Source organism: Saccostrea echinata, unplaced genomic scaffold (assembly GCF_033153115.1).
Source record: "Saccostrea echinata isolate AGI-Se365-2 ecotype Australia unplaced genomic scaffold, CSIRO_AGI_Sech_v1 ptg000014l, whole genome shotgun sequence".
NCBI lineage: Eukaryota > Metazoa > Mollusca > Bivalvia > Ostreida > Ostreidae > Saccostrea > Saccostrea echinata.
Genome location: NW_026889763.1, coordinates 5,746,532 through 5,818,620, shown reverse-complemented (window position 1 = coordinate 5,818,620; position 72,089 = coordinate 5,746,532). Strand labels below are relative to the sequence as shown.

General features: G+C 32.8%; 4 protein-coding genes across 5 annotated transcripts in view; 1 reads left to right on the top strand and 3 right to left on the bottom strand.

The window, feature by feature from the left end:
* The window catches only part of LOC133187032 (uncharacterized), a 24,450-nt gene extending 17,770 nt beyond the window's left edge, over positions 1-6,680 (top strand). Inside the window, exons 6-8 of the mRNA XM_061322403.1 lie at positions 1-88; positions 2,190-2,405; positions 2,687-6,680. The exon at positions 1-88 is cut by the window's left edge and continues 85 nt beyond it. Of these exons, the coding sequence (XP_061178387.1) occupies positions 1-88; positions 2,190-2,405; positions 2,687-6,571 (4,189 nt within the window). The 3' untranslated portion in view covers positions 6,572-6,680. The remainder of the gene's footprint in view (positions 89-2,189; positions 2,406-2,686) is intronic.
* Positions 6,681-26,628: 19,948 nt separating this feature from the next.
* On the bottom strand, positions 26,629-29,497 carry LOC133187155 (uncharacterized). Its single transcript, XM_061322518.1, has 2 exons — positions 29,064-29,497; positions 26,629-27,173 (listed from the first exon to the last, which is right to left on the bottom strand). Exons 1-2 carry the CDS (start codon positions 29,131-29,133, stop codon positions 26,665-26,667), a joined length of 579 nt encoding a protein of 192 aa, XP_061178502.1. The 5' UTR covers positions 29,134-29,497; the 3' UTR covers positions 26,629-26,664.
* A 5,760-nt stretch (positions 29,498-35,257) lies between these two features.
* LOC133187154 (uncharacterized) lies at positions 35,258-37,340 on the bottom strand. The gene is made up of 4 exons (XM_061322517.1): positions 37,283-37,340; positions 36,937-37,004; positions 36,117-36,536; positions 35,258-35,898 (listed from the first exon to the last, which is right to left on the bottom strand). The coding sequence occupies exons 2-4, from the start codon at positions 36,947-36,949 to the stop codon at positions 35,408-35,410; spliced, it is 924 nt and encodes a 307-aa protein (XP_061178501.1). The 5' UTR covers positions 36,950-37,004; positions 37,283-37,340; the 3' UTR covers positions 35,258-35,407.
* A 10,771-nt stretch (positions 37,341-48,111) lies between these two features.
* LOC133187153 (uncharacterized) lies at positions 48,112-58,186 on the bottom strand. Of its 2 annotated transcripts, none has more exons than XM_061322516.1 (5): positions 58,083-58,186; positions 49,972-50,159; positions 49,733-49,886; positions 48,902-49,618; positions 48,112-48,790 (listed from the first exon to the last, which is right to left on the bottom strand). In XM_061322516.1, the coding sequence occupies exons 2-5, from the start codon at positions 50,155-50,157 to the stop codon at positions 48,324-48,326; spliced, it is 1,524 nt and encodes a 507-aa protein (XP_061178500.1). In that variant the 5' UTR covers positions 50,158-50,159; positions 58,083-58,186; the 3' UTR covers positions 48,112-48,323. The 2 variants fall into 2 exon arrangements, with proteins under 2 accessions (XP_061178500.1, XP_061178499.1); XM_061322515.1 differs by lacking the exon at positions 58,083-58,186 and adding an exon at positions 51,587-51,671.
* Positions 58,187-72,089: the final 13,903 nt, after the last annotated feature.

Below are 72,089 nucleotides of genomic sequence, written 5' to 3'. Positions count from 1 at the left end.
AATTTGCAAAAACAATACACAGGGATGCTCATCCAATGACGAGTACATCCTTTCAACTGTTGGCATAGTTGAAAACTTGCAGCCACAGGTATGCAGAATTCAATTTATCAAATTATCTGTTTGTTAAGAACCATTCAGGCTTTGAAGACCATTGAAGTTTGCAGTGAAGAAGCTTGCTGCAGCAATTAAAATATAAATTAAATTTTGTTTTATAAAAATGAAATCCTGAGTTATGTCTTAGTCCAAAGGGTGGAAATGAGAAAAGAAATATATTTCTATATATACAGATATAGAATTAAAACGTTTGAATTTTTTTGCCAATTTTCTAACTCATAGATGAACTTTCAATTGTGAATATGAACAAAATGCATGTTTGACCTGCAAAATTAATTAATTTTATCCTTTTGTGTTTTCATTAAAAACATCCATATATTTCCCAAACAGTATTCAAATATCACGTAACCTCTGAAAGGGGCCTGGACACAGTTGCATTGTTTACAATTTTAAATGTCTATTCTTATTCAAAAATCACCTAGGTTTAATGATTTGAACTTACATGAATATTCTAAGAATTCAGTGACAAAGACTTTCTCCATAACATCAGGTCAAACACCTGTGTTTGTAAACAGGCCATGAGCTTTTTCATTGTGTTTATGTTTTACTGGGTGTGTTCAATTTGTTTAGTTTGCACACATCACTGAGCACGGACTGACAATACTGGTGAGTTGGTTTTGCTTTCTCACATTTCTACTCTGAACTTTCTGGATTATAGTTTTCATATTTTTCATTGATACACAACAAAATTTCTTCTTTTAAGTATTATGGATAAAATCTACTTTGTGAGATGCAAGGATATATGTCAATCAAGCTTGTCCCAAAAATTTTAGTTTTAATAATTTCCAGATAAAAAATTTACTTAACACACTTCTAATATATTTCTTTGTGAAATGCTCTAGCAACATATAAGTCATCATATTATTTAGAAAATTTTAGAAAATGTGAACTTCAAATCTGTGTCCAAGCCCCTTTACACATGTACGATTTTTAGGTCACCTGAGTTTACTCAGGTTACTTATTGCTATCTTTTTTTGTCCGTTGGTGTGCGTTGTCCATCTTGCGTTAACATTTGAACATTTTCAGCTTTTTCTCTGGAACCATGGAACCAATTTCAAATTTGGCATATAGCATCTGTGGGCGAGAGAGTAAAAATTGTGAAATTCATGACCCTTACCCTCTTGGTGCCTGAGGGGTGGGGCTAAAACCATCAAAATTAATGCAATCTTTAAAAATCTTCTTCTTTACTCCTGGACATCAAGCAGGCAAACTGTTTTCATGATTGTTATAAGCATTGAGCCCTCTACATGTACCTAAATTGTGAAATTCATAGCCCTAGGGTCAGGGGTTCTGGTGCTAGGGCAGGGCTCTGTTGAATATATAGTAAAAATGCATTATTTCTGTAAAAATCTTCTTCTCTTATCCAGGGCAAACAAACTGAATGCATAGTTATGATGAGTAAGGGTGCCTCTTCCTACTTAGTGAATTGCATGGTCCCTGGGTCAGGGGTTCTGGTGTTAGGACGGGGCTTTAATGATTACTAGTAAAAATGCAATAAATCTTTGACAATCTTCTCCTTAAGCCAATGAACTAAGAGTATAGTTATGATGAGTAAGGGTGCCTCTTCCAAAATTGTGAATTTTATGGTCCCTGGGTCAGAGTTCTGGTGTTAGGGCAGGGCTCTAATGATTCCATAGTGAAAAAGCATTAATTCTTTGATAATCTACTTCTCTGTTCCAGGGTATTCAGCAAACAAACTGAATGCATAGTTATGATGAGTAAGGGTGCCTTCTCCAAAATTGTGAATTTCTTGACCCCAGGGTCAGGAGTTCGGGTGTTAGGGCAGGGCTCTAATGATTACATAGTGAAAATGCAATAATTCTTTGATAATCCTCTGCTCTGCTTCTGGGTATTAAGTAAGCAAACTAAATGTAAAGTTTTGATAAGCAAGTGTGCCTCTTTCGAAATTGTGAATTTCATGGCCTCTGGTTTAAAACTTGAACCCAATTTAATTGTTGCAAAGTTGTTACATGATACTCAGGTGACCTATAAGGCCCGTGGGCCTCTTGTTAATTTTCATGAATGAAAACAAATCTAAGATGTTTGAAAACTTTTATTAATTTTCGTTGCAACAGACTATGGCCACTCAGGAAGAACTGAACACTACTATTGTTAATCCTGTTGTTCTGCCTAGTGTTTTGCCAAGTGTTAATCCAGGTGTTATTCCTAGTGAAGTCAGACTAGTGGGAAGTGATGGTGTGACAGTCACAGTGGTCCTTTCTTCTGACACATCCAGTGAGGTGGTGCAGAAAACAGGAAATCCAGTGGATGAGTTTGATCTCATTTCACAGGTATCTATTATTACTCATTTTCTTGTAGAGTGACTGTACATATATTTGTACATGTATCTATAATTGTCTTTACTTTAGGTTTTAAATGTTGTCTTAATATGAAAGGAAATAAGATACAGTGCATGAAATATGATGTTTTACAATGTGTAATGAAAACATGAAGTAAAACTGCTATGTAATGGAATATGATGTCCATCAGCATGATTGTGATATTGTTGGACTCCTTGACATAACCAAATGAAATAAATGTTGTGGTAAAATTTCATTTTCTCTTTGAGTAGGTTATAGGTGAAGATTTGAATGAACAAAGGCCAGTTGACGAAAAATCCAGAAAAGATTCATGTAATTCAAAAATTGCTGACACAGCAACAAATTGTGATGCAAACAAAGCACCAAAGTTCAGTTTTTCTCCTGTTTCTAATTTTGTTGAGCTTAAAAACTCTGCAGAAAGTGAGCAAGCAGTTGCAAGTGAACAAGGCACCATAACTGAAGAAAGAAAATATTCTAATACCTCTGAAAATTTGAAACACAATGCTGATGTCAATGAACTAGCCACCATTAATAGTAATGGAGAAGATAAATTAAAATCGAAAGAATGTTTAAATTCCCAAAATGATGAACAAATTATTGGATCCCATTTAGAGCAATTAACTTCAGCAACAGCAGTAAACAAATGTTTATCAGATGGCGAAAAAGAGTCAAAAAATGAAAAATCTTTTAACTTTCAAGAAATTGAAAAGAGTCATGACTGTGAAAATCAAAAAGCAGTTCAAAATGAAAGAGATCATAAACTAGAATCTGATTCTCAAATCTCTCCCAAGGAAAAAAATTCTGAAACATATGTCAAGTCTGTATCTGAAGTGAAAGTGATCAAAAAGAAACCCAGAACTGAACGAATTCCAAAGTGTAGAGTTTGTGATAAGCAGTTCAAAACAACTGAGCTGCTTCGAAAACACAATAAAGTTCCATGCATGATAAGACTGACAAGGAATCTCACACAGAAAGTGTTGAGGCCAAAGAGACTAGAAAAACCAGTGCCTCTACAAACAAAGAAAAAGAAGAAACAGAAACCAGTCCCAAATAAGCCAAAAATGATCACACTTATTAACAGAAGGTTTTCAGATACCAGTCTAGATTTCAGAAAGGACAAAAAAGGAAAGTTGAAGACAAGAAGGAAATCTTTGTATGACTTTAACTTCTGCATAACAAGAAGTAGTGACTATAGAAATGCAAGTTTAGACGTTTTAGTACAGTATGACTCTCTAGATGAGAAAGAACAGCATTTCTTTCATTTAGGTCTTGTTGCAAAAGTTCATCTACCAACAGACTACAAGACTCCAAAGTCTCTTATCAAACATGTTTTGAAAGAAAATGGGTCTCGAGTATTACAGGATGTTGTAGAAGAAGAAGATGTGCATTCTCTGATAGATGAACCCCCAGTTTTGGAGAAAGTAGTTGACGCAGCGGGCAGAATACAGGAGGATATCTACATTTTGAGGGATGAAATCAACCATGATATAGAACCACCTGTTCTGATGACTGTAGAAGAGTTAAATAGAAGTTGTCCAAGTGTTGAAGAAGGTAGTTCACTGGCAGTCTTGGAATGCCCATCTTTAAGTAACTCTGATGATATTCACTTTAATAGCACCAAGGGGCCTATGAAGGATAATGTCAATAACACTAATGAACTTAATAAGGAGAATAATTTTGAGCGTGAAAATGTTTTAGTAAAATCACAACTGACGGAACAAAATTCAAAACCTTGCACCCCAAGCAAAGTTGAAAATTCATCTGAGAAATTTCCTATGACAGAAGTTGTGTCACCCCTAAAATCTCCAAACAAAACTCTTGGTGAAAGACATTTCTTAGATGCAATAGATGTATCAAGTGACACGTTTTCAGATGAATCAGAATTCACTAAAACCAAGCTAAGAGATGATGCCACAAAACCATCATATAGTGTGACAGTGGGATTGCAGACAGACATACCAACAGCAACAGATAAAATCATGTATCCAAGATCCTCTTTCATCCTGAAGTGCCTTAAGAGGTTAGAAAATAAGCACAAAAATGTTCCAAACCCTAAACCCTTGACTCAAAAACAGAATTCAGGAAGGAAAAATTTATTTGAAAGTCTGGAAAATGTTTCTAGAGATTCAAAAACTGTTTGCAAGTCTAATAACATTACTTATCACAAAGAAAACCAGAGGAAAAATTTAACACAATCTTGCAGTGAAAAAAGAGATGCTTCTGACAATGCTGTAGAAGAAGTCATAGTGTATCCAAAACCAGTTGACCCCAAAAAATTAGAACATAACAAGCCAACTTTTACAATTCCTTCAAATGAAGAGATTTTAACATATGCAGATGACAATGTTGTAATTAGAAAACCACCCGAGCTAGATTCAGTTAGTCCAGAGAATGGGAGGGATCTTCTTCAGATCATTGCAAAGACTCTAGGGATCTTTCCATCAACAAAACCCAAACATGAAGAGAGTCATTTGAATGAAACGCCAAAGAGATACAAGGAAAAGTGCCAAGAAGATGTAGTAAACCAGAAAGATGGAATGCAGATAATTGTCATGAATAATACAGCTGAGTCTAATGAATATACCATGGGTATTGATGTCATAAATGTTCCCAAAAGCATCAATGATGAGCTGAAGGAAGCTGCATCAGAGTTAGAAAGTAAAGTTGTCTTTGAAGATGATGGATCTCAAAGGCTTCATTTCTGTGATGATAGTGCAGCTTTGGTTGGAGGACACTCTGTACAGCAGGGAGTAGGAACAAGCCATAACGTACCAGGGGATATATCAATACCTGAAGAAGTTTATGAATTTCTTGAAGATTACAACACTATTCAACCCAGTGCTTCTAAAACTGATCAAATACCTACATTTGTAACCCAGGATAATACAGTCAATAACAGCATTCATCTGATACCTGGTCCTCAAGTTAAAGCCAGTGAAGTTGTGGATATACATTTCAGTTTTTGTTCTAGTGAGTCATTAGTTCCTCAACCAAATTCTCATGTTTTTTCTTTATCAAAGTCCAATGATGAGACTTCCATTATTCCAGCAAATCATATACAAAGTAACAAAGAGCAAGAAGCAACAAGTGCAGAAATTTCCTCCATAAAAACAGGGGAATTGAGGAGTCAGCAATTAGAAAAACCATATTTGCAAAGTCATGGGGATTTACCAATGTATGCAATTCCAGTTGGGGTTATTTCAGATGATAACCAGAACAAGAAACAAATTAACATTCCCCAAAATGAGCATGCTGCTTCAACTTTCCTTTCTCCTAATCAGCATATTAATACTTGCAAAATGTCAAGCTCCACAACAGTATACGAAGAAGGAAGAATTCAGGTTCTTCAGACATCTAACCAAGAATATGTGATAGAAGAATCTCAGATAAAACCAGCATTTTCTGACTCTGATGTGTTTGTCATTGGAAAAGTTCCTGTTAATGATAAAGAGATTACGAGTTTACCCTCAAGTATTCCAGACACCAATCCAGATCCAGATCAGCTCTGGAACAGGATCTTGGAGGATTACAAGACAGAGTGTCTTCAGAACCAGAGAACAGAACAAAACAATTACCTTGGTTCTGGATCAATTTTCAATACCCCGAAACAGCATCATAGACCAAGGACTTTAAGTAACATAGAAATCAATACAAACCCATTCATTTCAAAACCAGAACTAACCAGAAGTTACAGCCATAGTGCTAATTCATCATTTTGTGATAGATCAAACCAGAAACTTCGTAACTGTGATAATCGTGATGAACTCCCTTCCATGACTTGCTCCTTCTCACCCACTAACAACAGTCATTCATTAAAACTGATATTCAGAAAGGAAAAATCACCACAAGAACAGAAAACTCCCACAAGTATAAATTATAGTGAACAAGTAAGTAGGGTTCCAGATCGAAATTTTCAGGAAAATGTTAGTGAATCTAATATGTCTTCAGCTTTGTCTGATCCATCCTCTACTAATGTGGAAGGCTCTGAGGAGGAGGGAGATTCCTTACCCTACATGATAGTGGACACAGGGGTAGAAATTTGTAGGAAGGCACTTGGTGCTGAGGAAGATGAAGACATGTCAGAAGATGAATGGGCTTTAGAAAAAGAAACAGATTCACAGGATGCAGTGACTTAAGAATTTTCAGTAATATTAATAATATCTTAACTGGGTAATTATGGCAAGTCTTTCTTATAAATGTAATGTAGTTTTTTGTGTAATATTATGTAAAGTCCCTTTTAATACATTTTAGAACTTTTATTTCCTTTGCATATGAAAATTTAAATTTTCAAATGTTTAAGTATCGTTTATATATATTTTCTGTCTGTGATAATTCATAACATTTGTGTATATTTTAATGAAGAAAAATATCTGTCACATGGAAGCACTGTGGGAGAACAGTGTTGAAAGACTTACAGAGTTCACTGTTGATTTTTTTCTTTTTTCTTTTAGAAACCATCACCAGTCTCTGTTTTTGACTACAATTTTAAGCTATATAAGTCTAAAATATTGTACATAGAAACTACTGTTGGAAGCAAACAAATGAAAAATACATGTAAAATTAAGAGCAGAGATTTGGACAAAACATACATTTTGATATTAGTATGAAATCAGTGGTTTCGAACTATGTATTTGTTTTGAAGGTATATTTTCTTTAATGCCAGATTTCAATAACATAGAAAGTTAATATTGTTCTCAGATGTTTCAAATATCAACTAGAGCACATCTTTGCCAATGACACAATGACAAAAATATCAGGAAAAATCAGCCCAAGTTTAATGAAAACTGGTGAAGAACTTTAATGCTAAAACATATTTTGTAAGCCTTTAAACATAAACCAATAAATGGGTATGATTTCTGTGCATTATTTTGTACCATTTTCTCCAGATTTTTAAATTACTTTATAGGCAGTGAACTACCTTTCTCCCAAATAGGTATTCTTTAGATACTGTTCTTGTACATCTTAGATTTAATTATTGCCTAGTAAAGATATTTTTACAGTTTTTATTTTGGCATCAGATCTTTTCAGAATAAACCCTTAAAATATATCTTAATGTAGGTCTTTTTTTTTTGGAATTCATTGTGCTTGAAAACATGTTTCCTAATCTTTTGACACATAATGATCATTTTTTGGGATTGCGAATTTCTTCACAAATATATAAATCACTTTAAACAGTACTGGTAGTGTTAAATTGTAAATTAATGAAAATTACAGACTCAAAAATGTACATACATGTATGTGGTAGATATAGGAATGCACAAATAATCCATCAAAGTGAAACTCTTCGACATGAATGCCTGATTATAAAGAGCATGCAATATAAAATGTAACAAAACAAAATGTGTTTTCTTTAAGAAAAAAGTTCTTTAGATAAAGGTGCATGAAATATCTTTCATTTCAAAGTTGGAGGGCTTAGTGAAAAGAAGGAAAAAATTTCTATATAAATGATTTAATATTGTACAGTATGTCAAAAAAATTGTCTGTTTCTAATTTTGTAAATAAGAATGATGAGAAATATTTTGCATATGAATTCTTCATTAAACACAATCATGTTATCTGGAACCAAACTTTTTTTCAGTTTACTGGTGTGTATTTTGGGCATTTACTATAAAACTTTGTTTATTTGAACACTCTTGTGTATTTGAACACTTTATTTGTATACTCTTGAACTTTTATTATGATGTTCAAAAATCAAAATAATGCAAGTTAATTAACAACTAATGTGAATGTCAGCTGCCTTGTTCACATGTAATTGGGAACCACTCTGTGTAGGAAGCTGTTTTTTGAATACTAGTTGAAGTTTTTGTTACTTTTTCTCGTTACCATTATAATTGTGTAAAATTTCTTCTTCTTTTTTTTTGCATTTTGCATTGAAAATTGTTATTTTATTTCTGTAATCATACTTTTAATATATAAATACTGAAATTTCACTTTTTCTCTTACAATTTAGGATGTATATGTAGACATTTATAGAATATTTTTGAAACATAAGAATTAAACTTAAACCTGAGGCATAACTTTTAAATAAAGGGCTTTCATATTTCACATGTACATTACCTGTGGCACGACCTCTCTAATTTGTTAATGAATTTGACCTACCTTTCAAAAAATGAAAAGCTATATATGCCGTATCTGAGCTAAAAATTAAAAATACGAGATTGAGTGTAGATAAACATGATATATGTTATTTACGTTCAAATTAAAATTTTTTACCGATTTTGAACTTAAATAATCCCATGTTTCCATAGTTAAATTGAATTTAACTGTGTCTGTTAATTAAATGTGGAGTCGGTAAATAAATCGATAATTGTTTTAAATTTCTAATTTCTTTGAAACGTGATTGATTTAAATTGTGTAATTTACAGGAAAGTCCTATCTTTATATAAAGTAATAAAATAAATAGATATATCTTTTTAATTTTAGTTAGTCTGAACTTATCAAATATACGACATATATGACTCATTGGTGATAACTTTTGAATGAGAAAAGCTGGGGCATTAATTTTTAGCTCACCTGAGCTGAAGGCTCAAGTGAGCTTTTCTGATCGAAATTTGTCCGTTGTCTGTCATTGTCGTCGGTATTGTCGTCGTTGTAAACTTTTCACAATTTCATTTTCTTCTCCAGAACTACTGGGCCAATTTCAACCAAACTTGGCACAGAGTATCCTTGGGTGAAGGGGAGTCATTTTTTTTTCAAATGAAGGGCCACACCGTCCTCCAATGGGAGATGATAACGAAATAGGGAAAATTAATGGCATCATTGAAAAATCTTCTCAAGAACCAATGGACCAGGAAAGATGAAACATATATGAAATCATTGTCAGGTAGTGTAAATTAAAGTTTGTTCAAATCATGACACCCGAGGGTAGGGTGGGGCCACAATGGAGATCAAAGTTTTACATAGGAAAAAAATATAGGAAAAATCTTTTAAAAATCTTCTTCTCAAGAACAGCAAAGCCATGTTTGGTCATATTTATATGGAAGCATCTGCAGGTGGTGTAGATTCAAGTTTGTTCAAATCATGACCCTGGGGGTAGGGCGGGGCCACAATGGACGATCGAAGTTTGACATGGGAGGATATAAGAAAAATCTTTAAAACATTCTTCTCAAGAACAGCAAAGCCATGATTGTTCATATTTATATGGAAGCATTCTCAGGTGGTGTAGATTCAAGTTTGTTCAAATTAAGACCCCCAGGGGGAAGGGTAGGGCCACAATGGATGATCAAAGTTTGAAATAGGAGTATATAGGAAAAATCTTCTTAAGAATAGCAAAGCTACGATTGGTCATATTTATACGGAAGCATGTGCAGGTAGTGTAGATTCAAGTTTGTTCAAACCATGAAACCCGGGGATAGGGTGGGGCCACAATGGACGATCAAAATTTTATGTAGGAATATATAGGAAAAATCTTCTTCTCTAGAACAGCAAAGCCATGGTTGGTCATATTTATATGGAAGCATCTTCAGGTAGTGTAGATTCAATTTTGTTCAAATCATGACCCACAGGGTAGGGATGGGGCCACAATGAAAGTTCAAACTTGTAGGAAAAAAGTCACAGTTAGTCAAAAAATATGTAAGAATCCTTAGTTAGTGTAGATTATATTTTGTTCAAATCATACTCCCCCTCTCCCTTATAGGGGTAGGTCGGGAACACATATGCATTTAAGCTTTTCAATTCTAAACTGATTTTTGCTTTTTTCCTAGCAACAGTGCTCAGGTGAGCTATGTGGCCCCTGGGCCTCTTGTTAGCTGTACTGATCAGAGACCAGGCCTGGAGGTTATAAAACTTTTTGAGTACATACTCTGTGCTCAAACTCATACTCCGTTCTCTAAAACCTTTCTCATTCTCAAAATTTATATACAAATTAAAGAGGGATTTTTAGCATGAGTATGGTTTTGGAGTATTGAGTTTGAGTTTGAGCACTGAGTACATACTCAGAAAGTTTTATAACCTCCAGGCCAGAAGAGCTTGATAAATGCATTGGTAAGGTGTCCGTTGTCCGTCCGTCTAACTATGTCTAGCCACCCGTCTAAACGCTACTCTTCCTACTGTTTTTGTCCAATTTCAATAAGACTTGATATACAAAAAGACCACTAAGATACACAAATCTGTTTATTGAATTTTGATTTCAACAAACAGTGTCATGGTAACTAAAAGTAGAAATTTCTTTGAAATTTTTCAAAAATGCTTCTCCTGAAGTTTTAGTCCAATTTCATTAAGACTTGTTACACGAGTAGACTTCATTTCGTCATGTAATTGTGTTTATCAGTTTTTAATTTGACAAACGGTGATGCCATGGTTGCTAAACATAGACATTTCTTTGAAATTCTTTCAAAACGCTTTTCCTCGTACAGATTAGACCCAGTTTCAGTAAGACTTGGTACAAGAGAAGAGTACATTAAGATACATAATTCTGTGTACTGGTTTTTTAGCTCACCTGAGCTGAAAGCTCAAGTGAGCTTTTCTAATCATATTTTGTCTGTAGTCCGTCTGTAAACTTTTCACATTTTCGACTTCTTCTCCTGGACCACTGGGCCAATTTCAACCAAACTTGCCACAAAGTATTCTTGGGTTAAGGGGATTCAAGTTTGTTCACAGAAAGTGCTTGCCACAAAGCAACTTTTGGTGAAGGGGGTTCAAGTTTGTTCAAATGAAGGGCCACGCTCTCTTCCAAGGGGAGATAATTAAGAATTGGTGAAAATTTGGTGTCATCTTTTAAAAATCTTCTCAAGAACCATTAGGCCAAAAAGTTGAAACTTATGAGAAATCTTCATTACATAGCGTAGATTCAAATTTGTTCAAATCATGACCCCCGGGTGTAGGGTGGGGCCACAATGGGGGATCAAAATTTTACATAAGAATATATAGGAAAAATCTTTAAAAATCTTCTCAAAAACAACAAAGCCATAATTAGTTTTATTGATACGGAATCATCATCAGGTAGTGTAGATTCAAGTTTGTCCAAATCATGACTCCTGGGTGTAGGGTGGGGCCACAATTGGGAATCAGAGTTTTACATAGAAATATATTGGAAAAATCTTTAAAAATCTGATGAAAAACAAAGCCACAATTAGTCATACTGCTATGGAATAATCCTCAGGTAGTGTAAATTAAAGTTTGTTCAAATCATGACCCTCGGGATTAGGGTGGGGCTACAGTGGGGGATCAAGGTTTTACATAGGAATATATAGGAAAAATATCTTTAAAGATCTTCCTCTCAAGAACAACAAAGCCACAATTAGTTATATTGATATGGAATCATCCTCAGGTAGTGTAGATTCAAGTGTGTCCAAATCATGACCTCAGGGGGTAGGATGGGGCCACAATGGGGGATCAAATTTTTACGTAGGAATATCTAGAAAAAATCTTTATAAATCTTCTTCTCAAGAATAACAGAGCCACAATTAGTCATATTGATAAGGAATCATCCTCAGGTAGTATAGATTCAAGTTTGTTCAAATCATGATCCCCAAAGGTAGGTTTGGCCACAATAGGGGATCAAAGTTTTACATAGGAATATATAGAAAAAAATCTTCTCAAGAACAACAAAGCCACGATTAGTCATATTGAATATGGAGTCTTCCTCAGGTAGTGTAGGTTTGTTCAAAGTTTGTTCAAATCATGACCCCTTGGGGTAGGGTAGGCCACAATGGGTCATCAAAGTTTTACATTTGAATATATAGGAAAAATCTTTTCAAGAACAGGAAAGCCATAATTAGTCATATTGATATGAAAGCATCCCCAGGTATTGTAGATTCAAGTTTGTTCAAGGCATCCAAGTAGGTGGGACCATAATGAGGGATCAAAGTTTTACAAAAATCATATATAGGAAATATCTTTATATCTTAAAAAATCTTCTAAAGAATAACAAATCCATGATGAGTCATATTGATATGGAAGCATCCAGCAGGTATTGTAGATTCAAGTTTGTTCAACTCATGACAGGCTATCAAAGCTTGACATATGAATATATTGGAGAAGAAATCTGCTGACGAAGAATTACAGGGTCATATTGACTCAGGTGAGCGTTGTGGCCCATGGACCTCTTGTGATTTCAATAGTATTGCCATTGTTACTAAAAAAAAAAAAAAGAAATTTCTTTAAAATCCTTTCAAAACGCTACTCATCCTACAGTTTTTAGGCTGCTTAGACTTTTTACACAAGTAGACTACACTAATACACATCTTTCTTTATCATAAGTACACACCAGTAGAGCTTGTCTCGTCAGAGACTTTTGGTTTACATGCTCATTACCTGTTACAAGATCTTTCTGATTGTACTATTGTGTTTTACCTCAGGACCATAAAGTTTTACCCACAGTACGTTTTATTTGAAAACAGTGAAAATAGAAAAATCGGTTATTTTGACGTGCATTCAAACACAATTGCGAACGTAAAATGTTCACTAATTCACGAACCAAAAGAAGATGAAAACTGCATTTCTTTACTGTCATTGCTACCCTACGTTCTCAATAATTGTATTAAATCTTCTCTCTGTTCTGGAAACAAATAATATGGCACAGATGTTAAAAAATCAGGAATATCAGAAAAAGAAGCTTCAGTTTTTGTAAAAATCAATGATATAAATCGATGGTTGTTGCTGCCATTCTGCTGAAATTCTGCCCTTGCAATGTTATGAATGTAGACAATGCCTTGCTCTTGTTCTTTTATTTCAGCCGTTGGACTGTTGTACTAGCCTGCTTTTAGCGCTTCGCTATAATCAGGTGAAATACAGAACAGTATCCTTTAGCTTTTCTGTAGTTTATGTCTCTCCAACCATTAATATTCAGTTCTCCTGCTTTTCTCAGCACCACATAACTATCACATTTTCACAGAAAAATTAAGAGAATCCCTCAGTTCTTCACACAGTTTCCTAATTTCATGCGTGTGTCTCTTTCTTTTATCAGAAAATGTCAAATAAATAATAGGATGTCCTGTATCTGAAACAATAAAATAAAACAGAATTAGTCCAATGTCCCTCTGATAAGAGTGATAACTTCCAAAAAAATTAAATCCCAAAATATTCGAAAATTCGTTTTAACAGGTGTCACTTTTTTAGCCATTTACTGTCAAATTCTTACATGGCAACCCTTTGGCGAAGACAAATGTTTTTAACATTGACTTGTTAGCTCACCTGATCCGATGGTTCAAGTGAGCTATTCCGGCGTCTGTCTGTCTTACGTCGTCTGTTGTCTGTAAACTTTTCACATTTTCGACTTCTGATGAAGAACCACTGGGCCAATTTCAACCAAACTTGCCACAAATCATCCTAGAGTGAAGGGGATTTAATTTTATTCACAGTAAGTGTCACACCCTTACAAGGGGAGATATAAATTAAGGATTCTTAGAAATTAGGTGGCATCTTTTAAAAATCTTCTCATAAGTTTGTTCATATCATAACCCCAGAGGGTAGGGCGGTGCCACAAGAGTAGGTCGACGTTTTACATAGGAATATAAAGAAAATGTCTTTAAAAATCTTCTCGAGAACAGCAAAGACATGATTAGTCAATATTTTGTTCTCTTAAAAATATTTTGAAGAAAGATAACATCTGTAGATGGAATGATAACTCTTATAGATGGATGCATTTTTATTTTATAAGCATAGAAAACAATGTGATATTCTGATTTAAAAAAGCAACACTTCATTGTGCTTTCTAATGTGAATTAAACAGGCATGACAGTAAATATTATTTTCATATACTGTATTTTTAATTTTATGCTGAGATAAAAAATTATTAATCTTTCTATTCACCATATCAAATTTTCTTCATATCATGATTAGGCATAATATTCATTTCTGAAAAATCATACTTCAAACTTTTTTCTGTTTGAATCTAATGTATTTGGTGTTGATGAAAATCAATGATGGAAATTTTTTTTTTAAAAAAATGGTGAAATTTAGAGCAAAGGGATATTTCACCTTAAGGGGTATATGAGTCAAACGCATTGAAGACTTCAAATAGTGGAATTACCTGACAACCCTTGGAATTGACTAGCCAAAGGGTATATAAGACAAAGCTTTGGGAAAGTCAGTCATTCAGAAGCTAGCCGAAGAAGTTGGACATTGAATAAGCAATAAAGAGGATAGGGTATTCCATCCCTGATGGCAAGAGATTCCATGAAATTAAATGGAATACAGAACAGATGTGAAGGGGTTGAATACTCAGCTTATTTAGACAAAATTCCTATTTATTACTTTCACAGCTGTAGCATGTTAGGATGAGATTTGTCCTAATTTATGACCTTGAATTTTTGTAAGAGTTATCTCCCTCTGTTTTAAATTAATCGAAAAAATCAATTTAAAAATTATTTAGTGAAAAAATCGTTTTCAGTTGTCATTCTCTTTCTTTTGTTTTAATGCTATATTTCCACCACACCACAGTATTTATTCATATTCTTATCATTTGAATTTTTTATTTTTAAAGAAATTACTTGTATCCATATACTTCATACAACCTTTGCTAATTAGTTTCTGCTTAGTTGATTCCTTTTTGAACTTTACTCCTGGTAAATCTTTTTCTACTGTAAAATGCTTTACATTAATATCAGAGTATTATGTACCTGATGGACATTAAAGGATAGAGAATTGGTCCTATTAAGGATGGAAAACCTTAAGCGCACGACCAAAATAAAAGTTGTAAACACCAGTGGCAAGTATCCTAGGGAATTGGTGTTAAGATCTGGGTGTGGTAAATCTGAAGAAGATTGAGACACCCGGTTCTTATCTATCAATAGGAGCCTAGGGGAGAAACATGATACAAGTAGTACCTTTAATCCAGTTGCTGTCTCTAGATAAGAGAAAATTAAAGTACTGTGTGATATACCCTGTGACAGAGCTGTCTTAATAATCATTCCAATCATTAACTCAGACAGAGTAAAAGTCCTTTGTAAGAACCTGATCATACACGTTACATGGGAAATATCTTTAAAATCTTCTTCTCAAGAACAACTTAGCCATTATTAGTCATGTTTATACAGAAACAACCTTAGGTATTGTAGAATCAAGTTTGTTCACATTATGACCCCCAGGGTTGTGGGGGCACAACAGAGGGTCAAAGTTTTGCATAAGAATATATAAGAATCACTTGAAAAAATCTTCTGCTCAAGAACAGCATGATTAGTCATATTAATATAAAAGCATGTTCCGGTAGTGTAGATTCAAATTTGTTCAAATGGGGAAGGGGGGGGGGATAGAGAGGCACAATTAGCGATCAGAGTATTACATAGGAATACATAAGGAAAAGAAATCTTTAAAAATTCTTCAGTTTAAGAACAGCAAAGCCATGATAAGTAGTATTGATATGGAAGCATCCTGAGGTAGTGTAAATTTTAGTTTGCCCGCCTCTCCCCCTCCATTCAATACCGAATTGATTTCTACTTCTTCCTTGCCAACGTGCTCAGGTGAGCGATGTGGCCCATGGACCTCTTGTATTTTTCTTTTGCTAATATATTTCATAGTTATTTATAGTTTTCTATCTGAAATATTTGCAACCACTTTATTTTCTTGCTTTAAATTAAAATATTTCTATTTCTGTATAAAATCATTAATACTTGAATAATGTACAGTTTACTGTGTAGAGTATTTTTATTAGTAGCGTTTTTGTTTCCTTCAGAAAGTAAGAAAAAATCAAAGAAAATTAACTCTTCCTCATGGACAGATAACTCTTGCTCATGGACACATTTTTATACAAACATAGATAAACAACGTGATATTCTGACTTAAAAAGCATTTCTTCATTATGTAGTTTGATATGAATTTAAAATGTATGACACTAAATATTACCAATTTTTAAATGAACTTCATATTTTTCAATTTTATGTCCGATAATAAATTGAAGCTCTTTCTATTACTGTGTCAAATTTTCCTCATAGCATGATTAGTCATAAATTTCATTTTGGAAAAAGTTAGTCTCGCTTCATGCTTCAAACATTATTCCATTTGAATCCATTGTTTATGTTGCTGATAAAAATCAATGTTGGGTATTTTTTTTAATTTTTCAATGAAATTTAGACCAAAGGGACATTAGGCATTAATACGTGCTAGTATATGTAAGCTTGTAATGCAATGATATAAAAATAAATTTTCTGCAATATTTTATCGATCTGAAATTGAAAAAAATATGGTTTTCTTTAATCTTGTCCTGCTTTGGTGACAGCATTTATAAGAATCCAATAAATGTAGTAACTGTAGTAACAAATCATAGTGGACCCTCTTACGAGGGCTGTCCTGAACCCTATGCCATACAAGATTGATGTTATTAACCTTGGCTTTCTCTCATGGTTGAATCTTTTATAAACTGATTCGTTAGTTTGTTGTTTAACGTCCCTCTCGAGAATTCTTCACTCATATGGAGACATCACCACTTGCCGGTGAAGGGCTGCAAATTTATACCTATTCTCGGCACTCAGGGCTATTTAGCAGTGAAGGATCTTTTGTTATGATTATGTATTATGAGGGTTTATAAATGAAAAATTATTAATTATCAACGTATTTCTATATATTTGTTCTATTAATTTTCGGTCTTGTTTGACATCTGTATTTGAAGGTTAATTGTTTCTATTTGATGTTTAGAAAGGGCATTTTTGCACATGGTAGCAATATCTAATTCTTGACATCTCTTTCCTGTCTCACGATATCAATGTCATTTACTCATACGTGTTATCAACTTTATGGTTACATCTTAGGATTGTGTTCTTTGAATTTGTTATGCTTAGCTCTACCTAATTTCAGTCTTGTAAATTAATGTCATACGGATTCCCCCTGTTCATGCAACTTCCTTATCCTTAAGTTAATTGGCTGGACAGTAAGAAAGTGGGCGGAGTTGTCAAAGATTAGATGTGAGTGAGTTTGTATGTGAGTCAATCTATGAAAATTCTTTGTAAAATTCAGTTTGTTCCATCTACGAAAATACTTTGTTAAATTCAGTTTGTTCTAAAATTATATTTGTGAAATTAATATTTTTGGACTTATAATAAATTCTGAACTTTAAAACCGTTTTATCATTTGGCAACAATGTTACATGGTGGAGAATCTAAATTATTTTTCTGTGGACTTTTTAATTATAACATCATGGATAACAACTTTGAATATTTTGGATTTTGTTCGCCTAATCAGACTTTTACGGAAAATGTGAGCAATTTAAACTTTGGACATAAACCAACTCAGCATCACTCATCAACTTGATGGATTATTTGACTCTGGAAGTTTTTACCAATTTTTAGTGCAGACATTAATGAAAAAAAAAATTGTAAAATTCAGTGGGACAGAAAAGCTACGATCTGTATTTGCTGAACTCCTGTGCTCAGTTGTGTTCGGTTATAATAAATTCTGAACTTTAAAACCGTTTTATCATTTGGCAACAATGTTACACTTTTTTGTGCAAGACCTACTGCGACGTGGGACCTCATTTTATAGGTCTCATCAGAAGGACTTTCCTTATAAACTGACAATCGTTCAGGTGACCACGTTTCGTCATATAGGTCCATTATGAGGGCTGGAAAACATAAAGGTTATTCGAGACACTACATGACAATGACTGGTAATCAGTTAACAAGACTTCATTAAAGCACTGACTGTAAAACTCGGTAAGAATCCTAAAGAAATATTCATTGGAATACGTGATGTTTACAGCAACTATTGTTTGTCTTCTGGACAAAAGAGCAGGTGGATTTCAATGATCAAAAATGAAAAAAGGGCATCAAAGATAATTACCGTGCTTGGTGACTAAGATGAACAACCGATGCAATGTTTGCTAAAATTTAACAACTTATCACTGATTATGTTTGTTTGGCTATTTGACGCAAAGCAAATTTAGTTGGTATATTTTTCGGGGTATTTTACACTGTTTTAAAGAAGCATTTGGCACTGAAAAAGATTAGTAAGCGGTTATCCTATGTTTTGACAAATACTAGTAAGTGAAAACGACAGCTAGTAAAAATGTCCAATCAATTTTTTTTAAATCAAAAACTGTGGTTATCCACGTTTGTCTAAAATTCAAACAGGCAATAAAACCTGAATCCATATGTTTGAACCCTAAAGAAAATATTATAAGATGTAGTTGTCCAAAAAAGCAAAGGTCCGGGAAGGTCTATTTTTTCTTAATAAAAATAAGGGTTCAATATATTCAGGAACTTAAAATTTATACATATATAAATTAATCATTTTAACATACGGAATAGATTTAAGAATAAACATCTTTAAGTATTGCTTACGTTGTTGTTGTAAGACCATATTTTGCAGCTGCTATGGCCAAAATGAACATTTCTCTGAAATACAGGTATAATAGTCTAAATTTAAATACATCTCATGTACCATACTTTTCATTTTGAAATAGAGGGCGAAAAAATGTTGAATACTGACCAAGATTATTTTTTTTCTTATGATGCCATTAAATTACTTTCTTTGTAAGTGTTCACGTTGTTTTTGAAACCTTTAGACACACAGAGAGCAATGAATGCATGATTCATGCATGCATGAAGAGACATTTCTACACAGGAAAGACAATTTTCCAAATTTTCCGGTTACACTTCTTTTAAATATCAATAACATTTTCTGCAGATACAAGACAACGGAAAATCTTCAGAGAAGAACACATAATTTAACAAGTTGTTTACTTAATGGACAGCTTCAACAAAATTTATTCATTTGAGAAAAATTAGCAAAGTATTTGTAAACCAAAGAATTTTTCATTTTATGGTTTAAAACGAAATTGTCTGTAGAATCACACCGTACTAGTTGTGTGAATAGACTAGATACTATAGTTGAGTTATTATACTACACTATAGTATTCAAGTAGTAAATATATGTACAGCACAAACAACAGTGCATGACTTTTCACAATTCTTATTACCTCAATGTTATTAACACTGGAGACAATGGTAGACCAATGAAATATGAAGATAACGAACAGCATTCAATCTCGAAAGTCCATTAAAACGATACAAATTTGGAGCAGAGCAAACACGTACCTCAAAATTTAGAGATGGGATCAGGTGCCATGGAGGAGTGAACATCCCCTGCCGACCGGACACACCCGCCGTGTGCTCCTTGTCATAATCGAAAAAAACGGAAAAATCCGTAGACAGTTCAGTGTATAAATAATGGCCTAACAATAAGAATGAAAAACATCAGTTAGCAATTGACTCAATGATAGGTTGTATGCGCTGACAAGGTAATTGTATCGACCGTAAAACTTGCGAAATGATGACTTCAAATAAGACTGTTGATATCCTTGTTTCATCAACTTGTTTGTCAATAGCTTGCCTCGTTTTAGAAATTATTCATAAGTAAAGCATGCTCTTGCATATCGAATCAACTGAGAGACATAAACCCCATATGCGGGTGATAAGGGTATATTGCTGCATAAGTAAGGGAAGTTGACGATTGAAAATTTAAAGTCATCACGTTTATCATAAAGCTGTGTTGCTAGGTTACCATTTACGTCTTTTTCTAGTGAAATATCTAAATATGAAACAGATGTGTCAGACTCTGTGGAATCTTTTATTTCAACCTCACTGGGATATATCGAGTCGACATATGATTGAAAGTAACTATTGTTAATTGATAATACGTTGCCGATATATCGAAATGTCGAGGTGAAGGCCACAGCAAGTGTTTTCTTCTTCTCATGTAGAAGTTTTTGAATAAATTCTGCTTCGTATGAATACAAAAATGTCTGTTAATAAATGGGGCGCAATTGGTATCGATGGGAATTCCAACAGATTGTTATAAGACCTATACATAGATATTGTCAATCAGAAACTCAAGCATCTTTTTGATATCAACTTCAGAGTACTTGTGAGTCAGAATGCTTTTTGAAAACAAAATTTTCAAATGACCAATGACAATGTAAGTATATTAACGAGTTCCATTTTTATTGAAAAAGTAGTCAAAAAGCCTGGACTTCAATTTATCGTTGGGAATAGTTGTATAAAGTGTTGAAAAGGCGTGCGTTTTTATGTTATTGATTTTAGTAAAATTTTGTGATTTCAAATTTTCTACAAGTTCTTTGGAGTTTTTAAGTATCCACATCAAATTTACACCACTTCTTCTCGAATATACTGTTATACAGTACTCATAAAGTCTGTCCATTACAGTAAATATTATAGTGAGGAGTAAAGGAAGAGGCTTGGTAGAAAATTTACTGGAACCCACTATGTATCTTTGTTTGTAAGGACTTTTATTAAGTTTATGAAGCCAGTAAAGATATGGAAATTCAAATTAATTTTGATTGTTGGAAATATTCAAATTATCTAAAACGGACATATAATTTTGAAGAATTTCCTCCTTAGAAAGGGAGCTATGGGTGTAAGTTGGATTTCCAAATAAATATCTTTACAAATACTTAATGGACTATTTTACTAATTGAATATTATTTTGACAATTACTAATATTACACATTTTTCTTATTTCAGAAAATATATTGAATTCACTCAACAGTCATAAAGAAATGCCTAAAATTTATTGCTTTATTATTGAATCTCCTATATACAGACTAGAGATAGAATCAACAAATATCATAAAACATTATAAAAAGTTTTAAAGCTTAAAAGATAAGTCTTTTTCTTTACATTGATTTTTTTTATAAGATGTATATGCCTATCCTATTTTTATTAGAAATGATTATCATACATTGTTTAAACATTTTTTTTATTTGTTGCTGTTTTTTTCCCTCTCTCTCTCTCTCTCCCTCGGTAATATACGAGGGTTGTCCGGTAAAATCGGGGACAAAGCGTTTTTCTCAAAAAGTAATGGGCACACTAAGCTGAAATTTTCAGCAAATGTTTATTCATCATATTTAAGTGCATCTTAATTTTTTTTGATAAAATATAGACAAAAATAAAGATTTTATGATGCTTGAATGTGCACAGGGTACGGTCCTACGGCGCACGATCAAAAAACTAGGGTTTCATTAGAGAATACAGGAGTATTATTTCGAAATAAAAGTATTAAATAGATAAGGTTGGGGTAAAAATTATCCTAATTTTATTCCACTATCTATTATTTCGTCTTTTGTAAAATATAAAGGCATTTGCTTAATTTTTGGCAGTTTCTTGACCATTTGAAATGGGAAAGTGGTAAACGCAACACACGAAAAATGGCGACATTTGGTGACGTTACGGCGCACCGGAGGGCAGTTCAGTTTGATTTAGATGTAGTAATGACGCCCTTAGAAACTTTATATGACTATATATTAAAATATCACTAGATCTTTAGTATACAAGTGAAATGGGAGTTTTCTAAGCGGAAGTGTTTTGATCGGGTCCCCGGGTAGAACAAAACATACGGACAAACAGCTACTGGCGATAACAAAAGACGCTGTTACTGTAGACCGTCGATATAAGAGAGCCTCTTTAGTTGAATGATAGTGAGAGTACTGTCCATAACTTAACTAAAAAATCTTCAGAAGGTCCCAGGTGTGTGCAAGATAGGTTCCTCCACTGTTTATGGAGGAATAAAGGGAAAACCAAGTATGTGCATCAATGAAACCCCCGAATTTAAGTGGGGATTATCCAACTTTTATTTAGCAAAGAGGAAACGTGACGCTGCTTTAGAGATTTTGACGTTATCGTCCGTGCGCCGTAAGGTGATACCATAACAGAAAGTCTCATATTTTGTTTATTTGAGCAGATATCTATTTGAAATTTGCTATGTATATTGATGAAAAATGTACTTAAAAGTAGTGAAAGTTTTAGGACGCAGTGATGATTATTTTTTCAATAGAGACAAATTGTCCACGATTTTCACGGATAACCCTCGTGTATATATATATATATATATATATATATATATATATATATATATATATATATATATATATATATATATATATATATATATATATATATATATATATATATATATATATTATACCTGTATTAAGAATACTCAAATTTGATTGGCTTGTTAGGATGCTTTTAAACTCAATAATGACTCCAAAAAGTACCGTTTACAGCAATAATGATCTAGGAATCATTGGGGTATAATGACCGATCAATAAAAATAATGGCCGCTAAAAATGACCTGTTAATCCAAATTCCATTCAAATAAAAAAATATGCATACAGTATTGCTTGTACATTACAAAAAATGCCGTTATAAAATATGTATAGTATTTTTAGGATACGGAACACGATTGGCCTTTATATGTGACATAACATTTATCGTTTTCATTGAAACAAGTTTTCGTGACAATGTCAAATTCAACGAATGCAGACGCGGCTCTCTTGTACAGTAAAAGTCTGCACCAGATTGTCATTGTACTCGGGAATGGTATTTGTGAATTTATAAAAATGCATGCTACTGACAATCACAGAGTGTTTAAATAAATCGGCGGTGCAAAAACTTACAAGACTTGCAGGCGAAAAGTAAACAACTTCACTAGCGAATCCCGATCCCGATGGAACACTGATAATAACAGTTCGTAGGTCTAATACACAATTGATTATTTTAGTAATTACGCCTAAAAAAATGCCTTAACTTATATCGGTATAATAAAACAATTGATTACCCCTTATGAGGTCAACATGATGAGATAAGGACCCTCGACCTGGCCCACTCGCTGACCTGACCTGACCTCGGCCGCTACGCGGCCTCGGTCAGGTCAAGTCACCTCGTGGGCCAGGTCTCGGGTCCTTATTTCACCATGTTGACCTCATAAGGGGTAATTAATTGTATATATATATATATATATATATATATATATATATATATATATATATATATATATATATATATATATATATATATATATATATATATAATTTTTCTCCATTATTCCAAGCTCTTTGATTGGCTAAAACATCATTAAAGACGTTCTTATTTCTTTTAAAATGCAATCTGAATCTGCTTTTTAAATAACGGTCAAGTGAACATGTAAGACTCCGTGAGTGCACAATATCTTTGGAAGTACCGGATCTTACATATGTTTTGGCATGCCACTGTGACCAGGAATCACTGCAAGTACACCATTCCTCAACTTCTTATCAGATTGCTTATTTACAGGTAAAGGTTACTAAATATTCAATGCTACTCAGGTAACAATTTTATTGTCAATTACAATGTATATTTTACACAGCCTTCGAGAATTCAGTGTATCGTTGGTGGAGTTTTAAGAAAAGAGCTCACTACCAAGATAAAATGAATAAATATATTTAGAATTAAAATATAGTAAGGAATATTTGAAATTATAATTAAAAAAAGAAGAATAAAAAAGCAAGTAATGTCATTTTTTAATAGTTAAGGGGTCCCTTTTAAACAATATTTGAAACATGTCTACAAATAAAACTAACCAGTGAGTCAAAAACTTAAAAATCTCTTTCTTGCACATAATCTAATAATCGGGTTTCCATCTTTATTTGCATTGATAAGAAAGTTCAAAGTGTTGAGGATTTTAAATCTGCATCATTTAAACCTCAGATGAAAAGCATTGCAACAGAACAATACGGATTCCGTTTTTGGAAATAAAAACCATACGAAAAAACTCAAACAAAAATATTTTTTATAAAAAAAAAAAATAAACATTTCAAAGATCTCATATTATTTTCCATTACATCACAATAGCATCTATTGTAAGATCAGTTATAAGATATCAAATATTAATAATCTCCTGCTGAAGAAATGACTTTTAGTATAACTAGAATCAGATAGAATTATCCGTAAGACATAAATTTTTCTCGTCCGAAAAGAGCTAAATGATGATAGCATGTTTCATGGTTTGTTTAAAATTATGCAATTATATATGACATTACATTGTATATTTGAACGATTCATTTTGTGTTATTTTCAACATAGTCAAATATCAAATATCTATTAATATTCAGACTTATGAAGACAGCAAGACACCATTTTCTTAGGCATGGAAATATCAACACATTGTCTTCCAATGCTTAGTTATTGGTATTTGTCAATATTACACAACTTAAATTAAGTTCCAAAATTGATGTTTTTTGCATGTTTCCCTAAAACGAATAATCGTAATAAAAGAATAGATTCTCCGCTCCATTATTTTCCACATCTTATGAAACTATCGCTTTAGTTTTCAGTTGATACATCTTTCCTCTCTTTAATTTTTCTAAATTTTCTAAATCTTCCTTTTCCTGTTAAACCAGGACAATAGTTATATACATGTAATACATTTATTATGTATGTTTATCATATTATATATGATGCACATATGTACAGTGCCTTAAATGATGTAGGGTCTAATTCAAAACAAAATAATTTTCATCTAGATACTAGTACAAAGATCTCACATTTTCCCTTCAAAAATGTTTTCCCGATATGAGAAATTTATCTGTTTTGTGGAAGTAAAGAAAAAAGATCTGCATGCAGTCTGCATAATTCAACAAAATCCATTTTAAAACATGTAATTTTTCACATCGGTTCACATATTATACACTCTACACTGAACTCCGAATTGTTGAATCGTATTCACATTGTTTATATCTTTTGTAATTTTGTAAAAACAATATTAAAAATTTGATAATTTTTTTTAAAATTAGCATTATTACCTTCGGGCTTTTAAACATTTTTTTCTTTCTGAAATTAGTTCTTCAATACCCCGAATTTTATTTTCATTCCAAATGTTTAAAATTATTTAAACTACTTTGAGCGTGAAGATACGAACTACTTCATTCTTGTTAGAAAAAAAGAAAATGCCAAAACTGTATAATATATTTGTCTTTTTTTATTGTTACTTATACATACCTTAGTTTTGATGGGTACATACCTTACTGCAAATGTAAAAAAGGCCTTTAATCCTATTTTTTTAATGACAAAATACTCCCTAGCTTACATGCTTTCACAATCCAAATAATGCCTTATACATAATATGATCATCATTAATCGCAATTGATGAAAATATTGGAAAACTTATAGGGCATGTTTATATAGCTTGAAATTTCTCGATCTGATTTTTGGCGTACAAATTTATATAAAAAAGCTGAAAAATTAGCCTTGCATATGTTTATGAATATTTCCACCCATCATTAAACAACCTCTGAATACCAAGTGTCGGTTACAGATAATTGTTAATGAGGGACCTTGCCCTTTCTCTTGTCACGTACACAGTTTATCTTGTCACGTACACAGTTTCCTATTTTTATCTAAGGTATCAATACATTTGTACCCATGTTTTTAAATCTAAAAATATTTCAATCCATTGTCTTGGGACCTCGATACGGTGAAGTGGTGTGAAAGAGATAAGAGCTTTAATTTAAGAAATTTATTTACCACAATCAACGGAGTCGTTTCTACTATGACAAATACCGCAGTAAATACATGTACCTTTAATGACAGGAGGACACTCTTGCATTATTTAATAACTTTAGTTTTTGAAAATTTGCTTTGATACTTAGTAATTACTTCAAGCATTGCCAAGTAAACACAAAGGTTGTCTTGGTATCTACTTTCAGGTATCTCTGTTTCAGATCCATTCCATTCTGTCTACATGAAATTGAAATGTCTCTGCAATTATAGTCTATTGTTCAATGCATTCAAAGGCTTAGAATTAAATTGAAAAAAAAAACTCTTAAAATATCATTACTTTTATCTCTTTTCACTAAACCACAAGCAAAGTAATTTTGTTAAAATGCAACAAATACAAGTTTATAAAATTCATTTTGAAGAGTCGTCATTTTGAAAGCTCGAGAAATCCCGCATCTGCCAATAAACATTTAACATTTTAGTATCATATAAATGGTAATACACAACCATGGCCTATTATTGCCAAGAGTTGCCATTTTGTATCTCAAAGATTAAAATAAAATGGTATCAAATGAACAAAAAATACTTCTTTTAAGAAAGCTTGTTGACTAAACTAAAACAGATATCTTAATTAATTTTTTAAATAACTATATATATATATATATATATATATATATATATATATATATATATATATATATATATATATATATATATATATATATATATATATATATATTTGAAAACCAGTTTTTGATAGTACACAGACACACCCCTAATGACGCAGATTTAAATTTAAACACTGGAATTCCATGGAAATTCCAGTTCAGTATTGCTAAATGTCATATTTCAGAAGCATTCTTTTAAAAAGAATTCTCTCTCTTTCTACAATTGCTATGTAAATAAGAGCGTTAGAATCCACAAAGACAACTATTGAAATTCACGAAAAATGTGTTTTTCCCCATTTAACTACGTATACAATAAAAAGATTGTTATATTGATATGGAATGAAGTATTGTAAATTTTTATTGTCTTCTTTGATTACGTTTATAACGATGTTGCATTGCACTGATGAGAATTTCTGACTCTCCAGGAAATTTAAACTTTGAATAAGGTGTAAAGCACCTCGGGACTTCCAGCTTCCCTCCTGCATTCGTGAACAAAACACAGAAAAAGCGCCTATCAATTGAGTAAGAGTCAACGAGCTCAGCTCTAGCTAAATTAAAAATGTATAAAGCTCCCTTTAAATGATCATTTTCTTCTGCTGTGGCTATGTCATCTTCCTCCAGCAAATTAACCATTCCGTTATAAGCTGGTGAAATGCAGAACAAAACGAGTGCAGCCCGCTGAAAGTTAATATCCCGCCACTGATTAACGTTCAACTCGCCATTTTCCATCAGTGCCCTGTCACTGTCACATTTAACAGTAAATCCTGCTCTGTCACATAGCTCACACAAATCCCTTATTTCATCTTCATGCCTCTTGCTTCCAGAAGCAAATGTTACGTAGACAATTGGACTATCCTTGCAGATGCCTGAAATGACACAATGCATAGTATTTATCATTATATATTCACGTCCTCTGAATATTATATCCTTTATTCTTTATGAAATGCTAAGTCGTTTATTGCATGGATCCTGTCGTCAACACAGAAAATATATATAAATATATAAGCAAGGTTAAGCCGGATGCTACCGGGATAAGTATAAGATTGTACATGCTTCAGAATGCTAGACAGTTCGCCTCTAGGACAACTTGTATAAATTCTGTACATTTTATTTGTTTATTTTTATGGATCCAGATTCTAAATCTGTTAATAAAATACTCTACTCTAGATATGTACAGGTGTATATATTTGCTAAAAATAACATTTACGGTTAAGATAGGATAACATTTCAAAAAGCGGAAGATGCCAGATGACTTTACAGCTGGAATTAAAAACAATTTGAGGATGTGGGAGTCAACAAATTACAGAAATTCTGGGATGGCAAAATAAAATCTAACTTTTTTTGATGGTGGAATGACCGTAAATTAGCTTAAATTTCTATTGTATAATTTTACGGGCAAAATTATTGCACGGGAACAACTGTAAATTTTATTGCCTCCCTCTCCCCGATTCCTATGGGCTGTTATAATATATGCTGTCGTCAACAGAAATGCCTCCTTTCCTCAATGGAAATATCTTCCCAGTCAAGGCGATCAGCACTGCTTAAACATGGACCATATTTTCAATTCTTGGCTTGAGCAACCCATTTCACATATGTGGTAATTGTGATACATGGATGACCCATTTCATTTCAACATCCCATCTTAAAGTTCAAGGCTATATCAGATGCTTGATGAAGAATAATCGATATCCAGATTTAGATACATGTATTACAGTTTTAGTAATTAGACTATTACGTCAAATTGAGGTGAAAAATTACAAGTTTCAAGATAAAAACTTTCTACAACACATGGATACATACCTCTAATTATTGCTAGAGTAGGGAAAGAAAGTAGTTCACTAAAACGAAATAGTTCCTTAACTTGCAAGCAGTATATAAAATAAGCCATTTGAACTAAAGATGCTTGATATATATGAAAGAAGAGAAAATTTCACGTTCAAAACCATTTTCATTTTTGTGTTAACTTTGGAAGGAAAGGAATTGAATTGTTTGATATGTTCTTGTTTGAATTGTTGATATCTGACTTTGGGAATTACCGTACTTTTACTTTCATTTTCAGATGTTTTTGCGAACATGTGCATTTTAGCGGAAAACGAATCTGACATGCCACCTCGAGATTTTAATCAGTGAGAGAGAATTTGACGAGCTTTCATTTGAGGGGTGTCCCATCCTTGAACGAAAATTAGGGGAGGAGCTGTGTGAGAAAACGTTAACATTCTCACCTATGGGAAATGTATTAGTGGGCTGTACCCACATATTTTCATTTATACAAAAGAATATTTTTTTTATTTTTTAACAGAAAAACATGCCTATTGTCCACGTATTGCAGTCCTTTTGAAGGACAGCAACTTAACAATACTTTAACGCCGTTAAGTAAGCCACCTATATGGATTTCTTGAGCAGTGGCTCTTCCATCAATGAAACACAATATGACGTGCACATCAATGATACAATATTTAACGTACTTAATCCTTCTTTATATGATTATTTTTACTGTCCTAGATATAAACAATAAGATGTCTTTCTTTCTTTGTTAAACTGTGGACTTAAACGTTGAAGCTATTGCAGAAAAATTACATAACCCGCTTACGCTGGTAATGTTTTTTTTTTTTTTGTTTTTTTTTTGCAACGACTGCAATATTTTTTTTTCAAACAACCAACCAAAGAAAGCATTTTATTGTTTAAATTGTATGGAGTGCATGTTAATATACGAGTAGAATATTTTGTACATAAGCATAATAAGTACATGTACTTACAACGTGGTATGTTGCTGCTTAACTGTGGTGCACTATGAGAAATGGATGGTCGGTCTTTGAAATCGTCCATATCATTACAATTGTTCGGTAAATGTCCAGTACTGACTGAATGGTTTCCGATGCTGGAAAGATCATTTTTCTGCTCTGACTGATTTCCTGTATAACTTAAATCGTTACTGCTCAAATGTTCTGTACGTTGAGACTGAGACACATTTTCGAACACTGATTTGGGAAGAGATGGGCAATTGAGAGACAAGGTTGAGTTCGGAAATGGATTGGGAAACGCAATTCTTTGTATATTACTTTCAATTGAAGTTTGGTGAAACAAATAGTTTTTACATCGACCCGGACTTAAATCTTCACATATCACATAATTTGCAAAGGATTCATTTTTTATATGACTTTGATAACTTTGACAGTCCCGACAAGAGCATGAGTCATCTGAAATAAAATTTAAGATTTACAGAATGCATTTAGAAGCAATTATAGAACCGGTTATCAGTCCAACTCTATATTGTCCTTACCAAATCTGATTGAAAGTCCTTTGGCAGACATATTTTCCAATACCCCGTCTTTGTTGATAAACACATATGTATATACAAGCACGTCACGTGGTTATACCAAAAGCAAATTTTAGGTCACCGGTGACGGTTTGTTATCCTAACAACAGGAGCACCTGACTGTGACCTGAGCGATTTAAGCAATTTAAAAATAAATTTAAATCTTTCTTACATTAAGAAACCAATCGGTCACAGAAGTCTACATGATAATATGAAGTTTTCCCCATCATTATGTCCAGTTATGAAATGCATGTTCTATTTCGTAGCTTTCAGTGGACAATGATCGAGGGCACAGGACTTTGGGTGGATATATATTTGGATAATCACCATATATAAGGAACAAACGTTTGCTAGGTGTCTTCTGTAAAGCCATGCTTGATAAGAGCCCTTAAATGACCTCAGCTATGCTTGGGAACAATTTGCCCATGATTTTTTTAAGATAATGGCCATTCCAGATTTATTATAAACTTTAAACAACTTTTTAAAAGGGAGATAAATTTTGTATGTTCTCTTTTATGTCCACAATGATAAAGGCAAGATTTTTTGGAAAAGCTATTTTATCATACAAGTACATAAGAACATATCATTCTCAGTAAAACAAAAATTGAAGCATTTGCCTCCATTTTTTCTTTTTATAGAAAGTTAGTGCATAACCATTCTTACATGTATCCTTATTCAAGAAAACAAATGGACACAAGAGGTATGCCCCCCCCCCCCCCAAAAAAAAAAGGAAAAAGGCCTACCTAAGATTATTGGAAGAAATAAGCTCAAAGTAAAGATCCCGAAATAAGTATGAAGCATGCTTTCATTTTGGAATAAAATAAGCAAATATTCATCTTTCATTTAACATTTCTTAAGTTTACAATAAAACAGAATTTTCTGGTAATTTTCCAACAAAGCCCAATCTTCAGTGCCTTTGTCAAATCAATTCAAATACACACATGTCGTCAAACTTATTAAAATTTATACATACCTTAACAATTTTTGTAGAAGCCTTAACCAAGTTTCTACAATCTGCAACTTTTGTCAAATACTGTAACGGTACTTTTTCCACGGGTTCAAAATTTCACGAAATCACAATTTCTGTTCAATTCGCTGGTAGAAAATTACGCGGATCTCCTAGATTACCACAATATCCTTACATGTACTTTCAGTACGCTGGCACGCTGGGACAATTTCCCGCAGAAAAATGTGTGACGGCATACATAGCGTAAATTAATACCATGCGGAAAATGTACTTCTACAGATACAAGTGTTAGGTTGTAGAGATTCCCAAAAACTCTAGAACTAAGCTATTGCAATTTTCAGTCCTGATCAGTACATGCGCACTTACTACAATTTGGCATTTCTCCTTATCTCTTCCTTTTAAATTACATAGAGCAGTTAATTTTAGTGGTCAATTCTACATAACGCTAGCGATGAAGACTCGTGTACTCGTAACATTCATTGCTTCCATTCTTAAAATTTTTACTGACTTTGATGCCACATGAAGCAAACACAGCATTTTTATTTGTCAGATATCCATATGAATGCAGCTTTTTGCAGAAGTTTATTCCCATTTCACCTTAATTGAGGAATCAAAAGATTTTTTAACAAGAAGCCCATTGGTCACATCGCTCACACGAGCACACTGGCTAGGGAGAAGCAGAAATCAGTTCAGTATTGAAAAGTTTTAAAGGGGGGACTACCTCAGGATGCTTCAATATCAATATCAATATTACTAATCAAGGCTTTGCTGTTCTTAAACAGAAGACTTTTAAAGATTTTTTTTCTATGTCTTCCTATGTAAAACTCTGATTGCTCATTGTGGTCCCACATTTCCCACGATAAATTTGAACAAATTTGAATCTACCTACCTGAGGATGCTTCTATAATAATATGACTAATCATGGCTTTGCTGTTATTGAGCAAAAGATTTTTTCAAGATGATTCCTATATATTCTTATGCAAAACTTTGACCCTCTGTTGTGCCCCCAACCCCTGGGCATAATTTGAACAAACTTGATTCTACTATACCTTGCTTCGATCTGTATAAATATGACTAATAATGGCTTAGTTGTTCTTGAGAAGAAGATTTCAAAGAAATTTTCTATGTAATGGTATGATCAGATTTGTACAAGGGATATATAGTATTCCTTTTTCTCTGTATGAGTTAATGATTGGAATGATTATTAAGACAGCTCTGTCTGGGGGTATATCACACAGTACTTAAATTTCTCTTATCTAGAGATGGGAACTGGGTAAGGTACTGCTTGCACCGTGTTTCTCCCTTAGGTTCACATTGATAGATAAGAACCAGTTGTCTCAATCTTCTTCAGATTTACTACACCCAGACTTAACATCAATTCCCTAGGATACTTGCCACTGGTGTTCATAACTTTTATACTTTTATTTTGCTCTTATCCGTAAGGTTTTCCATCCTCTATCCTTAACTGTCCCTCACATACATAATACTCTGATATTAATTTAAAGCATTTTACAGTAGAAAAGGATTTACCAAGAGGAAGCTTCAAAAATGCAATTAACTTAGCAGTAAGTACTTAACAAAGATTGCATTGAAGTCTATGGGGGCAATTTTTTAAAAATAAAAATTCAAATAATAAGATTATCCATAAATACTGTAGTGGAAAAATGCGCTTAAACATTAGAAATAGAATGATAATTGAAATTTTTTTTACCAGTTTTATAAGTTTCTTGAAATTGATTTTTTTTAATTAAATAAAAACAGAGGGAGATAACTCTTACCAAAATTCAAGGTCATAAATCAGGACACATCCCACCCTTACATGCTTATAGTAATAAATGGGAATTATGTCTAAATATACTGAGTATTCATAACCTTTCATCCATTTTGCATTCAATTTCATTGAATCTTTTGCTATTAGGATGGAATACCTAACTTTTTCATTGCTGATTCATCATCCAACTTCTACAGCTACCTTCTGAATGCCTCTGACTTTCCAAAAGCTTTGCCTTATATACCCTTAGGCTAGTCCATTCCAAGGGAGTTCAGGTCATTCCACTATTTAAAGTCTTCAATGCGTTTTACTAAAATGACCCTAACAATTACACCTATATATTCCTATGTAAACCTTGATCCACTGTTGTGGCCCCGTCCTAACCCCCTCCCCCCCCCCCCCCCCCAGTGGTCATGATTTGAACAGACTTGAATCTACACTACCTGAGGATACTTCTGTATTAATATGTCTACTAATGGCTTAGCTGTTCCAGAAGATGAAGATTTTTAAAGACATTTCCTATATATTCCTATGCTAAACTTTGATCCCCATGTTGTGGCCCTGCCCTACCCCCAGGGGTCATGATTGGAACAAACTTGAATCTACACTACCTGAGGATACTTCTGTAATAATATGACTAATCATTTTTTTAAAATACATTTCTTTCATATTCCTATGTAAATCTTTGACCCCCTCTTGTGGCCCCGCCCTACCCCAGGGGGTTATGATATGAACAAATTTGAATCTAGATTATCAACAGGTCTAGGCGGCCTCTGTTTTTGGAGGATAGATTTTGTGCTCTAAAAACAGAGGATAGAGGTGTTGCCACCTACCGGACTTTTCAAAACAAAGGGCAGTTAACTCTTAACCAAACAAATAACAGCAACTCTTGCATTTATCAGTTTATGAACCGTAACAAACAAAACGTAAAATATCATGTGATGATGTATAAATCGAGATATTAAATCAATATAACATTTATTTTGTAATTGCTGTCAATCAATTATTTAGTTTTAATTAAACTTTAAAGCTTAGTTAACAACGATTACCCTTACCTGTCTGAGACATTAATTATAACCAAGCTGATTTTCGGTACCGTATGTGTTCGGTTCGGTATGTGTTAAACGGTTTACAAATTGATACATAATTTTTTTGAAAAATTAAGTTTAAGTATTACTAGTATTTCATTTAATGAATAATCCTGAAACATATCATTTTTGTAATATTTTGTTTTAACAGGGACCTATATACTAGTATATAGGTCCCTGGTTTTAATTTATATATACATATGTATGAACATGTATATAATAACGTTAATTTCTTAGTAAACATGTTAAATTATCTATTTTATTTATTTATATATGCATTTCAAATAATTTATTTTTTTTATAGTATTAAATTATAAGGCAGAGTACATTTTGTGTTTAAAATACGTTTCCTTCTGTTTTTCTTTTTTTTCTCCATTTTTAAATTAAGAGAAAATATGAAAATAATATTATTTGAGTCCCTTTTTATTTGTATTGATAGGGAAGAGCATAAAAATATAACAAAAGGCTAAGAAATATTAAGTAAAAACGGAGTGCAAGAAGTGCCAGCTTTGAAAGTGTATTGTAAACATTCTAGACATAGAATCTCAAATCGCCACATACAATCGATAGTTTAATGTTTGAACTTTAATTTACATGTACTCTGGTGCTTGCACTTTTTGATTAAAGGTAGGCACGAGGCGTTTGAAAATTACCTATATCATCCTCTGAAATTGGAGGCTAAACTATCCCACAATGCAATGCGGTTTCCATATATGGTAAAAAATTTGGCTGCCATATTGAATCTAGCTACCCTCCAAAAACGGAGGCCCGCCCAGACCTGATTAATAAAGCTTTCACATAATTTTCATCTTTTCTTGCCCAGTGGTTCTTGAGAAGAAGATTTTTAAAAGATGCCACCAAATTTTTACGAATTCCTAATTATCTCCCCTTGAAAGAGGGCGCAGCACTTCCCGTGAACAAACTTGAATTCCCTTCACACAAGGATGCTTTGTGGCAAGTTTGGTTGAAATTGGCCCAGTGGTTCTTGAGAAGAAGTCGAAAATGTGAACAGTTTACAGACGACAGACGGACGCCGGACACTTTTTGATCAGAAAAGCTCACTTAATTGAGCCTTCGGATCATTTGAGCTGAAAACGCATTCATTGGTTACATTGTCTACGTGAGGTTTTCGATGGCAATTGCGGCTAAATTGAGATTTGTATAGCTATATCCATTGTTATTTATATGTTGTTATATAGATTTCTTACTTATTAACTGTATCATTTCATGGAAACATTTTTTTCAAATAATTAAACCTTAATTTGCCTTTATGAAATGTATCAATGAGCATCAATTAGAAAAAATGATAACTTCTAATTATAGATTTGAAATAATAAATTTTTCTTGAATTTTTAAATATGAACTTAATGAAGATGTGCAATCAAATACAGTATTCGTGTTATCTATTTAACAAAAAAATGTTTATATCACTTTGATTTAAGATGAATTATTGCCATGAAAGTCAAGTTTCCAGTTTTGAAGTTGACATACAATTGAACATTTAAATCTAATTTATGTTTGCTTTTCTCAAAAAAGGTCAAATAGAAACTCATAGTTGCATTCACCTGCTCCGAATTATTTTTGAAATAACGCCAAAAATGATATGATCTCTTACGTCATCGTCATTACACGGATAGTAAACAGGACAAAAACACGGACACCTGATCAGAAGCCACAAGAAGGAGTACTTGTTAACTCTTTCTTTGTAAAAGATACAATACCATAATTTTAAAATATATTGGAAAATACATTGGATACCTTTATTTCAATATCAGGGAAAATAAGGAAAACCACATTATATTAAGAGATTTTGATTTTTTTCTATGTAGCTAATAAAGAACTGTTTTGTTATGAATATCATTGTACATACATTAAAAATCAGTTGGAAATATGAAATACATGTTGTTCATGAATCAGAATGGTGTAAGATGTGTAAGACACATTTGTTCTACTAACTGTCAATGTTGTCTTTGGGTTCTTAATAAGCGAAATAAATCCTCTTTATGTTCAGGAAACATGAAATATGGCGAGGAACTTAAAAAGTATGGAATATCAGATACAGAGGCTTTAGTTTTTGTAAACAGTAACGGTATCATACGGTAGTTTTTGCTACCATTCTGCTGAAACTCTGCCCTTGCAATGTTATGAATGTAGACAATGCCTTGCTCTTGTTCATTTATTTCAGCCACTGGACTGTTGTACTCTCCTGCTCTTAGCGCTTTGCTATAACCAGGCGAAATACAGAAGAGTATCCATTTAGCTTTTCCGTAGTTTAAGTCTCTCCAACCATGAATATTCAGTTCTCCTACTTTTCTAAGCGCATCGTATTTATCACATTTCACAGAAAATTCAAGTGAATCCCTCAGTTTTTCACACAATTTCCTAATTTCACGTGTGTGTCTCTTACTTTCATCGGAAAATGTCAAATAGATAATTGGTTTTTCTGCATCTGAAACAATAGAATAACATAAAATAAATTACATGTATATCAAAGTAGACAAATGTTTATTATATTAACAAGCTTATAATATTATTTTGCTATCACAAAGTGTCTGCAACATTTTGCCTCTATAAATGGTGTTCAAAAATTATAATTCAAGCAAAAAATGTTCTTAAACCTTGTCCTGCTTTTATGAGAGTACTTAAGAGAAGCCCTTAGAAACTTACTGACAGTAGTGGATCCCCTGGGAATGCTGTAGAGAATTGTAAATGACATCGTTCGTAATATACTGCTCTCTAAACAGACTGATCTAGTCGGAATGGGCTGACTTTTTGCAGCAGACCTCTTATATCTGTAACAGGTACAGTCCTCGTGTTCCGATGTGGGATCAAGATTTCTGGAAGAGGTTGAAATTTCCGTAGAATTTGTTTGTTGGTTGATAGATAAATCTGCAGAAGCTCCCCCGAGTCTGTTTCTATCAGTTTCATCCTGAGCATGAACTTCAGGAACTTGCAAAGGGGTTTCATCTATTTGATCGTAAGGATCACGAATTTCAGAGCCAGTATTTGTAGTGCTAGGTTCAAGGGAATGGAAACGTACACAGTCAGGACATTCACATCTGGTCTCTTTTGCTTTCTTTGTGTTCGCTGTAAAAGAAAAACAAAAGATTAATCAAATTCTTTTATTTGATCCTTAATGGTATTCTTAAAGAATAAATGTGATTGCTATAATCGACAATACAAGTACACTGCGAAAATATGAGAAGCCGAATTTCTAAAAAAAAAAAAAAAAAAAAAAAAAAAAAAAAAAAAAAAAAAATCGCAAAGAAAGGGACAAAATCATCTACAAAATTCACAGAATTCTTATTCGCACACTACGACGACTCGCTAAATTTGAAGTTTGCTTAATAGTGCAACTAAAACATGTGAAAGCAAATTACTGCAATTCTTACTCAGGTAATGTACATGTACATGTAGAACACCTTGAGCAGAGAAATCAAACACGTGAACACAAAATAAGAGATGTACTGAAATGCAAAATACTTACCTGGATATTCCATGTTTACTCTTTAAAGGGTCATTTACTGGAAGGACGTTTTTCAAGATTCCCGTAATCTATTATAAAAGGGGGAAAACATGAGAAAAAAATCAGGATTTCATTTCAACGAAAAGAATACAAAATCATTACATTTGTTATCATTGTTGCATCAAATTACTAGGTGGGTAGTTATCATTATTTTATTTAAGTTAACATTAGATTTGGGCGTATTAATTTTTCTTTGCAAAAACTACGGGTGCAATGCTCACGCTTTTAAAATTCAAATAAACATATATATTAATTGAAAGACTGTAGCGATTAACGGAAATAAATCTTAAATCATTGCTATACGTACCTTGTTGTCCTAGGTCCATGTTTTGCAGCTGTAATGACCAAATATTAACCCTAGATATCATTTCTCTGAAATACAGGTAATGGTCTAAATTTAAAAACACCTCATGTACCCTACTTTCTATCTAGAGATACCGACCGAAAAAATGTTGAGTACTGGCCAACATTTATATGAATGGAGTTAAATATTTTTCTTTGTAAGTGTTCCAATTGTTTTCAAAACCATCAGATACAAAGACAGCACTTGAATGCAAATATTTTTTTCTGCATTATGAAACATATTTTGATAACTTACATGCAGAGTTATGTCCAATTAGGAAAACTGATTTTTCTTACTTTTTCTTTTCTCAAGTACATTGTCAGAAGTTATAACACGATGTCTAATCTTCAGTTATGACACGTTATTAAACAAGTCATTGACCTAATGGGGAGCCTCAACGATGTCATCGGAAAAATTTGGCAGAGTATTTGTAATTAAGCCAAAGAATTTTGTATTTTCATGGATTGAAATGATTTTCACCGTGTGTGATCATATTGTACTGGTTATCTGAATAGACTGGACTAAATGTTGAAATATTTATAGCACAAACAGTTCTTATAAGTAAAATATTAATGTAATTAACTTAGCGCTGAAAGGTTTGATCAACTAAACGAACTCTTTACAACTACTTAATGAACCATTTTACAAATGAAATTGCCTTTTTGGCAATTACTAATATCGAATAAAGAGATAAAATTCAGTAAACAATCATTAGGAAATGCCCAAAATGTGGTACTTTGTTATTAAATCCTGTATAAACATATTGAATATGTCATGAAATTTAAAAGGGGCTCGGTTACAGATTTGAGGTTAATATTTTCTAGTATTTTCAGTTTAATATCATGACTTATATGTTGCTGGAGCATTTCACACAGAAATATTACAAAAGTGTGTTGAGCAACTCTTTTATCTAGAAATTATCAAAAATACGAACTTTGGGACGCGTTTGATTAACACGCATCCTCGCACTTCCACGAAGTAAACTTTTGGCAAAATTTGCTGTGTATTAATGAACAATATCATAACTTTAATACAGAAAATTCGGAGTAAAAACTGAAAAAAAGCAAATTCATCTCATCAGTTTTGTCAGTCCGTGCTAAGTGATGTGTGCAGAGCAAACGAATTGAACACACCCGATAAAACATAAACATTAAGAATAACCCTAACAAAAAATACCATAGTTTACTAGAGTTTACTATAGTTAATCAAAGTTTCAAGTTATCACTATAGTAAATCAAAGTTTTCAAAGTTATCACTAAGTGTTAATCTTAAGTGTTAAGTGTTAATATAGTGTTATCACTATAATGTCATAATTATCACTAAACGAGGGATGTTCGAAAAGTTCGTGGACGATGTTAATCTTCGTTATACTACTTTCAAGAAATTTAAAATAAGCACAATATCATGTTTGAAAATATTTATTTTATTGAAGTGTTTAGTTTCATTCAATTCGATGTAATAGAAATCAATTTACTTCATTTTAAAATCAACATGTTTGATAACCCGGAGCACTCTAAAAAAACATTATAACGTCAAAAATATAGCGTCAGGAGGTTCTCAAAATATTCCCCTTATACATTTCACAAAGTCTGGTCCAAAATCGGCTCATTAAAAGCGTGTCTCTATCAATTGAAATTTGTTTTGCTAAAAACTGTTTCAGTCTCATATTTTTGTTTGTCAGTGTTTTCTTTTTTTTACCGCTTAACTATGGTTTCACAAGATCAGCAACCATTTTTGGTTACTAGATTTTTACAGATAATCTATTTCCTCATAGATCGTCCTCTTTTGATAAAGAGTCTATTATATCATTCAAATACCGCCTGGGCCATTTACATACACACATGCATGACTCGCTTTTGAGATATTTCATGCTTCTTACAACATTTTTAGGTTTTTTCTGACTTTTTACAGAGTACAGCAGGAAATTGTATCGTAAACTGCTGCTCCGTGACTTTCTAAGACCTCAACTTTTTTGCCGTTTTCATTGAAGTCTACCTATCTTCATAAATTGATTTCTTTTCAACGCAGCAAACTATTAATTCATAATTTGGAATATGAAACAATGTAACAATTCTTACTTTGATCGTCTAGATTTTTGTGGTTTTGAGCCATTTTACACAGTATATGACTACAAACTTTAATTATTGTATTGTTTGTAAATTACTAAATTTTGACTTGCTCCGCGAACCAATTTTCGCATTTTTGAACTCCTAATAAGATTGAAATAAATCAAGATATTTTTAAAATTTTTAATACAAATCATTTGAATTTATTGTTTAAATATTTCTACGAAATTTGGATAAATTACGACGCTTAATAAAAAAGATATGACAGAAGTCCACGAACTTTCCGAACAACCCTCGTGGTAAATCCAAGTTTTGAAAGCTATCACTAAAGTAAATCATATTTTTCAAAGTTATCACTATAGAAAATCAAAGTGTCAAAAGTGTTCTGTGATAAAAGTCTCAATAATTTAACATTAATTGCACAATATAGATAATATCCTGTTTTACAGATTTTCTCATTTTACCAAATTTATTTGTTGATGTCTTGTATTTCAAATAATTCCATGCACGTTGCATGCAGTACGGTTTATTTAAATTTTATTTTAGCGATTCTTTTTGAAACTTCGTGTTTTTCAATGATTGCGACTGGCTAAAAATTTCTAAAATGAATATTCTTTGTCTTTCATTTTACCTGGTCTTTTTCATATTATTAAAGCAAATTATATTAATAGCATTAAGTACATAAAACAAGATGTAAATGTATAGAGTTATCATCTTATAAACAACGATATAAAGTATATAAGATTGATAACCTTAGTAAATGAAAGTTTTCATAGTGATAACTTTAGTGTCATAGTGATAACTTTAGTGTCATAGTGATCACTATAGTAAACAAGAAAACATTGATGTAACCATCTATTGTCGCCCGGGAAATAAATAAAGTAAACAATGGAAATGAGTCTTTATCATCAAACCGCTTCGATATGTGTGAAAAAGGCATGCGTCTAAATGATGGAGACGATAGTCGAGAATATTTTGAAAACTTATAGTCGGATGAAAATCGAACAAAAACGATACTCTTTTAAACTTTATCAATTCCTCAAGTAAATGTTAATTGGCTGCATAAAATATAATTTGAAACCAGACACATGCATCACCTATTTTCAAAAATATATTTCACTTTAAGAAGATAAAACACGAACTGTGTAAAGTACATTTTTACGTTTTTATGCGATAAGTAAAATTCGATGTTCTAAAAAAAAAGGGACCTGTCATTTTTTCGATAGTAAATGATAAGCAACTTTATATATTAAATATGAAAAACATATATATTTTTACAGATTCACTTCATGGAAGTAAATAATATTGTGTATCTCGTAATTTATAAAGGGAAAGAACATTCTGATTAACAATCTTTTTAATGTTTAGAAAACCTTTAATTCTGAATAACTTCTCCCACCTCAATCCCCATATACCAACACTTAAACTTATATGCATAGAGCAGCCCGGTCCTCCGGGCTGCAATGAAAGTTTGCATAATGATCACTATATCAAAGTGTGAAAGGTATTACTATAGTTAACTATAGTTTTCATAGTGTCAAAGTAGATGTTTGACGTAATTTTTTTTTTTAACAGAAATTCCTCGTCATTGAATTATAAAAATTTTCATGCAAGTTACACTCATCAAATTTGAATTATTTTTGATAAAAATAGAAAATTGAAATTGTAAATAAAACGGCAATATACAACTGTTCCAGGCTTCTTTAAACTTCTGAAGTTAAATTGAAGCATTTGTGTTAGATGTGCATGACCCCTTGAACTAGACTTTATCGATTACCTTACTTTAAAAATATTTAAAACAATATGCCTCTGCATTTAAAAGGTATGGTGCACTCCAAATTGCACTAAATCTAAGATAAGAGTAGAAATGATGATTAATAAACAAGATTAAAGTAATTGAATAAAACTTTCATCATAATTATTTCATATTCCTGTGAAAAGTATTAAAGTTTTAAATCAATAACAAAATTTGTCTTTACATTGATTTTTATATACATTCATATATCACTTTTTTATAAAACACTATTATCTTTTTTTTGTGTAAACATACTTCTTATTTGTTTTGTTTGTTTGTTTGTGCTTTGGTTTTGTTTTATTTAGTTTCGATTTTGTCTCAAACAAGGTATAAGCAATTTTATTTGTGTATAAAAAGCATCTATTTAAACTTTTATGTCATAGAAATTACGCATGTTCGATACTGGATAACCAGAATTAAAAACATTGGTGTGGTGTCATTCCTTTGTTCTTGCAGTCTTAAAATATTACCTTTGACAATCCGATATAAGTGAGCAGCCTGATATTATTTTTATCTCAAACTATCTCAGTTTAAGCTATGTTTAATCTTATATTTACAATAATTATTTTAAAACAGAATTTGAAAATGAAAAATTAACCTTCCAATTAAACTGACTGATTGATTGATATTGTTTAACACCGAGTCGGCAATATTTAAGCCATATTTCGGAGGCCAATTAAACTAAAATCTGTAAATGAAAGGGAGAAAATGAAATCAAACAGACCAAAAATCAATCCTGAGCCCTCTGGACTTGCAATAGGCTTATTAAATTTTAAATAATGACTTAATTTAGAATTAAAAATTCGAGAATTCATCATCTAGGTTGAATACTGGTTATGATACAAAATTATCCATTACGCATGATTTTTTTGTAAATTTATTCTCAATTTAGCAATTGACTTAGAAATTTTACCTTCAGCATTTGCTTTACTTTCTGTGTTTGTTCAGCTCAAATCAGGGTTCACATGTCCATTTTCGTTTCCATTCCCAAAAATATAGTTCACTAGATTGTTTATATCTTAAGTCCAACGCATTGCTTAAAAATATTTTGCATTTTTTAAGTAGGGAAATGTTCATACCCACTCTCCATTTAACTCCAAACAATCATTGACAAAGTATCCAAATATTTATGTTGCTGATTAAAGATTACTGAATAGTTTTTCATTCAAGCCTGGATTTTTTAAAGAATTTTTTCAATGATCATTACCACTTTTTTCAATTGTTAAAACAGGTATATGTAAATCAGCAAATGAAGTTTATAGGACATTGTCTTAAGTACGATATAAGCAGAATACAATTCTGTATAAAAAAAAATATATATCAGACAATTTTCGACCCTAACGGGACTCAAACTGTCTCATATTTTTTCATACAGAGCTGTGTTCGGCATATTTCTAATACATAATCAAAGACAAGAGATCAAAAGCAGCGAAACTTATTTACATACAATCAAAAATACAAATACTACCTTGATGTAATTGTACTCGGTACTAGAGTACCTAATTCAAATTTAAAATGCATGACTAAAATTTAAAGTTACCTTGATAGGTAAACTTTGTTTTGTTATTGTTATGTTAAAGCAATATGAACTGCATTTTTAGAATAATATTTTGCTGTTAAAATGTGTTGTTATGATAAAACTGTATGTAACTTAAACCTTTATGATCAATTAGACTAAAATAAGGTATTAAATTGTTTCATCAGAAAGATTTCTGTGCAATGGAAATTATAATAGAAGAAATCAATATTGTACAAGACGACAATAATGTAATGTTATTTCAATCAAAGCTTAAAATTAGTTCTTCCATCGCAAATATAAACAATAGAAGTTCATAAACGTTCTTTTTTCTGTCATTGAAATAATGAATTACAATATTGCAACAAACTTATCCGACATCAAAGTTGCAGCTCTATTGCTATCCTGCTCAATATTAGACAACTTGGATGAGTGATATCGCATATTATAAATCAATGTTACAATGTCTCTACACAATAGCAGTATAGCAGATTTTATCGAGAAAGGCGTCATCTCCAGCCTAAAAAGTACCCGGAGGTAAGCAGTGTGGTCTTTTGCTCTACCTAACCCATTCATCCTGCAAAAGGTAAATTAGTCATGAATTTTTGAAATAGTCAGTTCCCTTAACCAAAACCCTCGGGTTCGAAATTTTGCTGTGAAAATGGAAACAGAGCTACTGCAATTTATTAAGAAAACATTAATATTAAATAGTGAAAGTTTATAAGAAAAGGAATAGGACATAAGTTGTCTGTTTCAAAAGTGATAACAAATTGTTAAAAGACAGTCTATTGTAATCATTTTTAACATTTCCATTGAAATTTCATCATCTTTTCTTCTTATTAAATATAAGTACAAGTGCACGAATGTTCATATTTCTTTTACAGTCCATTCTGCATTTGCTTTTTAAACACTGTTAGACTGTATGTCTGGGTGACCCAGATCTTACATAATTTTTTGGCATGCCATTGTAACCAAGAATCACTGCACGTAGACCACTGCACACCTTCTAAGTAGATTACTTTTGTATATGTAAAGGTTACAAAAGAATCAATCCCACCCCAGGTAACAGGGTTTGTTGTGAAATATTCAGCAGTCTATCAGATAATAAATCATGACTTTGAAAATTCAGTTACCTACTAAATTGTATTGTCGGTAGAAATATAAGAAGAGAGTTATAGAAATTTGATAGCTAAGAGAAAATGTATGAATCTAACTGATATGAGATCACAGAATGAGTTATTACAATTTTTGATTTGTTCATATAATAATTAATGAATAATTAAGATGCAATAATTAAGCTCTTTTTTATGAGGAAGGAACTTTCTTTAGACATTAGTTTTAACGAAGTTCTAAACACAAAACTATAGTGTGAGTGAGAAACTATATCTTATTATTTGCAATTAATATGAAAATCTGCTTTACATCTTCAACTGCATTGATTGGGAGTTCAAAATATTAAATGCTTAAGCTTCATTATTTAAACCTCAGACATGCATGGCAAAATAGTAGCTCAAATATTGTTATCGAAAATAAAAACCTGACGAAGAGACCCACAAAAAGAATATTCTGTACAAAAGAATAAGCAATTGTAAGAATCTCACCTTATTTTCCATTACATCACAAAAGGGTGGAGCGTCTATCCTAAGATTAGTAATAGGATATAGGGTCTCAAAAATTAATCATCTCCTACTGAAGAAATAGCTTTTAGTACGACTAGAATCAGATAAGATTGTAAGGCATTTAGTCTTTTTCCTCCAAAAAAGGGACAGAAAACAGATAAATTTGAAATGCCATATTTCATGGGTTGTTTAAAATTATACCTCTGGAATTTCAGGGGGTCTGTGTTTTATGCCTTGCTCACAAATTTGAATTGATTATAGTTTTTTATGAGATCGATCACTGTTCGTTATCCTCACCTTGTCATCTTTATATGTGATTCTCGATTCACCATGTATATTTGAACGAATAATTTTGTGTGTTGTGTTCAAATATCAAATTATTCTTAATAGTCATACTTAATTCATGCGTTATTTGCTTAGTTAAAATTACATATACAGAAACATCAAAACATTGATCTCAAAAGCTCAAAAATCCTCTCCTCATCGGTGTGACACAGCTTAAAATTTATTATATGATTGATATTTTCTTGAAATACTGATGATATCTGTTATCTATGAAAGCATATTATTTAATTCACAGTTGATCATCAAATCAAAACCACCAGGTTCTAACGTTCATTTTCCCTGCTAATTTCCCTGTTAACAAATTTAATCGAGTTTAAAGAAATAAATTCTTCACATCATAGAGTTCTACATTCTTTAGTGCTATCGCTTTATGCTTCAGATGATACATCTTTAATTCACGGTTTAAACGAATATTGAATGTATTCTGAATTTCCTCTCTTTTATCTTTTAATCGGCTTTAAACGATTTTTTTTTTTTGAAAATACAAAAGAATTGAAATAAAGTACATGTAGGACGTGTGATGTAATCTATTGAGTACGTGGACTGATGTAAACCTTATATCGTCTTTGTTTGTAAGGCTCATTATCATAACTGTATTTTAGAAGAATCTGGCTTTAATTCCACGTCTGGAAATCCAATTTGTACTCGCAGTTTACTTTCTAAAGATGAAATTCTTCAAGATCACATTTCAGTGTTTGATACTTTTAACACTCCAGTCAACCAAGGTGAGTTCAATCTACCCTACCTTTACTGGATTCCTAAACTTCATAAAAACCCTTACAAACAGAGATACATTGCAGGTTCCAGAAAATGCTCTACCAAGCCCCTGTCTTTAATTTACTCCTTACAAAAATATTGATTGCTGTAAAGGAGAAACATCAGATGTACTGTGCTATACAGCATATTCTAGAAGTGGTGTAAATTAGATGTGGATTCTCAGTTAAAATCTCCAAAGAACTTACAGAAATTTAAAATCCCCAAATTTTTCAAAAGTCAGTCACATCAAGATATATGAGTTTTCTACACTTTATGCAGCCATCCTCACGATAAATTAAAAACTAGGCTTTTTGATATTATAGACAACTGCTTCTTCAATAAATATGGAAGTGGAAGTCGAAAATTTTGGTATCTTGTGATTGGTCATCTACAAAATTACTTTGTTAAAATTCACCCTGATTCACAAATAAGTATTCTGAAGTTGATATTAAAAGGATGTTGTAATTCCTCATTGACAACATTGATATAGTCTTCGGAGACCAAGACTTCCAACAAACTGTTGGAATTTCGATGGGTTCTAATTGTGTTCCGATCTGTTTTTAAATTCCTATGAAGCAGAATTTATTCAAAATGTGGCCTTTAACTCGACATTTAGATATATCGACGACGTATTATTTATTAACATTAGTTACTTCCATTCATATGTCGACTCGATATATATATCCCTGTGAACTTGAAATAAAAGACACTACAGAGTCTACCACATCCGTTTCATATTTGGGTGTTTTATGAACTATAGACGATAAAGGCAAACTAACAACTAAATTGACCGATAAACGAGATGCCTTCAGCTTTTCCATCGTCAACTTTTCTTATTTATGTAGTAATATCCCAATATTACCTGCCTGTGGTGTTTACATCTCCCAACTTTTCCGATACTCACGAGCATGCTCCGAGTACGATCAATTTTTAAACAGATACCCAGGTACATGCTACTGACAGCTAAGTTGATGTTACAAGGATTTCGACAACCCCGTTATTAGTCAGCATTTCGTAAATTCTATGGTCTTTATAATGACCTTGTTAGCAAATATAACCTGTCATTGGGTCATATGTTGGCTGGTGTGTTTCACAACAAATTGTTTTTTTATACTGAATATTCCATCTATCTGATCTATACATAGGTCTCAAGGCGGATGTGACCAGTCAACATGGGATGCTTACTCCTCTTAGGCATCTGATCCCACCTCTGGAATTTCTAAGGGTCCGTGTTTTATGCACTTTTCACATATTTGTACTGTTAATAGTTTTTATATATCGATCACTGTTTGTTATCTTCATCTTTCTCATTCATAACAAAATTTTAGTTTGAAATAAAGATTTGACATTTTTCCATCAATTTTCCCCGGGTGTTGGAGACTTAATGTTTAGGACAGGTAAAGAAAATAATTTAAAAGTATCTGCAGTCGCTGTCTTAAAAATCAGTTTTAAAAAAGTTTTCATACCGTTTTTCATATTACAGACTCTATACTTAACTCCAGGCAAATTTTCACATTGTACTGTAATATCGCATTGTATTCATACCTTTCGTTAAAAAAAAACCCAACAATTTAAATGCCTTAGTATTAGAATTATGCAATTTACCCCTGATATTGCTCAAACAATGCTATTCATGAATATATTTCATTAAACACTTTTTTTAACTTTAAAGTAGTTCACACTAAATTTGATATTAAAAATCTTGTAGAACTATTCAGAAGAATAAAGCCAGCGCTGATGATAATTTGTTAAATTTCTTTTTTATATATATCTAATTTAGAAAAGAATACATGTACATGTAACTGCTGTCCCACTTCTTCATTTTAATCTTAGCTTCTTCTCGAGTTTCCAATGTGTTATCGAATACATTTTTTACTAACTTATGTTTTATGTAATAATATAAGCTGTATTGCTTTACTAGTTTTTTCACAATAGGGGTATCATATAATGCAAAAAAGTCGTAGCATTATCTAACTTAAAATGATTTAAAAGGCATGGAAATCATGTTTCTTTGTCGGTAGATATTTTTCTATAAAAGCCATGAAATTATTTCCTAATATTTCGCAATTTGATGTAGATAGTTGAAAGAAGGTGACTTACGCACGAAAAAAACCTTAATCGTGAGAAATTCCTTTTTCAAATATCTCGTACGATACAATGTCATGTTGTTTCTCAATTTTTTTTTAAAATGTGCAATACTTTAAAATACCCACGGAGAAACTTACATTGAAGCCTGCTAATTTGGTAAAAATCGCATCTTATGTTACCAGTGAAGATATTATTTTAGAAGAGACGATTTTCATTTTGAATTGTATCAATTAAGACGAGTAGAGACAAATTTAATTAACATCAAAATGAACTTCATCGAGTCTTTGCCTTAATTCACAAACCGGCATTTGACGAACAGTAATAACCGTTTTGAGAACAAATTAATACACTGAAAAGAACCGATATCAGAGCATAAAAAATTCTCTAAAATGGATTGTACATTTTGCAATCAAAGTCAAGCAAGCTACTGAAATATTCAAGGTACACTCATTTTCCTATGCAAAGGCTTAAAGCACTTCAAATGTTGACATAATTGAAAATTCAGAATGAGTGAAAAATATTTCTTTTTTTAAATTTTAATCAATACATAAATCAATATACAAATGTACATTTAAATACATTAAAACATAGATTAATAGAGTACGTATTTCAAGAAAGATCCACTGTGACAAAATTATTTGAATTATGTGAATAAACACTTACATTCTTTGTGTATTTACATATCTACATGTATATGTTGAGTGAAATAAACAGATGTATGAGATTTATCAAATAATAAATGTCAATACATTGTTCAAATTCATTGGTATATTCACACAAGGACGAGGAACTATTCTTTTAACATTCCCCAAAAATAAAATCACTGTTTTTGCAGGAATGCTGTTAAATGCCCAAAAGTCTCTGGAAACACGTACCTTATGGTTGATCTTAAAAATTCCGGAATATGCCCAAGTTTTGCACCGGAGTTGCGGAAAAGTACTGGTAGAAAACGTTTGTTCATACTGTTATTTTGAATAAATTCACTTCGAGCTCTATCAAAAATGTATCTTGTGTGAAATTTGTTATCACTTGCATGAGCCTCTGTCGAATTGTCCACACCAATATATTTGAAATACTTGGGCGATATGCAAAAAATCACGAAAACCGCTCTTGTGAAGCATTGGTCTAACCATTCATTCACGTTAATATTTTGTTCTGTAAACAAAGACTCCATCATATCACATTTAACCTCAAAACCTGCTTCTTGAAGTTTGGTACACATGGTTAGGACTTCCTTGATATGATGTTTAGAATCATCTGCCAGAGATACAAACACTGTCTTAGGTCCTGAAAAAAATGAAAATTTAATTATTCATAGAGTCTTATAACTAAATGCCTTACCAACCAGTCATTATTTCACTGAGAGAGAGAGAGAGAGAGAGAGAGAGAGAGATTTACCTATGTGGATAACAGGACTTCTATAACATGTGCAGGCGTCTGGAATATTGGGAATGTCACCGTCGCTTTCACAGTCCTTCTTTGGTGGACTTTTTTTGTTGAAAACCGGATGTGAATGTCTCCGTGCTGGGTCTGTATTCAATTGATCTGAACCAACAGGCATTGACTGGACACGCCTTGCAGGAACATTCGTCCTTTGTCTTTGGATATTTTCACTGTGTATTCTCCTTTCAGATAATACAACACTTTCCTCAAATTCCTCATCCTCCCCTTCATAATCACTTGGAGGAATGGGGTTAAAGTCTGCGGGGGGCATAAATTCAGTTCCATTGCCAAACAGATTCATTGAAAAGGTATTCATTTCATACTCCATTACAGGTGTTTTCACCTCATCATTTTGAATTTCACTAAAGTTTGAATTATTTGAGAAGCTACTGTTACTTTTAAAATTATTATGATGTGATGGCATCTGATTTCTGTTAACAGAATTAGACTGTTTGCGCTTATAATTATGTTGTTTTGGTCCATTGTGAGCACAGTCTTTAATACCACAATTATGCCTTGGGTGCCGTGCATTTTGAAATGTGCAATCAGTTACAGGTAAGGAAAATGCTCCATTTTCTGAGCACTCATAACAATTGCAATCATTTTGTGACCAATTGTCAGGGGTAAGCACAAGTCCTGGCTTCTCTTCTCTTTTATACCGTCGAGTAATTTCTAAAATAAAGTTAAAAAATACAGTATTTTAACCCATTGTAAGTCATATTATCAATTTCCTATTATATATGATTGATATTTTTGTAATATGCATCAGCAACCTTATCTACTGACCTCCTAAATACTTCACCAATATATCATCTGCACGGGTTTCGAGGGAACAAATCGCCATTTGTAAAATTCTAAGATTTGCATCCTTGTATTTAGCGAGGTCCTGGATAAACTTTACTGTTGGACTTTCTCCAGATGCACAGCGAGATCGCAATATCTGAAATCAAATAAGCTTTATGAAGAAAAAAGAAATAACTGGCATGTAATGAATTTGTTCAGATATCGAAGTCAGTTAAACTTACCGATACTTTATTGTGATCGACTTTGATTGTGTAGTCACTAAGTGTGTAGATTGCCTCGGCTAATCCTTCCAGTGTCCTTTGACCATCTACAGATGGCGAATCAAAGACCTCTGCAAGTTCATTCAAGGCGCTATACGGTATGCAATGTAAAGGATAAGGGGGCAAATCGTTCAGTTTCCTGGCCATTCCTATAAAAAAAGAGCAGTCTTCTTTTAATATTTCGAAATGCAGCAAACATTAAACTAAATGCTTTCATAACACTAAAATTTGCATGTAAATGTTTTGTTTCTAAATGTACTACAAACTAAATACTTTCATAACACTAACTTGCATGTAAATGCTTATTTTCAAATGTACGCTCCTGCACACCTAGGTGACTTGTGAAGATTCTATAATAGTTATTCTAATATTTACAAAAATATACATGTATCAAATTGGGCGTAAAATGCTCTGTTGAGCATGTGACCCTTGGGACTGTAAATAATGTAAGTATTCAATTTAATGCCTTCATTACCAATCTGAATTTAAAGAATTTTATGATCAGAAATTATTTTTAAAAGGAGTTTTAGAAAGACAGTTTTTGTGTTAAAAAAGTTTTTGATTTTTCCTTTCCCAAACGACCTCCTAGATGAAAATTCCTATACCTTATCGCTCTACAGGACACCATCAATCAGATTCAAAAGATGAATCAATTGACGACAGTGTTAAATTTAAGAAGAGTTCATGGTAGCAGGTTTTTTGTAGAATAAAGCTCAATATCTGGGCTCCCAATAGATCTCCCGGAAAAAAATGAAAATTCTGAAATTTTATTGCACATATACAGGACACAATCAATCGTTTTCCAAAAGATTATTTTTCTTCTGCACAAAATGTAGGGGGGGGGGGTGTTAAGAAACAGGTTTTTTAAAGAAAAAAAGTGATTTTTCCACTCCCTTCGGCTACAGTTACAAAACTGAAAATTCAAAATCCTTATTGAATGTCTAAACGGCACCAAAATTATATTCTGAAGGATGATTTGGCTACTGTGTACAATGTAAAAGGAAATGTGGGAATCGGGTTTTTGTAGGCAAACGTCGTTTTACACTCCCCCTCCCTCAATATGGTCTAAAGATAAAAATGAAAACTCTAAAATCTTAATTCATATGTACAGGACGTACACCAACAATCATAGTCAAAAAGATGAATTAGCTACTTCTTAGAATATAAGAGGAGTTAAAAGAAGAAAAAATATGACGGACAAATGGACTAGGATAACATTATTAGGAATAACTGAACGCTTTTGGAAAGTGTGGGTAAAAATTAAAATCGCTGAAAGTATATATGAGAGCCAATGTAGACCAAAAATACATGTAACTAGAAGGACGTGAACAAACATCAATAAAGAGAAATTACTGAATTTTACAATATTTTTTCACACTAACCAAAGTGAAAAATCTTAAGCGCATACTTTAGACTTTCCTGCTGAAAAGATGTTCGCCATAACAGTTTCAAATGACAGAAACTACTTTTTGTCATTTATTTTTACAAATTATTTCTTCGTTTCAGGACTAATATTCTGATATGATTGCAGCGGTCTGTCAAAGTTGTTCATAAACATATATGCATTTGTGAGTACCTTTAGATGAAATAACCTCTTCTTCGGGTTCACTTTGTAGAAAATCAGTTGTCATATTTAAATCCGCACAGTAATAACACACATTTATATTATGAAAAACAAATAGCTGTAAAACACTGCCAGTCCTATATAATATTTTCTTTTTTATAACATGAAATCCTTCAAAATCATGACATAAAACATCTTTATTTTCACAACAGTACTTGTTTCCTATTGTATATGTTCAGACTAACAGGGAATATCCAGAGAATATCCCAGAAATGACATGATGACCATAAAAAAGGCCTTCCGCAAAATATTTCTGTTTTGGCTTTTACTGTAATTGTCAATAAACCAGGATACAAACACAACAAATAATCCAAACTCCATAACGATCCACGATTGTATGTTAAAGAGTCGGGCTAGAGGTATTGTCCCTCGCTATCTCTCTACCTGTTCACATTCGTGACCGTTTTATGGTAACATTACGTGAGTACCTTTAGATGAAATAACCTCTTCTTCGGGTTCACTTTGTAGAAAATCAGTTGTCATATTTAAATCCGCACAGTAATAACACACATTTATATTATGAAAAACAAATAGCTGTAAAACACTGCCAGTCCTATATAATATTTTCTTTTTTATAACATGAAATCCTTCAAAATCATGACATAAAACATCTTTATTTTCACAACAGTACTTGTTTCCTATTGTATATGTTCAGACTAACAGGGAATATCCAGAGAATATCCCAGAAATGACATGATGACCATAAAAAAGGCCTTCCGCAAAATATTTCTGTTTTGGCTTTTACTGTAATTGTCAATAAACCAGGATACAAACACAACAAATAATCCAAACTCCATAACGATCCACGATTGTATGTTAAAGAGTCGGGCTAGAGGTATTGTCCCTCGCTATCTCTCTACCTGTTCACATTCGTGACCGTTTTATGGTAACATTACGTGAGTCAGTCTAGAAACGAGGATATCGTATACAAATTCGGTTTTACATTACCGAATATTTTTATAGTTTTATAACCATATGTTTATGTTTATTAGACTAAGGTTACGATTATATGAAACTGGTGGTAAGATTTGGTGACAATTCAAAGCATTTTATTTAAACAAATGTAGAGATAACCATTGTAAATACTGAGATAACCATTTTAAGTGCACATGGTTGCGAAAGTGGGACACTATATAAAGTATTGTTGATAAGTTGTTGTTTACTTAATCTCTTTTTACAACTGTGTCGCTTAAAAATTCAGACATGAGGCATGATTTGCACGTATGGTGTTTAAAGTCCAACATACACTGTATAAAGGGAATATCAATATGAATACTGACTCATTATATCTCTCATCAATACAAACTTGTTTTCAAAAGATAAAATACAATGTTGAAAACACCAGTCATATATTAAGAAATATTTACTTTAATGTGTTTTTAAATTGATTTTTAAATATATGAACATGTCGTCTCCTACAGTGACTATTATTAGTAAATAATTATTCCAATGTAGGGAGAGGGTTGATAAACACTATTATACAAAGCCCTAGACCACTACACATTAGTTGGAAATTATGGTAGCATTATCCACCTATTTATGGTCACCTCTGGGGTTTACGATTGACGTACTTCGACCAGGAACTCTGCATTTATGGAATTACTTCTTTGTAATAAACATTGTGAGTTGGGAAAAATTAATATCTAAGCACTGCATTGCAAAAATTTACATGAATAATGTTTCTTCATATTGCTTACACATTTAATGAAATGATTTCAAGCACAATTGAATTCAGTCTTTTATAGGGTCGGCATAATTTCCCCCTCCATTTTCTAATTGTTCAATAACAAACTTTTTTTTAAATAACAGCACATATTTTTTGATCACCAATAAGAGTATGTCATAAATATAGCGCCTATTTTTATGAATGAAATGATAAGCAGCCGATACGTATCCAGTTTAGCCTACACAGCTGTTCAACCATGCAAAAGCGCCTTACACTTTATAACCCCGGGTATTCCAAAGAAAATTCCCCTTACGTAAATTCCCAGTTACATGTATAATGGTGTCAAAACGACTGGGACATATTCTTTTGATATATCCATAAACGAATTTTTAAATCTGAAGTTATAAAATGTTTAAGTTCAATTTATTACAATTTAAAGCAATTGAGATGTTGTATGGAAGTCATATTTCAGCCTCCTCTCAGCATGCTCAACATACGATTCTATTTTTATATTTGAATTCGTGGAAATAAAGAATTTACCTTGAATCATTTTTTGAGCACGTGATCACTTCATACTTCATAAAACATGTCTTCGGATGAGGTTTTGGATGATCAATTTTGGGGACGTAAATTTGTCTACTCTGATTTGAAACATATAATGCATTGCTCTTTCCAAATAAAAAAATGTATCACTACATGTACTTATATATAAATCAAGAGTCTTTTTGCACTTGCATGCATCTTAATTCGTTCAAGGGGACTATGCCATATAATCTCCGAGTTCTACAATTATTAAATAGACGAGTGTGCAGGTAAATCTTATGGATAAATAGATCAACATCCAAAGGAGTCTGTTTACAGTCTGAATTTAATTTGAGAAAGGAAATTAATTACTTTCACGAATTCTGTTGCTCTCCCAAAACAGTTTTTTCCCAGTTCCCTAGATATGCTTATCAAAGAGTTGTTTACATGTACCAACGCCAATGAAGGCAAAAAATTTAGGTTCTACAACTGCACTCCTTCATGCACTTATCTCGTAAATAATATTTTTTTGGACCAAGAAATAGAATTCTTTACATGCCAAAAGATACCACTATCAAATTCAAGCATTATATCAAAAGGTACACTTCTATATGAATAGGGATTTGACCTGTAGGTCCCGGATTGGTTTTTTTCTTTACAAAAAGCTCTTCGATTTCCGTTCTGGTGAATGACTTCAGGCTAAATGCATATAATAATTTGTTTTTCATAAACTTTTATTTCAGTAAGAAGAGGAACCCTTTCATAGATATTGACCATGTAGCATGATATTGTCAATGTATTCTGGGTTTGTTATCTCGAAATGTAATAATTGATATATTTTTATTTCCTTCTTATGTAATGGTAATGTCTACAGTCTTAAATCTGTTCTTGATCTGTATTTATTTTACAAATCATTTCCGTATATATAATAAAAACATGCCAATAATATATGCAGATTATATAAATGAAATCCAGGGGAGTGAAGCTACTGATATGTAGCCCTACTGTTTCAAAACTTAAGATCTGAGTTTAGAACTTTCATAACATACAAAATACGTGCATGTCATTCTAAATTAGTAAGCTCAAATAATACAAGCAATGCGTAACATATTAACCCTGACAAGCACTAAGCACAGACGGAATTAAAGCAATGTGATTAAATTCTAAGGAATGTATATAATTGAAATACAAAGCAGCTCATTGCAGCTGAGAATACATGTACCTGTATCAAGTAACACAGAGTGAGTTATTCTTGTCCTCGAAGAAAGTGTGCTATGCTGAGGTATAATTCCGTTTGACTGTGTTTAAGTTATACTGGAATGTTACGATTTGATCTCTCTCTTTAGTGTTTCTTATATGAAGAATGGACATGCATAAAAAGTAGATAATTGAAGGAAAATACACAAGCCTATCAAAAAATTAAAAAGTCTTTGAAAAACTATAAAAGTGTGGTACCAGGTGGATTCAAACCCCCGACTTTAAAAAAGTACCCTTGGTGTGAATAGTCAATTATATATCGACTATATATATATTGACTATATAGCGGTTACTAGTATATCAATTGAGCTATCATTACTATAATAATATACTGTATAAATTTGAACCAGAAGGTCAAATTTGTTTTCTTTTTTTTTGTATAGTTTTCTTTTCTTTTTTTTTTTTTTTTTTTTTTCTTTTTTTTTTTTTTTGTAAATTTCAACCCTAGGGCAGGGGTGCCCCTAATAAAATCCAACTAAAATTTTTTCTTACCTCCCAACCTATCAAATTTATCACAATTTTATTTAGTAGCAGGCCTGCCCTGAAGGACTTCTAGGCCAAAATTCATGCCAAAATCGGCATGTTAACGGACAAATGCTGTTTTTTGCTAACTTTGGATGTTTATTCTAAAGTTGTAAATAATAAATTTTAGGTGCAAAATACAAATTTGAAAAATTTAGACATATATACGATAGAAAACAACTAAAGAACAATGATTTTTAAATGTGACTTTTTCCGGGAAATTGTTCTCTCCTATAGGTCAATTATTTTGAAATTGTGAATACATCCTTTATTTACAAAAAGTCTTTAAAAAACATTGATTCTCTAAAATGTTCTACATTACAAAAATGTGTTTGTGAAACAAAGATTTAGAGGGGACCAGGGGGCCCGGGCCCCATTTCGTGACCCAAAATTTAGTAAAGATGAATAAATCCTTTTTTTGCCTGAACCCACTGGGGTCCTTAAGACAGCCCTCAGACCTATTGGGCGCCCCTTTTCAAGAATCCTGGATTCGCCACTGAAGTCCACGAGCAAGTCCCAGTTATGGTGTTAACAAAGTTCACCTTTCGAACAAATGATCTTGAGTCAGGGCCATGACATCCTTTAATATAATATTCCTTAGTGCGAAGTGCGAGCTTTTAAAGTTTTCCAACTGTAAAAATTATGACAGGGACAATGCGACCTTTTATCTTTTGACCTTTGGTCAGGGTAATGACAAATGGTCTAATCATAAGTTAAATGTACTTTTGTGCAAATACGAAGTCCTTCAATGTGTTGCGGGCTAGTTGTATAGAGAATAAACAATTTGCCTCTTCAATCTACGATATTTGGTTTTGGGAGCATACATATGCTCAAATGCATAGAATAATGAGGTTTATAGGGAATACATGTAATTTAGTAAATTCCATTAGCACCTTAAAAATGCCATTAGCTCAGAATCAGAAAACCGAGGTATGTATCAACCGTAATATGAATCCACTTTTAAATCAATAGGAAATGGTTAAGATTTTTTTAAAGAACTAATGAAAAAGCATATATGACAGTGTTGTTTAATAAAAGACTAAACATGCATGTATGATTGACATCCACAAGTCTTTAGATTCCTCTTTCGCATTTATAAAGAAAAAATGAACAATTTTCATTCATAAGTACCAATTAACACAATTAATTGGTTCTTTCTCTCGCAAGTTATTGAGATGGGATGTAGTCAGAATTCTAAAAGCCAATGAGGATCAACCGGTTAATGTGACAAAGAATTCAACAATTCACTGCTGACTAGTATCATCGTTACTGTTATGCTTGGCCTGGCACATACTACCATAGATTTTTTTTTCGAGAATGGATCACTTGATTCTGTCACATATGCAACCAATGCGTACTTGATAATTTGATACAATGAAGTAAGTGTGTTTGAACATCCTGCGCTCTGACCTCAATATGGTGCAAAACATAAACTATTGAATTTAATGGGAATGGCCTTATGGAATTCCCATGACTGAAGATAGAATACTTATCCAACATGCCTAGACCAAATCTAGTACAGTCTGAGACCAAGACGTTTATTATGATATAGATAATCAACCTGGTTAGAAATGTTTCAGCAATATAAATGTGCCTTATATTTGTGTAAAAAGAAAGTTCTGATTAAAACACAGCTTTATAAAGAAACAAATTCTCATTTCATTCAAGTTTTGCTACTCACTGATTGTATGAAAGATTTTCCTGTAGTCATATAGCTAAACATTTTGAGGTCATTTTTTATTGTCGATGTTTAATGTTGATTCAATAATATGATACTTAACGCACTATAATTTCTCTCTTTGCATAATAAGAATTGTAATAAAATTCCATTATTTAAAAGTCTTGACGTTTTAAATCTTTTCTTTCAATAATGAAAAAAATATAAATTTAAAACCTAAACCGAACTATTTAGGTTGTCTTTTCAGTTCGGAAATGGGTCCTGCTTACATTGCAAAATAAATAATGTGTATGCTTAATTTGCATTTCATTTACATTTTATCAATACGTACATTCAAAACTGTCTGACAGCTTTCTTCTAGGTAACCTTATCACAGGTATTATCTGACAACAGGAAGAATATCTATTTGTGTTTCAAAACGTTCCGTAGCAACGTTTTGAAACACCGAAAAGTGAAAAATTTTAACATCAATTATGTCTTTTAAGAAGACCCCCAATTTCAATAAAACAAGGACATATTTGTTAACCTAGATATTCTAAAATGATTTTTATCAGCAAAAGGACTAAAATGAAAAAGACGTTCTCTATCATTGAAATCCTTAAAGATACATAAAGATACATAAAAAATTAATTAACGTAAAAGCTGCATGCTTTTTTTTTAAATAAAACAGACAGTACATTTTCTTGGAATTGCGAAATAGCTGTTTAAAGTTCTTCATGCGTACCTGTGTTTAAAAGCCAGTTACCTCATGAAATGGCCGACACAACAAAACTACCAAACTTGTTCAAAGTTTCCTCGCTTACCTTTGTTTGATTATATGCAGCTCTCTATCCGTTGAAATAATTTTTAATCCTCAAAGAGACTCTTCTTAAGAAATACAATTTTCCCGTAAAACAGTTTCAGCCATGTTGAACGCTCTGTATAGCTACATTTTAAAGCCGTTTAAAGTACACTCATAAACTGCGCACCTCACCAACATATCTTGGCACACTTACTGGGTGACGTGTACAGTACCCGTATGTTTAAAAACGAAAGTAAATACAGAGACTTTAATCAATGATTTAGGTACCCCTTCATGAAAAACAAAATGCCCTGCTATTCCAAAATTGACTTTTTTAGAAGACGAGTAAATATTGCTGCATTCATTGCTTTGAAAAATCTTGTGAAAGAAGGGAATGCATAATGACATATTTTTGCTCATAAATGCAAATTATTTTTTTAAAGATCATGTCAACATTCAGCATAGCTATATTCATATAGACGGAGAAGAATTATGAATTTTTTCCGAAAACATCTAATGGTTCCTATTTGTGAATTCAAAAATGTAAATGGAGCCATGTTTGTCGACACGCATTTAAGCCAGAATGTCTACAATGAAATACTCTTCAAAAATACAAAACAAAAAACAAAACAAAAAACGCATAATAAAACTTTAGTGTCACAGTTCAAGTTCATTAAAGATTGATTGATTGTATGATGTTTTATGTCCCGTTCGAGAATTTTTCACTCATATAGAGACGTCACCATATACCGGTGAAGGGCTTCAAATTTAGACCTTTACTCGGCACTCAGGGCCATTGAGTAGTGAGGGTTCTTTATCGTGCCAACGCCTACCGTGACTCGGTTTTTAAGGTCTCATCCGGAAGGCCCACAACTTTCACTTCAAAGTGCCGAGCGCTTGGCGAAGGATCAGTTACTACCTATTTCTTTTTCAGCTTAGGTCAGTCATGACCGCGATTCGATGGGAATGCTATCCCAATCTAAATGTAAAGCTTTGGTCAGCTGTTGCAGAATCTGGGGATGCAATTGTCTTTGACGGATATGCCTATCATTTTGTCCAATGCATGCTACTTGGGGTGTGAATCTGGCGATTTAGATAGCCAAAACAGAACAGGATACTGTGGCTTTGCATGAATGCGCTTCTCAAACGAGTCGTATGTGGCTGTGTATTGCCAGATGGAAATACGGCTCCAGGATTATTGGAAAGACATGTGCAGGTAGGACATTGCAAGAGTACATACAGTTTTCTGTCAAAGTCCTTTGAATATGAACCAAATTAGTCCCACTTGTATATTACATTTTCCACATCATTACATTACTACCACCAAATCTAATCAACCTCCTGGAGGCAGTTTTTTTTTAAACTTTCATTACGAAGCTTATGCACTCTTACATCAGGCTTTGCAATAAACATTTTGGACTTGTATCTGAACCAAACTGTTCAGCGATGTTGCTGTGGCTATAATCCGTTCATCTAAGACATAAGAAGTCGATATTTGTGGTGCTGTGGAGTCGGAACAATGACATGAATAAGTCCTCTGATGATAATTCCACCGTCTGATACACAATCGCAAACAGTCTTGTTAGATATTCTGTGAACTTCATGGATACATGTAGCTAATGCTGTAGACGACGTCAATGTAAAATATTGATAAATATTAGGTAAACCACTGCAGCGACAATGTACAGTTGATGTCACGCGTATTCGGCCATATATTTGGCGATCATTTGTTGTATCATGGTGTTGGTATCTATTTGATAGGTAGATATGATGCTTTGTGTAACATTAAAACCCCTTGCAAGTGTAGACACGTGTGGTACACATGTTTCCAATCGCCAGATTTCCTTCTTAAATAGAAGATTTTCAGAAGAAGAAAAAAAACAGAATCAAAATATCATGAACCCCAGCTTTTTCTAGCCCTAGATGGTACCTGAACGATGTGGATTAGAAACCGACAAAAAATCGGATTATTCCTATCATGAGTTTCTTTTTTTAAACAGTTTATGAAGACAACGAAATAATAATCAAGCTCAAAAGTCCATTGAAACAATACAAATTTGGAGCAGAGCAAACAAGAACCGTTAAAAGCATCAGAGTTGGTATCAAGTGCCACGGAGGAGTAAGCATCCCCTAGCTGTCGACCAGTCACCTCCGCCATATGCTTCTTGTCATGATTGGGCGCAAACGGAAAAATCCGTAGAGAATTCAGTGACCGAAAACCGTCAGTCAACATTTGACTTTATGGTAAATTGTATTTCTAACAAGGCTGTTGTATTTATCATAGAATTTGTCAAATGTTGACTTTAAACTGGACTGTTGGTATCCTAGTTTAATCAACTTATTTGTCAATAGCTTACCTCATTTGTGTAAAACATGCTCTTGCGTCTCGAATCAACAGTAAGACATAAACTACATATGCAGGCGATAATAGCGTATTGCTATATAAATAAGGGAAGTTAACCATAGAAAAGTTGAAGTCGTCACGTTTATCTTAAAGTTATGTTGTTAGTTAATATTAAAACGTCTTTTTCTAGTGAAATACAAAATAGGAAAAATAGTTAAAAGCTTGAAGTTCTAAACATATTTATCGTCTTTAAACATAGCTAAAAATCATTAACTGTAATAATTTTACTAAATCTTTATCCTAGGTAAATCTAATTATTTATACAGATGCATGTCAACATCAGTAAGTTGCATGTCAACATATTAAGTTGTAATTTAAAATAAGGAATTTACAACAACATTAATTATTTGCATAGCGAGATACAAGGTTTTTCATAATATATGTTACATTTTTAAACCTAAATATCTTTCTAACTTATCATATTTCTAATACAAACCATATATCATTTCAATCATCATAATTATTCCTTATGAAAAAGCCACGGAAATCATGGTATTATAATGTTTAATTGTGATATAAACGCCGATGTCATAATTTGAATATTTTTTCGAAATGGATATAAGTTATCAACAAATTGCTGAATTGTAAAGCTGTTTTACCAAGACAAATCCCCAAAATTCATGTAGTAGTTTATGAAAGAAACTGTTACAAAAGAAAAAATGCTTTCTAGGATGCTGTCAGAAGGCACCTTACAAAGTTTAAAAGTTATATGAGTTAAATGGCACTTGTCGACATAAACAAGCTACATATGGCAATTTTTGTTCTCAAATGTAGACGATATTTGATGTCTTACGTTAAATTTTCCTAATTTGAATCACTCAGGTGACTTATTATGTTCCCCAAACGAAGTTTGGGAACATATTGTTTTTACTCTGTTTCTTATTATTATTATTATTATTATTATTATTATTCTTTTTTTCTACTTTCTTCTCCGGTACTTTTTTGTCCGGGAGTGTTCTCATAGAACCACTCATCCGATTGACATGAAACCTTTTTAGGGTTAATAGGCATGTTGTGTAGGTGTTCGGAACGAAGGTCATTTTGCGCGCACATGCATGCACGTGCGCGCGCGTGCAATGAGTGAAATGACTGATATACTTGATGAAGCCGTAACTTTTGTATTTCTTGATGAATTGCTTTGAAACTCAAAATATAAAGATATATTAGTAGTCTAGACGAGATAACATGGTCAAATTAGCGAGAACTCACGCGCATGCACGTGCGCTCTTCTCTGATTGGCTGATACAAAAACCTCAATAATTTCCTTGTTTTTTCACAAAATACTTTGAAATTTAGAATATAAGTATATGTTATAAGGTGCTACAACATGTTATATAGGAAATTTCTTGAAAACACGCGCATGCAGGTGTGCTGCAATCTGATTGGTTGAAACTTTAAATGTCTATAACTCCCTTGGTTTTCAACAAAACAGGATGAAATTTGCGACATGGATAGGCACACAGGGCTCCTACAATATGATACTATCAAAATTGAATGCAAGGCCATGCATGCGCGTATGCTGATTTCTGATTGGCTAATACTTAAAGGGTTACATCTCTCTTATTTTTCAATGAAATTCTTTAATATTTAACACAAATGTATGTATTGTGAGACACTATAAGAAAATTAATGTGAAAAATGTAGAAAACATGTGCAAGCACATGCGCTGAAATTTGATTGGCTAATACCCATATGGCTATATCGGAGTAGTTTTCCAATGAAATACCCTTAAAAATAAAGTGTCTATTTATGTTACAAAAGTATTGTCTAATTTATTGAAGCTTGTAGGGAATGGGGCATCATAAGGGATTGGGGAGCCGTTTGGGGAACATCTGTAACGGTTCCCGTTACAATTAGCACTAGTTGCTATATGTTTTTCATGTATTTCAACATTTCAACTTATTTTCTGGAACCGTTGAACCAAAACGAAAATTCGATAGGCTCTGCCCCCCCCTCCCCCCCCCCCTCCTCGTCTCGAGGGCCTTAGGGGTAGGGCAAACACCATCAAAATTAATGCAACATTCAAAAATCTTCTTTTCTTCTGGACATCAAGCAGTCAAGCTGGCATTATTATAATAAGCCAAATTGTGAAAGGTCCGGGGTTTTGGTGTTAGAGCGGGGCTGTATAAGTCATATGGTGAAAATACATTAATTCTTTGAAGATTTTCCGTGCTCCTAGGTATTTAGCAGACAAGCTGATGCCATGTTTTTATGAGGAAAGGTGCTTCTTCCAAAATTGTGAAAACTATGGCCCGTGGGTCAAGGGTTCTGGTGTTAGGGCGGTCATATACTGAAATGCATTCTTTGAAAAATTAATCTTATTTTGTGTTCTTAATGTTAAGCAGACAAACGAAGTGCATGACTATGATAAGAAAAGATTCCTCTTCGCAATAATATAGCTATGAAGTTTTTGATTTCAGTAAGTGTAATAAAACAGTTTAGGAGGAGAATTTAAAAAAAAATATATGGATAATCGATCAAATGTCTTCTTTAAAAGATAGTTGAAAGACCAATAACTCTTACGTGTTTCTTACGTGTGAAACACTTTCGCGGTGGATGTAGGAAACATGTCTGGAGACAAAGTGCTGTTAAATACAAGAAATTCAGGTGAAATATTTAGCTGACCATATGCCGAATCACGCTAATAAAACTTAAGAGGAACTAGTCCTCATGTGTTACATTTTTGAAGATATAGTCTTTTTTTTTTTGTACCCAATCAAATGACTCGTTAAAACCAAAATTGAATTATATAAAAAAGGTCCCTACTTTGAAAAACACCTCTCTTTAATTAAATAAGACATCATAATGCAATCAAGGGTGGTAATCTGTACATTTTATCTGATTTTTATCATATTTAACTACATCCAAGTGGAAATCAAGTGGAAATTAATGCAGCTTTACTACTTTGATACCATGTGGAGTGGAGACAACTTAAATTCATCGTCTTACATGTAGCTCTTAATTATTTCTAGCAGCTTTGGTAAGACTTGGTAAGTCACGAAAAAGAAGACCGTGAGACTTTGTCAGAATGGATTAAGAGCATCAGATGAATGTGGAAATCTCGCATTAAGCGATAGAGGGGCTGTATGAAAACTATTTATCCCTCTGTCCTTAATAATTCAGAAGTGAAAACGGAGTTACATTACACAATCAGTATGTACTGGTTCCATCTGACAAAGCTGGTAACAACATAGTCTTCGTTTGTAAGGCTCATTTTTTCAATTGTTTTTAGAGGAACTAGGATTTAACTCTGCAGGTGGAAATCCAACAGACACCCATAGCTCCCTTTCTAAGGAGTAAATTCTTCAAAATCATATGTTTGTTTTGGATATTTTTAATATTCCCAACAATCAAAATAAATTTAAATTACCATAACTTTACTGGATTCCTAAACTTCATAAAAATCCTTACAAACAAAGATACATATCGTTTTCTAGTAAATGTCCTGCCAAGCCTTTTCCTTTACTCCTCACTATAAAATATTTACTGTAATGAAAGAGAAATTTCAGGAGTACTGTACAACAATAAATTCGAGGATTGGTGTAAATCAGATGTGGATACTTAAAAACTCCAAGGAACTTTTAGAAAATATGAAATCACAAAATTTTACTTAAATCAAAAACATCAACTTTTCAACACCTTATACAACCATTCCCAACGATAAATTGAAGACCAGGCTTTTTGACATCATAAACAGCTGCTTTGTCAATAAAAATGAACTCGTAAATATACTTACCTTGTCATTGGTCATTTGCAAAATTATTAAAAAAAACATTCTGATTGTACAAACAAGTACTCTAAAGTTGATATTAAAAAGATGCTTGAATTTCTGATTGACAATATCTCTGCATTTTTGGAGTTCAGGTCTTCAAACAATCTGTTGGAATTTCCATGGGTACCAATTGCGCGTCGTTATTAGGAGACTTATTTTTATTTTTAAAAAAACTTCGTCATGAGAAGAAGAAAACACTTGCTGTGGCCTTCAGCTCGACATTTCGACATATCGATGACGTATTATCAATTAACAATAGTTACTTCCATTCATATGTGGACTCGATATATCCCAGTGAGTCTGAAATAAAAGAAACCACAGAATCTGACACATCTGTTTGAAATTTAGATATTTTACTAGGAAAAGACGTTAATTGTAACTTTACAACAAAGCTTTATGATAAACGTGATAACTTCAACTTTTCAATCGTCAACCTCCCTTACTTATGTAGCAATATACCATTTTCACCTGCATATGGGGTTTATGTCTCTCAGTTGATTCGATACGCAAGAACAAACTCTAAGTATGAACAATTTCAAAAACGAGGCAAGTTATTGAAAAACAAGATGATGAAACAATGATATCAACAGTCACGCTTGAAGTCATCATTTCGCACGTTTTATGTCGATACAATGACCTTGTCAGCACATACAACCTATCATTAAGTCAAATGTTTACGGACGTTTTTCATACTTATTGTTAGGCCATTATTTATACACTGAACTGTCTACGGATTTTTCCGGGTTTTTTTTCGATCATGACATCAATAAGAAAAACACTAAAAACCCCAGTAAAGCTTAAGGCCTTTCACTTTATCTTCAGAGGCTTTACAAAATAATTTTGTAAAACCTCTAAAGAGATTTTTCTGTAGCCATTTACCATCTGTGTCATGGTTTACGACTTCTGAATGTCAAATTGTACTTCTCATGATATTTTTACATTTTTTGAAAGAAGAGAACTCTAGAATGGGTCAGTTAAGTATCCTCTTGTAATTAAAAAAAAAAACGGTGAAGATAACGAATAGTAATAAATCTCTATAAAATAGGTGAGATCGGATTCCTAGGAGTAAGCATCCTCTACTGACCGGACACACTCGCCGTTAGCCTTATGTATTGATCAGGTAGAAATTGCTGAATATGAATTAAAAGAAGTATTATTCGGCATTGTTTACAGATAGACAGACGGACAAACAGACAGCTAGACAGACGGACGACGGACACCTCACTATCGCATAAGCTCTTCTGGTCTCTGACCTGTAGAGCTAAAAACATTTGGCTATAATCTAGACACAAAATTTAAGTAGTATTACTCTCAAAATCTATCAATTTATTTGCTATCATGTTAAAACTTCTTAATTAGTGTCCCTTCATTAATATATTAACAAAAATTTAATTAGAAAGTATACCAAATGGAAAATTTAAAATTATCACAACATTTGACACCTATGTACATGTATTCAAAATTTCATGGTTTAATACTTCTTTTCTCTTTAAAATATTAGATATACATCTATTTCGTTTAAAGATCTAAAAATACATTGTTGCACTTCACAGGCTTTTTTCCCCTTCTACTATTTCTAGAACATGTTTACAACCTATAAATCAATCAACGTGAACTTGAAAAGAAAACTATCAGTGAAACTTTTTTCTTCAGAAAATAGTCAAACGACGTTCTTTGTTTTAATGCACAATATGAGTCTTTATTTTAAGAAAAAAAACTACACTGCTATTTTTATGAAATTAGTTCTTACTGTAAATACTGTATGAACAGTAGATATAAGCTGTACAATGTGCATATATATGTACGTCATTTACAACATTTTGTAAAGTTGAAGATCAAAACCTTTTTATATGTGGAATTATGTGGAATTCACACTGCACTGCTAGTAATACAATTAAAATATCATTTAAAAAGCATAGGCGTCGGAAGCAAATTGAAAGTGGGGTGGCTAATTGATTGGGGGGGGGGGGGGGGCTAAACCAACAAAAAAAGGTAAGCCCCAATTTTCAATGCCTATATTATGCCTATTTTTGCCCCCCCCCCTCCCCCGGGTCCGACGCCTATGAAAAAATCTACTAATGCAATTAAAATATCATTTAAAAAGATTTACAGTAAGTCTTTCATGAATAATTATGTATTTTCATTAAAATACCACTATTTATGATATCACTTTTTAGAGACCTATCTTAAAGAACTGCAAATAAATATTTTAATATTTTGATCATTTTATTTTACGTAATTGGGAGCCATAAGGATGAGAATGCTTCATCTTTTGACTATTGCTATTGGCAGAATGTTCTTTGATACATTTTGAAATGCATCAATGATCATGATTGAAAGAAGTTTAAAAAATGTTCTCAAGACACTAAATTGAAATCAAAGGTTACATTTTTAAAATCAATATTAATAAACAAAGATCTGAGTCCAAATCATTTCTCATTTTATAAAAGTCGCCCTCGTAGTGCAGTGGTTAGAGCGTCTGCTCTAGAATCGCGGAGTAAGGAGTTGATCCTTACGTCGCGGGTTCAAATCCCATTGCAGGACGTGGAGACCTTCTGATAAGACCGTATAAACCGAGGTCCCGTGTCGCAGTAGGTGCTGGCACGAAAAATATCCCTCACTGCTCAATGGCCCCGAGTGCCGAGTATGTCAAATGTCAAAATTTGTAGCCTTCCACCGGCAAGTGGTGGCGTCTCCATATGAGTGAAAAATTCTCGAGAGGGACGTTAAACAACAAACAAACAAATACTTTTTTTTTAAATTGGACGAAAGACCAACTCGTTGCTTGCAATGAGATCTGATATCATTCTACATTTTTACAAACTCTTTTGCAAACATAAAATTAGCACTTGTTCACGAATCAGTGCAGGATGTAAAGTGCATTTCTTTACGATCATTGCTACATTAGGTACCTAAGAAGTGAAATAAATGAATAAATGTTCTTTCTGTTCTGGGAACCAGAAAAATCGCAAATATTTTAAAAATATAGGAATATCGCGAATAGAAGCCCCAGTTTTTGTAAAAAGCAACGGTATTATTCGATAGTTTTTGATGCCATTCTGCTGAAACTCTGCCATCGCAATATTATGAATATAGATGATGCCTTGCTCTCGTTCATTTATTTCAGTCATTGTACTGCTGCACTCTCCTGCTTTTAGCGTATTCCTGTAATCAGGTGTAATACAGAACAGTATCCATTTAGCTTTTTCGTAGTTTATGTCTCTCCAACCATGAAGATTCAGTTCTCTTTTTTTTTCGGAGCGCAGAAAAACTATCACATTTCACAGAAAAATCAAGAGAATCCCTCAGTTCTTCACACAATTTCATAATTTCATGTGTGTGTCTCTTACTTTTATCAGAAAATGTCAAATAAATAATTGGCTTTCCTGTATCTGAACAATAAAATAAAAAAACTAGTAAACTAATTGTTCAGAGAACAATTAGAGGTCTTTCCACCTTTTTAAGTGTTTCCGTGTCATTTGGGCTGAAAAAAATGAAGAAAAATGCAATAAATGCCAAAAAAAAAAAAAAAAAAAAAAACTCCTCCAGCTGGGATCGAACTCAAAACCCTTGGTTTGAAAGGCAGGTGCGCTAACCATTAGGCCACGCACTCCAATAACAATAGTATGTTAAAATGTTTAGGACTATAGAATAATTGCAGGCGTATTTTTTGAATCGGTAGGGGAAGAAAGAAGTTCCGTAAAAGGAAATAGTTCCTGAATTTGCAAGCAGTATATTAAATAATAAGGGACGGGCTGCGTAAGAAAACATTAACACTGTTCCCTATTGAAAATGTATTAATGGACTGTAGCCCGATTCATCGATATTGTGAGCATGCTGAATTTTTTGTAAATAGCTTTGTTGTAAGCTTAAAAGATCGGGTTCGGATTTTAACATTTCTGACTGAATATCCTGAAATAACTATGAAACATTTAAATAAGCATTTCTTTGGGTTAAATTAAATATGTGTATCACAAATTAAACTCCCAACATGCATTTTTAGAAGGGAAAGACGACAATGAAAGCGAGAATTGTTTTTAATCTACCGAAAATCGCTATTTCTGGAAACTGATTAATTCTAAATAAAAATCAAATAAATTCCAAATGTAAAAGAAAGAGAGAATGCTTGGTATTAAAATGTCGTATCATATCAGGAGAATCGAATGCTGCTAACGACATCAGAAGAAATAGCCGATAAAAGGTTTAGATCATTTCTTCGTTCACCTGCACTTTAATTACAAACACAACAGAACTTGTAGTTTTTGCCGTGAAACTTCAAGACTTCTATAAACTTATAGGACTCACCGTAAAACTCTCCAGAAACTTTCTCTGAGGTCTATACTACAATTGTACCAAATATGGTGTCGATCCGAGGTCTGGTTTGAATTTGACAGAAATATTCTACGTTGTTGTTGATGTGATTTTTTTTTTTTTTTTAAGAAGGGGGGGGGGAGGTTAATTATTTATTTTATGCCTCTTTTAAACTAAGAATGGTAACTACTTCCACATCCTTAAGCCTGATGGTGACCTTGGGTCAAGGTCAAAGGTCAAGGTCATTAAAAAAAAAAAGAGAGAGAGAAATCTTTACTTTTCTATGTTTTTACCTGATACTGGAGCTGAATGCATGTCCTTACTTTTCCATTTGACCCAAGGTCAAGGTGAAAGGTCAAGGTCAAAGATCAAGGTCATTTGGTAAATTGCCATATTTTACACATATATAAGGAATTTCTAATGTTTTTAAATGACCTTGACCTTGACCTATATTTCAAGGTCAAAGGTCGAACATGCCCATGCAGTTGATCCCATGTCTCTACGATACACCGTTTTAAAAAAAAGTTCATTAAGTGTAAGCAGCGTAAACTTTCAGGGGCAGTAACTCATACAAGGGACCAAAGAATGCTTTCGCAATGATAGAATGAAGAGAGTACTAAATGAGTCGAAGACACTAATGAAGGTTTGGAATCTCTACGGTTTACGGTTTCGGAGGAGTAGCGATAACAAGGTTTTGTTGCAAAAGGGGTGACAACTTTTGAATGGGTCAAGCTCGGGGGACAAGAATGAAATCTTTGAAATAGTTTTAGAAGGACATATTATAGATGCAAAGATATTCAGTATATGTTGAAAGACAAAAGAGATATTAAAAAAGCTAATTTTCTCATATTTTGAATGACCTTGACCTTTGACCTCTATATAAATTTCAAGGTCAAAGGTCACACATGCCAATGCTATTGGTCCCATGTCTCTACGATTAAGCGTTAAGAAAAAAATTAATTATTCGTAACCATCAAAAACTTTCAGGGGCAATAACTAATTAAAGGGGTTTATGCAACCTTTCGCACTGAATAGATTGAAGAGTCTACTAAATTAGTCAAAGACATTAGTGAAGGTTTCGTATCTCTACGGTTTAGGGTTTCGAAGGAGTAGCGATAACAAGCTTTTATTGCGAAAGGGGTTGTAACTCCTTGAGGGGTCAAAGTTCATATACGCAGGGTCAACTGTAAAAATCTTTTACGAAGTGCATTCTTATGGACCATAAATCTTTTCGATAACTTTTAAAACAAAAAACCATTCGGCGGAAAAATAATAAAAATAATAATAATAACTAGGAGACTAATTGTTCAGAGAACAATTAGAGGCCTTTCCACCTTTTTAAGTGTTTCCGTGTCATTTGGGTTGAAAAAAAGGAGAAAAATGCAAAAAATGAAAAAAAAAAAAAACAAAAAAAAAAAAAAAACTCCTCCAGCTGGGATCGAACTCAAAACCCTTGGATTGAAAGGCAGGTGCGCTAACCATTCGGCCACGCATTCCGATAACATACGTAAGTTAATTGTTTAAGACTATAGAAGAAATGCAAGCGTATTTTTAGAATCGGTAGGGGAAGAAAGAAGTTCCGTAAAAGGAAATAGTTCCTGAACTTGCAAGCAGTATATAAAATAACAAGGGACGGGCTGCGTGAGAAAACGTTAACACTGTTCCCTAATGAAAATGTATTAATGGACTGTAAGCCCGATTCATCGATATCGTGAGCATGCTGAATTTTTTGTAAATAGCTTCGTTGTAAGCTTAAAAGATCGGGTTCGGATTTTAACATTTCTGACTGAATATCCTGAAATAAATATGAAACATTGAAATAAGCATTTCTTTGGGTTTAATTAAATATGTGTAGCCCAAATTAAATTCCCAACATGCATTTTTAGAAGGGAAACACGACAATGAAAGCTAGAATGGTTTTTAATATAAGGAAAATCGCTATTTCTGGAAACTGATTAATTCTAAATAAAAATCAAATAAATTCCAAATGTAAAAGAAAGAGAGAATGCTTGGTATTAAAATGTCGTATCATATCAGGAGAATTAAATGCTACTAACGACATCTGAAGAAATAGCCGATAAAAGGTTTCAATCATTTCTTCGTTCACCTGCACTTAAATTTCAAACACAACAGAACTTGTAGTTTTTGCCGTGAAACTTCATGACTTCTATAAACTTATAAGACTCACCGTAAAACTCTCCAGAAAGTTTCTCTGAGGTCTATACTACAATTGTACCAAATATGGTGTCGATCCGAGGTCTGGTTTGAATTTGACTGAAATATTCTACGTTGTTGTTGATGTGATTTTTTTTTTTAAGAAGGGGGGGGGGGAGGTTAATTATTTATTTTATGCCTCTTTTAAACTACGAATTGTAACTACTTCCACATCCTTCATCCTTATTGTGACCTTTAAGTCAAGGTCAAAGGTCAAGGTCAAAGGTCAAGGTCATTCAAAAAAAAAAAAAAAAAACCCCAAGAAATCTTTACTTTCTGTCTTTTTACCAGATACTGGAGCTGGATGCATGTCCTAGCTTTTCTATTTGACCCAATGTCAAGGTCAAAGGTCAAGGTCAAAGGTCAAGGTCAAAGTTCAAGGTCATTTGGTGAATTGCTATATTTTACACATATATAAGGGATTTCTTATGTTTTAAATGACCTTGACCTTTGACCTTGACCTATATTTCAAGGTCAAAGGTCAAATATGCCGAAGCAGTTGGTCCCATGTGTCTAGGATACACTGTTTTAAAAATAAGTTCATTAAATGTAAGTAGCGTAAACTTTCAGGGGCAGTAACTCATACAAGGGTCCAAAGAATGCTTTTGCAATGATAGAATGAAGAGAGTACTAAATGAGTCGAAGACACTGATGAAGGTTTGGAATCTCTATGGTTTACGGTTTCGGAGGAGTAGCGATAACAAGGTTTTGTTGCAAAAGGGGTGACAACTTCTGAATGGGTCAAGCTCGGGGGACAAGAATGAAATCTTTGAAATAGTTTTAGAAGGACATATGATAGATGCAAAGATATTCAGTATATGTTGAAAGACAAAAGAGATATTAAAAAAGCTAATTTTCTCATATTTTGAATGACCTTGACCTTTGACCTCTATATAAATTTCAAGGTCAAAGGTTGAGATATCCAATCTCATTGGTCCCATGTCTCTACAATTAATCGTTTAAAAAAAAAAAAATTATTCGTAACCATCAAAAACTTTCAGGGGCAATAACTAATTAAAGGGGTTCATGCAACCTTTCGCACTGAAAAGATTGAAGAGTCTACTAAATTAGTCGAAGACATTAGTGAAGGTTTCGTATCTCTACGGTTTAAGGTTTCGAAGGAGTAGCGATAACAAGCTTTTATTGCGAAAGGGGTTATAACTCCTTGAGGGGTCAAAGTTCATATACGCAGGGTCAACTGCAAAAATCTTTTACGAAGTACATTCTTATGGACTATAAATCTTTTCGATAACTTATGAAACAAAAAATCATTCGGCGGAAAAATAATAATAATAATAATAATAAACAGAACAATTTCAATAGGTCTT

Bases quoted from the DNA above. Each gene is read 5' to 3' on its own strand.
- LOC133187154 (XM_061322517.1), bottom strand. The intron at 35,899-36,116 runs GTAAGTTTCTAA...CTATTGTTTCAG, and splicing joins CAGGGGATCCACTACTGTCA to ATGCAGAAAAACCAATTATC.
- LOC133187153 (XM_061322515.1), bottom strand. From the start codon at position 51,641: ATGACAACTGATTTTCTACAAAGTGAACCCGAAGAAGAGGTTATTTCA. The intron at 49,619-49,732 runs GTCAGTAGATAA...ACTTTATTTTAG, and splicing joins ATTGGTGAAGTATTTAGGAG to AAATTACTCGACGGTATAAA. The intron at 48,791-48,901 runs GTAAATCTCTCT...CATTTTTTTCAG, and splicing joins AAGTCCTGTTATCCACATAG to GACCTAAGACAGTGTTTGTA.
- LOC133187155 (XM_061322518.1), bottom strand. From the start codon at position 29,133: ATGGACGATTTCAAAGACCGACCATCCATTTCTCATAGTGCACCACAG. The intron at 27,174-29,063 runs GTAAGTACATGT...GTGTCATTTCAG, and splicing joins AAGCAGCAACATACCACGTT to GCATCTGCAAGGATAGTCCA.